General features: G+C 47.5%; 1 protein-coding gene and 1 long non-coding RNA gene across 2 annotated transcripts; one reads left to right on the top strand and one right to left on the bottom strand.

Annotated features, from left to right (window-relative positions):
* Positions 1–32,882: 32,882 nt before the first annotated feature.
* Positions 32,883–35,623, bottom strand: LOC142019815 (uncharacterized). Its single transcript, XR_012647204.1, has 3 exons — positions 35,588–35,623; positions 33,027–33,207; positions 32,883–32,906 (listed from the first exon to the last, which is right to left on the bottom strand). It is a non-coding gene; the product is annotated as an uncharacterized LOC142019815 (long non-coding RNA).
* RGMA (repulsive guidance molecule BMP co-receptor a) lies at positions 33,936–71,204 on the top strand. The gene is made up of 4 exons (XM_075007117.1): positions 33,936–34,133; positions 44,028–44,155; positions 62,377–62,888; positions 67,399–71,204. The coding sequence occupies exons 1-4, from the start codon at positions 34,120–34,122 to the stop codon at positions 68,107–68,109; spliced, it is 1,365 nt and encodes a 454-aa protein (XP_074863218.1). The 5' UTR covers positions 33,936–34,119; the 3' UTR covers positions 68,110–71,204.
* The last annotated feature ends 262 nt before the right edge of the window (positions 71,205–71,466 follow it).

The following is a 71,466-nucleotide window of genomic DNA, read 5'->3' as shown; positions in this document are numbered from 1 at the left end:
GCTTAGGGGAGCTAGGCTGGGGGTCTCTTTGGGTGGATGGATTAGTCCTGGGGGCCGGTTTGGGGCTGAGGCAGGTTAAACTGGGTGGGTTTGGGGCTTAGCATTTATTTAGTATTATCCTTACTTATTGGTGGTCTACTTTTTCATCTCCATACTACACATGACTGCTATTAGGGGTTCTGCAAAATTCTTTCAAGCTTAAAAGGGTTCCGTGGCCAAAGAAAATTGGGAAATAGTGGAGTAGACCAAGAGGACAGCCAGTATCATAGCATGAGAAGCAAGTTTTAACTTCTCTCATTTATATCAAAGGCAGCAGCATCCACTTCAACACAGCTTAGAAACCAGAGAGAATTTCAGCTAACTCCAGGCCAAAGCAATCACCAAAAAAAATATGATTTTCCTTACGTGCTATTACTTTGATTCTGTGCTCACTAATATAACAGCAGTACATAATTTTCATTTCTGTGGTATCCTTTAGCCAGAAGGACAGGAGGTGTCTCACAAAGCGGAAGCTCTTTGCCTACTGCTGAAATCCAGCCATTTCTGGGCAGAACCTGTCTCTGGAGGTGGGACCGCATCACAGAAATCCTCCCGAGCAAAGAAAGCCCAGCCTGTCACTGCTGAGCAACCCTCAAAGGCAAAAAATTTGCTCTTGTATTGTATCAGTGAGGCAGACCCACCCTGTCCTGCCAGCAAGAACTTTCTGGGCTGAAGGAGGTGGTGGTGTTGATTCCCTAGGCACTAGTTTTAATGGGTGCAGCAAAACCAATCAACTTTCTGTCACTGCAGCCTTTTGAGATGTAGAATGAGGCGCTCTGGAGGGCAAAGCACATTGTACAACCTGGACAGCCTGGCTCCTTTTCATCCCTCCCCACACCTCCCCTCTTGCTTTGCTCCTTCTTTCTCTCTCTCTTCTTTTTTCAGTCCCCTTTGTGGGCTTTCCCCCATTCTCTCCAGTAGTGAAAAGGGCAAGTCTCCTCCTCCTTTTTTCCCATTCTGTTTCAATATTGTGTTTGCAAAGGCTAATGGGGCTTTCAAAGCGTTAGGGTCCTGCCATGCTGCTTTGTTGACCAGCGCTGCATTGTGCTTCCCAAGGCAGTGCAGGTGCAAAGGGGTTTTGTCTGGGTGTTATGTGCACACTAATTAGGCAAAGGGAGGGGAATGGGGCCAGAGGCAGCAACATTTGTTAGGGACATGCATTCAGGTTACACAGGAACCTACAATCAACCAGATTAGCTTAGTCTGGGTTTGATTCTGCTCCCATTTTAAACAAAGGAATCGAGTCCTATTTGGGAAAAGTCTGACGTCCTTGCTATTTTTCTAGGTATTTGATGGGCCCTTCTGCCCTGGCAGTCATTTGTATCATAATTTTAGGAATGTTTTGATACGGACCCACATTACATTCTTATAAGCAAACTGGGGAAATGTGGTCTAGATAAACTTACTGTAAGGTGGGCGCAAAACTGTTTGAAAGACTAGTTTGCTGTGAGATTGGGTGGGATATGTCTAGCAGGGTTTTCCACAGGGGTCAGTCCTGCATCCAATACTCTTCAATATTTTCATTAATAACTTGGATGATAATGTGGAGACTGCAGATAGGCAAATTGTGGTGTCCAACATGCCAGTCACTAGCCCTAGCCTCAGTTGAGTGGGGTTACTTGGCTTGAACCATAACTTTCAGAACAATGTGGCTAGTTCGCTACAGCAGTAGCCACTCTAGCGGCTATTGTTTCAGAAATGGTTGAACACCATGGCACTAGAATAAGGTTATGATGGAGTTATGGAATCCCCATCACTGGTGTTTTTTAAGAACAATTTAAGCAACGCTTGTCAGGGATGGTGTGCTGTGATGGTAAGGGACTCAGGCAGGGATACTTGGTCCTGCCTCAATGCACACAGCTGAAGTAGGTGACCCCTCAAGGGTTCCTTTAAGCCTTCATTTCTGGAGCTGAAAATAAAGTGTGACCTGGTATTTGCAGTACCTCCCCCAACAAGGAACTGAAATATCAAGACAGCAGATTTCACCCCAAGAACGGCTTCAAAAAATGCAAGCACAAAACCAAATAAAAGGAACGCCCCATTTTTGAAATATAAAATACCACACACACCTATTTTAGGGGAGGGTTACAGACCTGAAGTAACTAAACGGGTTGCAATTCACAATTTATGTTACTTCAGTACACGCCCATGTGCAAATACTCCAATTCTGAGATAAAAGTGTCTTATTATGATTTAGCTAAGTCAATCAAAAAGATAACAAGCTTCAGTGGAACTGGATACTCTTAAGAATGCACATGCACAGAAACTGCACCAAAATATAGCAAAATGTGTGAATTACAACCAAGGTACTTAGTTCAGTACCAGTTGGTGCTTAGACCAACTCTGAAGTACTTGGCCAACATATAGTTTAGAACACTGCTTGCCTACACTCACAGTTAAACTGTGTTCAGCCGCAATTCAGCCACACCCATTACTGATGTCAGTTGTCAGCCCTAGGTAATTTTTTCTAGTGTAGACGAGGCGGAAGTACTCACAGAATATTGTAAAGAAATGGTGGTATTATAAACATTTGGATGTTTGTCAGAATCTGATTCAAAGTTGGGTCTTCATAGCTCATATTTTCAAGATTGGAAGCTTGTCTTGCATTTGGAACCAATAGTTATTATTTTATTTCTTATTATACCTTATTTTTATACAGTGTTTTTCATCATTGGGTTCAAACCACTTGACAGAGGTTTCTGTTTCTGATCCCAACCAGATTCTAGGCTGTCACGTTCCTCAATGCAAAATGTAAAATGCTCTTGTTTTGATCTCATAGCAGTTCATGTAGATTTTTGCACCCACTCTGTGCCAGTTTAAATGACTACATATGTTTTGGGGCAGCAGAGAATCAGGGAAGAGAGCCAATGAAAAAAACAAACAAAAAAAAGAAACCTGAAAGGAATGGTTCCAAAAAGTTAGTGAAACTTTTTTGATCTACAAAAACAGTTCATTATTGATTGAGTTTGAGAAAAAGTTGCTGCCTAGTTTTTTAATAGCTCTGAACTACTTGGGACTAGCCTTGCAAATTTAAAGACACATTTTCAGAGATTACTTCTGTGAGAGTTTTTCCTAAAGGGTTTCAGGCAAGAAAAATGTTCCTGGCAACATTTTGAACTGTGCGTCTCGGAGACACTTAACTCTGTACTTAATTGAAGTTTAATAGGCTGTGATTATATTAAATAAATGCCAGCTGAACTGATTATTTAGGTCATGGTTATAACTATTTAACAACTATGCAGTGACTGTTATATCTCAATAAAGGTGTGTTTTCCAACAACCACTTGGTCTTTGATTTAATATTTCATGATTGCCTTAATGTGGGCATTCTTTTGCACTTCTAAAGCATGCCCTGGAACTTAGTGACAAACCTGGTGTCTTTCTAAATATATGTTTTATTTAATCAAAACCAGTTTTAGAAAAGAAACAGAAAATTACAAAAATAAGAATGAAGGTGAGCCAATGATTGTACTACTAGGGAATCCATCAATGTGTGGTCTCTGTCCTAGATGAGGCACAGTCATGATTCACTCTAAGTCTAACCTTCAGCTCAGCAGTCACCTCACAGCTCCATGAGAAACACAAGGTATCTTCTGTGGTTTCATGTTTTACATCTGGACATTTATGAACTTCAAAGTCCATCAACTGTGCTTGTATAACAGGTCATAATAATCTGCTGGTTCTTATTTTCTCACCTTCACTTTTGGGAGTGATCTTCTACTCAGAGCATCCTGGGTTACTATATAGGACCTTTTCATAAGCCCACTCAGGCCTGGTACTCTTGTGAGTTGGTGTTCTCTCCTATTCAGACTGAAGTTTCCTTGGAAGATCCTTTCCTTCTATACACTCATGTCTAGAGACTTGGGTGACAGGCACATTAGAAACAGATGGTCACATGTGGATAGACAGCCCAGCAGAGAAGTGATATTCAAGGTCCTTCCAAGATCTTTGGCATAAAGAACATAAGTGGAACCAACAGTGCACATGTCAGGCAGTTTAAAGAGCCCTTGGCTCTGCTGGACTAGGTTGGGAAATCTCGCATTTAGAGACAATTGTGCACCCTTCTCTGCTATGCATTCTGGGTGTTTCTTTTTCTTTGGGTTTCACCATTACAATGAGTGGCCAGATTTTTCAATGGACAGCTAGGCCAACTTCCTGCAACAATGCCAGGTTGGCAGCCAGCATCAGTCTGAAGCGCTAGTCAGTCCTTTTCCTTAGCCGTCCCACTTCTCACTCATGTTCTCTCTCTCTTCCAATCTCCTTTCCCATACCAGATCTTCCAGCCCCTCCCCGAACCCTTTTTCCCACCTCCAGGGCCAGTTAGTCAGTCTGATATGCTGTGCTCTAAATTGCCATTACTGCCCTCCTCATTGAGCTGCAACACTTACCTGCCCCAACCCTGCAAAAGGAGGGCAGCTTTCCCTCAATGCACCAAGTGTTTGCCATTAATCCCTAGCACGGAAATGGTCCTGAAGCATGGCAGACAGTAACTCAGACCATGCACTACATACCCAAGCAAATTCCCTGCTGGCCCAGGTACCATGTCCTCCTACTGACTATGGATGATGCAACCTGCTCGTTACAGCAGGCACCTCCATTCTTGAGTTTGGAGCATTGATAGTGACTGGGCAATTCCAGTTCCTCCTCCAAATGTGAACATTCCTTAATGTGCCTGTCCAACCTGGCAAGAAATTAATGGCTAACGAACTCGTATCTTTAGCACTTTGCCTGCCTTAAATTAGCTGACAAATGCCCTGTGGCTCACTGAAATTCAGATCCCTCTCCTCCCCTTCTTGTACTAAAGCTGAGGCCCAGCCAGCAGGAAGACTCGGACACTGTTCATTACGGCAGAGAAGGCAGGAGGTAGAGGTTGTTTCCTTGCTTTGCAGGGGATCTCCAAGCAGCTTCAGGACAGGCTTTTTCCTATGAATGCTACACTGAAGCATCAGGGAATGGGCCATTTGAGAGAACCTACTTTAGTGCAGAAATAAAACTCATTCTGACCGCACACCCCTAGTTGTCACCTAACATCCCACATTGGAAGCAATATGTGGGGTCATCAAAGAACAACAATCCACCCTCAGTGGGACCTCCTCCTGAAAGAAATCTTTCCTGAACCCCCAGTTCTGGTCTTCACATGATACCCCAGCATCCCCATAGCTCATTATCAGATGCAAGCTCCCTACAGACCAGCACATGCCAACTCAAAGAGGCACCAGACCCTGCAAGAACAAACCCTGCAAGAACGGCTGATGCACAACCTGCAGAAATATCTCCCTTGCTACAATGATCAACACTCTTCCACCCGCCATACATGCAAAACACCTTTCAATATCTATGGGTCCTACACATAAGAATGGTTATACTGGGTCAGACCAAGGGTCCTGTCTTCTGACAGTGGCCAATGCCAGGTGCCTCAGAAGGAAGGAACAGAAAGGGTAACCATTGTGTGATCCATCCTGTCACCCAGTCCCAGCTTCTGACAAATAGAAGTTAGTGATAGCATCCCTGCCCATGCTGGCTAATAGTCTTTGATGGACCTATGCTCCGTGAAATTATCAAGTCATGTGGTGTACTTCATCCAGTGCACGAAGTGCCCTAATAACAAGCACTGCACTTCCAATAACCTCACACAGGGAAACAAGAAAAGACAAATCCCCCATATCACCTGTGGGTGAATGCTGTTCACAAAGCCACCACTCTGCATCTCACCCCTCAGTCCTTGTCTGCAAAAGAAACCTGCACATTTTTGAAAGAAGTCCTGTAGCGCCTTATAGAATAACAGGTGTTTTGGAGCATAAGCTTTCGTGGGCATAGACTGGCTTTGCCTGATGAAGCGGGTCTTTGCCCACGAAAGCTTATGCTCCAAAACACCTGTTAGTCTTTAAAGTGCCACAGAACTTCTTGTTGTTTTTGAAGATACAGACTAACACGGCTACCTCTCTGATAATTTTCAGAAGAGCAGCCTGTGAGTTTACATTCATGGCTCTGCTAGACATCAAACATCCTGGACTGAACAGAGATACTGGAGATATGGCACATTCCAACAGTTTCTAAGCCACTAACAGCCTCCTTTTCTCCTGTGTGCAGAAGTGTTAACAGGTCACTCTGTCTTGAATGGCCCTTAACAATGAGTGCTGAACAATCTGTTCCACCTTGCCTTTTGCTGTGTGACCCTGCACATTCCTTTACTAGACGTGAGGAAGAGCTCTGAGGGGCTCTGGTCTCTCACCACCAGAACTTGGTTCAATAAAGGTTATTATCTGGCCCACCTTGTCACCCTGACTCTACATCTGAACCAGAGGTGAAATCCTGTGCGCTTCATTATTGCCTTCCATCAGATCAGGATTTCACCCTCAGTTCTCAGATTTTCTCCAATTATTTGTGTACAAACTTCTTGGCTCCTGGAATCTGACAAATAAGAGCTGGGAAAGATGTGAAGTAGATCGTGTCCAATCCACTTGTTGTGGCCCATGTAGATTTTTCTACTCCCAGCTGCTATGTTCACACTAAAGTTAAGTAACTTAAGAAATGGGACTTTAGCTCTGCTTTTGGGAGAGTGATCCACAGTCTCATAGACACTGCTTTTCTGCTAGGCCTATCTTAGGGATAAATACTATGAAGATTGTGAGGGGCTCAGCAATAAATATGTCAGATCAACAGAGTTGGTAGAACAACAAAAAGTTTTGTGGCACCTTATAGACTAACATATTTTGGAGCATAAGCTTTCATGGGCAAAGGCCCGCTTCATCAGATGCATGAGTGGTGGGGTGGTTTCAGAGGGGTATTTAAAGAATGGGATCCCAGTAAAAGGGAGGGCCAGATCTGACAAGATCTATTCAGCAAGGTGGAAGTGGCCCATTATCAATAGTAGGTATCAAAAGAGGAAAAAACAAGTCAGATCAGACAGGGGGATATGAGCCATTGTCAAGTCTAATGGAGAGATCTTAACACCCAGGGCAAAGAAGCTGCCTTTGTAAGCTGCGAGCCACTCCCAGTCCCTGTTTAATCCTTAGTTAATGCAGTCAAATTTGCAAATAAGTTGCAGCTCAGAGATTTCTCTCTCCATTTGATTTCTGAAATTTCTTTGTTTCCGGACTGCCACCCTTAAATCTGCCACTGAGTATCCAGGGAGATTGAAGTGTTCCCCCACAGGCCCAAGACACAGTGTTCCTGATGTCTGATTTATGTCCATTTATTCTTTTCCAGAGAGACTGTCCAGTTTGGCCAATGTAAATTGCAGTGGGGCACTGCTGGCACATGATGGTATATATTATATTAGTAGATGTGCAGGTAAAGGAGCCCCTGATGGTATGGTTGATGTTAGGTCCTGTGATGATGTCACTGGTGTAGATATGTGAGCAGAGCTGGCAGCAAGGACTGTTGCAGGGGCTGGTTCCTGGCCTAGAGCCACTGGTTTGTGATTTGTAGTGGCAGCTGAGGGTTTGTTTAAGGTAGGCAGACTGTCTGTAGGCGAGGACAGGCCTGCCTCCCAAGGTCTGCGAGAGTGAAAGATTATTGTTGAGAATGGGCTGCAGATCACTGATGATGTGCTGGAGAGGCCTTAGGTGTGGGCTGTATGTGAAGGTCAGTGGTGTTCTCTTGTTTTCCTTGAGAGGCCTGTCTTGTAGCAGGTGGCTTCTGGGTACCTGTCTGGCTCTGTCAATCTGTTTCCTCACTTCCTTAGGTGGGTATTGTAGTTTGAGGAAAGCTTGGTAAAGGTCTTGGTAAAGAGTTGGTAGGTTTCCCTTTGAGCTGTCAATGTTGCAGCTGGAAGCAAGCCTCCCAGTCCAGGCAGAGAGATGTACACTAGCTCTACTCAACCTGGTGCACTAAAAATAGCCATACAGATATTGGAGCTTGGGTGGCAGCTGGGGCTTGCTGCCTGAGTCCAAGCCTACCTGACCCCTGGGTCCATAGTCAGGTGACTAGCCATTGCCACAATGGCCACATGCACTAGGCTGAACAGAACTAGTGTGACTGTCTGCCTGGGTTCAGATGCTGGCTCCCAGCTGAGATCGAGGCCTGCCTTTTTCCAAGAACTGGCACCTGGAGAAGGTAGGAAGTGTCAAGAGGGCCCAGGAGCCTAGCTCAAAGGTTAGAACCAAGACGTGCAGGTAGGGACCAAGGGCCAAAATGGGAAACCAGGAACCAGAGCTACACCTGGATGCCAGAGCCAGGAGCTGGGAACCAGAACTAAAGGCCAGAGTTAGAATCAGGAGCCTGTAACTGGAGCCAACACTTAGAAATAGAGTTAGGAACCAAGAGGAGAAGATAGGACTGGAGCAGGACAGGAACAAAAAAGCACCAGAACTAGAGCAGGGTTGCAGGATGATGGGACAACAGAATGACCAGAAATGGAGCAGGACAGGAACAAGGGAGGAGGAGGAGAACTGGAGCAAAGCAGGACCAAGGCATAGGCATGAGCACAGGCAGAAGCACTATGCAGGCTACTGCTGAGATAAAAACAAGCCAGCTGGCTATCTTCAGCCAATCAGGCAGGCCTACTGGTTCCCAGCTGAGCTCAATAATCTGCCAGAGAGCTGGCCTGGCTAGCCTTCAGGCTGGCTGAAGAGGTGCTCAAGGAGCGGAAGAGTGGACTCTACCTCCTCCCTGTCCTAATTACATGACTTCCATAAATGCCTCCGCTCAGCTCTGCTGGCCCCCAGGGAAGAGCTTCAAGGATCCTTTGCATAAAAACAAATGTCGCTGCCTTACACTCCCAGCAACGGCTAGAAGGGAAGCCATAAAACACAGAGCACTGTCAGTGACTGACAGAGAATCTTCTCTCCTTCACTGGCTGAGGCTTTGCGTGTTGTCTGCCACTGAATTGTGTGCTAGTCCTCAAGTTACCTCAACAATGAGCCCTGCCTGATGTCATGACTTGCATAGTAGCATTAACCATCCTCACAGCAACGTGCAGATTTGGGTGCCCCCAGCTCCAGGAGGAAGCTTTGAGAGCCGGATATAACAAGAGATGAGACATGAAGCAGCAGGTCACATTTTGTGCTTTCTTTTTCGGTGAATGAATGAATGTACTGCTCAGGGCACGATCACTAGCACACGGTGGTGCTGGGCTAACTCCCAGCTCTGTGTACACCTCAGTCCTGATGTGCAAACCTTCTACACCAGTTGTGGGACCACACACAGCTCTCCCAGTGCACCTCCAGACACACCTGAAATATTCCCTACTTTTCCAGATGTGGCCTTCCCTTGCTGGCTAGCTGCCAGACAGAGTGTTGGTTTAGTGATAAGACAAGTGTCCATAGGACACGAGTAGCCAATTCACAAATAGCCAACAAAGCCAGGGTTGGAACTTACACTCCAGATGTGAAAGGTTTGTAGCTTTCCAGTTTGGTTCACATCATCAAGGGCTTTTCTGGAGCATGGATTTTAAGAGTTGGATTCAGAATAAGATAAGGCTGATAGCATATCTGTAATTTCAAATCCCTCCCTCCACAGAAAACCATAGGAAACAGCTTATCCTTGGGGGTCTCCTTTTTCGTTACCTGGAAACCCAGACTGGTTTTTTATGAGCAGGAAATATGGGCTTTGGTCTCATCCTCTTTAAAGGGAAGTATTTCACGCCCCCCCACCCCACCTTCTGGTTCATTAGTTCAGTTTTACCTCCCTTCTTTGCAGCTTGGATCGCTGAGCCTTGTGAACACCAGACCTTCTCCCACTTCAAGCATTGTGATTTCACCCACAAGTAAATCTGTACAAGAGGCAATGATCTCTGCAGGGCTTTCTGTGAATCAAAAACCTTTTATGTGGCTAACACCGCTACATGTCCTGAGCCTCCAGAGAAACCTCTTCAAGAGATGGGTTTTTGCCTGGGATGAAAATGGCTTTGGAGGAGGGGAACACACCAGAACCCATTAGAATTTAATTCCAGGTCATAACTGAGCTTACCCAGCTCTTGGGTTTCTTTATGAGTCTCCTCTTCCTTTGTCTAGGACTTTGCTGAGCTTTTCTTACAATGCATTAGCTGCATATTATAGAGCAAATAGCCCTGCGGTGATCAGCCTGCCTGCATTCTCTCTGTGCACTAAGCAGGGATTTCTCATTTCATGCATCATTTGCAGCTTGCAGTAGTGATTTCACAAACCTCATACGTTGCCCAAACAAAGCAAAGGGGTTTCAGTGTCACGGAGGGAGGCGAGTGTATTAGCCTTTCGCCTTTGGAGGCCTCAGTTCAAATCCTGGCTCTGGTTACTGAGGACAATGAATCTGATGATCTGTAATCATCATCCTTATAGAAAACAATTGGCAGCATCACAAAACAACCTTGCCACTTGATACAACTGGGCTTGGCTTACAGGCACTGCTCAGGAAAGCCCCAGAATAAATTAGAGAGGGTGAGGTGATTAGAAGTGAGTTGAGGTGTATTGACAACGCTATGGTCTGAATAGCAACAGGTAGGAGCTGTGAAAGTCAGGGTTGATGTGGATGTGTGAGTAGCACTGGGGGTTCCATGTCCAGGTTGGGGGTGGGAAACATAGGTGATGCATGAGGGGTCATGTTCCCCCCAAGATTTTACTTGGTGAAGCTAGGTGCAATCACTCTGCCTCTCTTCCCTCCCCCACCTCTCCTGATTTAAATAATGGCATAGAAAGTACACTTGTAAAGTTTGTAGGTGATACCAGGCTTGGAAGGAAGGAAGGAACACTCAGTTGCACACATACTCAATGGGAAATGATAGCCTAGGAAGGAGTACTGCAGAAGAGGATCCAGGAGTCATAGTGGACCACAAACTAAGTAGGACTCAGCACTGCAACACTACTGCCAGAAAAGCAAACATCTTTTCAAGATGTATTAGCGGGAGCGCCATAAGCAAACTATGAGAAATCATCCTTCTACTCCACTGAGCACCAATTAAGCCTCAGCTAAAGTACTATGTCCAGTTCTAGTGGCCACATTTCAGGAAGTACATGGACAAATTGAAGAAAGTCCAGAGAAGAGCTACAAAAATGACTAAAGGTCTAGAAAACATGATATATCAGGCAAGAATGAAAAAAATGGATTGTAACAGGGAGGGAGCCGTGCTAGTCTATATACTATCAAAACAAAAAAGCAGCCAAGTAGCACTTTAAAGACTAACCAAATAACTTATTAGGTGAGCTTTCATGAGAAAGACCCACTTCTTCAGACCACAGCCATACCAGAACAGACTCAATATTTAAGGCACATATTTAAGAATTAGATTAAGCCAATTATGCAAATGAGGGTCATTATAGGGGGCTCATTTGCATACTTGGCTTAATCTAATTCTTGGCTTCCCCACCCCTTCTGCCCCTCTACTCTCTGATTTGCTCACCTTGATAATTTTTTTTTCTGATTTGTCCACCTTGATTACTGTTTTTGGTTCTCTGTGCCCTAAATATTGAGTCTGTTCTGGTATGGCTACGGTCTGAAGAAGTGGGTCTTTCTCATGAAAGCTCATCACCTAACAAATTATTTTGTTCGTCTTTAAAGTGCTACTTGGCTGCTTTTTTGTTTTAAAAATAGATTGGTTTAGTATGAACAAGAGAAGACTGAGAAGGGGCAAGATAACGGTTTTCAGGTATATAAAATGTTGTCACAAGAAGGAGGGAGAAAAATTGTCCTTTTTAACCTCTGAGGATAAGACAAGAAGCAATGGTCTTAAATTGCAGTAAGGTGTAGGTTGCACATTAGGAAATACTTCCTGGCAGGGTGGTTAAGTACTGGAATAAATTACCTAGGGAGGTGGTGGACCTCCATTGTTGGAGATTTTTAAGAGCAGGTTAGGCAAATACCTGTGAGTGATGGTCCAGATGGTACTTAATCCTACCATGAGTGCAAGGGATTGGACTAGATGACCTCCTAAGGTACCTTCCACTCCTATGACTACAGTTATGCATAAGTTCTCCAAACTACCACACCCTCTTCAGTCTGTAAAACTGGGCTGGAAATTGCATGAGAACCATCTCTCTCATGCTTTGTCTTGGTCAGTCTGAACATGTTACAGGAACAGATGCTCACAAGCATTTTCCATTCTACCCTCAAGGTAAAAGAAGGGGGTCTAGCTGAGTTTCATGGAAGCCTTGAGTGACAGCTCAGCCCACAGGAGTTATGCAAAGAAGTGAATAGGCTACTGGGAATAAACTTTCCTCCAAATCATAGAAATGGGTTCCCCCAGGTCAAAAGTGAGATAGGTTAATGGTGTGTGTCTATAGGCCTTCCATGACCACTGCCCATATTGTGATTGTGCTCTGATTAAACAGTAAGCTTCAATCTCCCAAGCTGCCTGCTGGATACTTTTCGCTATCATTAAATTCATGTTTTTCTGTGGAAAAAAAAGAAAAAAGAAATAGGAGATCCCTTGCAATTGGCCAGAAATTGTTGCATATTTAGACTTCATGTTGGAGTCAAAGCTAAGAAAACCTGCCCTTTCACACTCTTTAATACTCACCTGCTAGAAACCATAATAGAGTGAAATGACCCATTTTCATTGACAGCTGCCAGCTGTAATTCTGCTCGTGCTGCCCTTTCTCTTTACAAAATCTGGCTTGACTGTACTATATAACCTATCACTGAAGTCAGCTTCTCTGTCAGGTGACTGGAAAGTAGCTAAGATAGAACAGATTTTTAAAAAGGAATCCAGAGGCAAACCTGTCCAGTGGGTCTATCTTCAGGACTGGGCAAACTGATAGAAACAGAAAAAACTGAATTATCAGACACATAGATAAATATGATTTGTTGCTGAAGAGTCAACACAGCTTCTGTCAAGAGTAATCATGCCTCGCCAATCTATTAGTAGTCTGAGAGTACCAAAAAGCAGATGGATAAGGATAATAGTGTAATTAGATTTTCAAAAAGCCTTTGACACTATCCTGTACCTAAAGATCTTAAGAAAACCAAGTAGTCATGGGATAAGCAGGAAGGGCCTCTCAAGAACCATTCACTCTTGAAAGATAGGAATCAAATGGCAGGAATGAATGGTCAGTTTTCAGAATGGAGTGAGGTGAACAGCAAGGTCACCCAAGGATCTCAACTGGAACATCGGCTGTTTAACATATTCATTAATGATCTAGATAAGGGAGTGAACAGAGAAGTGGCAAAGTCTGCAGACAATACAACATTATTTAAGCTAGTTAAATCCCAAGCAGTGTTGCCTCTAATTTTTTACATCTGAGGGCAGAATAACTTTTGTTATGTGCACCAAGGCATATGCAGATGTGCACCATCCATAGAAACACATGCTGCCAGCTGCGGGTGCTCTGCTAATCAGCTGGAAAGCACCTGACCTGGGTGGCAGCCCAAGTGTCCAGCTTACAGGGAACACTGGTCCCAAGCTGACTGTGAAGAGTGATCTCACTAAGCAGGGTGACTAGGCAACAAAATGTCAGATGAACTTCAGTGTGGATGAGTGCAAAGTAATGAGAAAGGTTAAAAAAATAATGTCAGCTATCTAGCTACAACAATGAGTTTTCACTAAGCTCTTGCCATCCAGGAAAGAAACTTTGGCCTCACTGTGGATAGGCCTCTGAAAAATTGTGTGCAATGCCCAGCTGTGGTTAGCCAAGGCTAACAGTATGTTAGGAACTACTAGGGAAAGGAAAGAAAAATAAAATAGAAAATATCATGATGCCACTTTATAAATCCGTGATGAGTCCAGACTTTGACTACTGTGTGTTCTGGTCACCCCATTGCAAAATAGAATTGCAAAAGGTTCAGAGAAAGAAGAGCAAAGGCATGTATTCATTTCCGTAAGAAGAGCAACTAAACAGAGTGGGGCTGTTCAGCTTAGCAAACAGATGAGTAAAGGAGGATTTGATAGAGTCCTATAAAATCATGAATATTGTGGACAAAGTTAACAGAGAAGTGTTAGTTACCCTTTCCCACAATAAAAAGAATAGAGAATCGCTTGACGAAATAAATAGGCTTCAGGTTTAATACTAATAAGAGGAAGGACTTTTGCACACAACACAACTTGTGGAACTCATTGCCACAGGATGTGATGACAGTTAGTAGTACACCTGCCTTCAAAAAACAACAGGAGAAATTCATGGAGAATGGGTCCCTCAGTGGCTATTATCCAAGATTGTCAGGGATGCAACCCGAGGCTTTGGTGACCCTAAATCTCGGACACAGAAACACAAAGTGAAAGATCAGGGTGGATCATTCTTTAATTACCCAGTGTTCTGTACAAAATCCCTCAAGGTCTTAGATGGGTTATTGTCAGAGACAACACACTAAGCAAGATGGACTATAGTCTGTCCCCGTGTGGCAGCTCTTATGTGCTTATGACTTTATTAGCCCATTTAAAACCCCACTCAGGCAAAAATCTAAATTACCTAATTATTTGCATATATTTTCCTATAATGCTTTGTGAATGTTCTGGACTAATCCTACCCAGCTATGGGTTACCTACCATATGCCATCCTGTATTCATTTGGTAGTCGTTTCGTTTGAGAAACACTGCATTCTAATGCAGCTCTCTTCTTCAGAAGACAAATGGAAATCAATGCATTTTTATTTGCATTTTGAAAACATCCAGTCCACTAACTGTGCAATAATTCTCTCCCTAACCCCAAGAAATGTGTTACCCATTGTGTGTTTTGTTGCCATTAGGATACTATCAGTTATGATGCCTTAGCATTGTGCCGCCTGGAGACTGTCCAGAAACGCAGTCCCAGCTGAGCTGTATTGTACCATGAAATGTCAGAGACATTTTTAGACACCTCTTGCAAAATTCATGACCGTGAAAAGTGGCCTTTCTCTACTCTTGCAAGAAACAAATCCTGCTTCATGCCAGATCACTACATTTCAATCAGACTTGGTAAGCCCCGCTGATCAGCAAGCATTATCAGCCCCTTCCTTCTAAAGCTACACACTTGCATACAGCTCATGTATTATTTACCAAGGTGTGCTTGTTGTTATTGCTCTAATACAAGGCAGCGTGTTGCAGGCACAGTGCTCAGCGATTGCGATCGATAGAAGAAAAGCCAATCTGCACGGAACAGCAACCCTGGGGGCGGACAGGGCTCCTTCGGTTAACACTTTCTAGCCTTGAAGCACAAGTGGAAAGAGTTTGTAGGTGGGACAGCAAAGCAGCCAGTGGCTTCTCCATCATGGTCCTTCTGTTTCTGAAGGGAGTGAAAAGGAAAGGGTGCCACCACCAGGCCTCAGCTTCTTGGGCCAAGAGCTTTTGTGCAGTATGCCATCTATCGATGGCAACTGGTGAGAGGACTCCAGGGAGGGCACTGCTCACATGCCCCACCCGCTGTCCCCCTCCATCCCAAACCTCTCCACTCCCCACTCTTGCTCCACCCCTCCTCTAGTTCACACTGCTCTTGGGCTGTGCCTCTCTGGGGGAGAAGCGGGACCACCCCACACTCACTAGAAGTGGCATGACACTGAATAGACAGTGTCGGGGGAGCTGGGCTCTGGGGCTGCATGTGACCCCATGCATCGCCCCTGCACCTACTTGTGTGTGTCATAAACAAGTGCAACTTCAGCATGTGTTATGTGTCCTCCTGTGTGACTCATCCATAGATGACATGGCTCTGCGACAACCCCTGGCTAAAGGACCAACACAGGTGCTGAGGGAACTCTTCCTGCAAAAATGTATGTGCTCACGGCCAGGATTAGCTGCGCGGGGCAGTTGAGTGGGAGCTATGAGAATCTCAGTGGGGGCTATGTCCCCCTGGAAATGTCTTGCCCAAAGTCCCATCAGCAGCCTGTGGATGAACCGGGAGCCAGTCTGGGCTAGCACCCAATCCACAGAACTCTCCTGCCTCTCTCTCCTAGCCCATGCTTCAATTGACTGCAGTGGCACTGTTCACTTGAAAAAGAGTTACAAGGAGACACAACAGAGGTCAGCCAATATGTGAAGCCGCATGTGGTGGTGAAGGGGACTGAGCTGTGGGTTCCCCACTCCTGTCGGTCCCAATGAAGCAAGCACAGTGTGTCCGATGCAGGTGTTAATGAAGACCCTTCTAGTTACTGGTGCTTAAATGACTGGATCTGATCTCTCTAGGGATGTCCTACAGGGCAAGCCAGCCTCCGGTGCTTCATGTTGCCAGGCCAACAAACAGAGACATTGCTTCATAATTGAAATCCCTCTTGGATTAAAGCAAACCAGGGTTCCATGAGCACACAGCCTGCTAGCATCTCACAGTGCGGCAATCTCTCTGGGAAAAGACAACTGAAACCCTTCACATTACAGCAACCAGGGGAATGGGGGAATGGGGGAGGAGAGGGGAATTCCAAATAGTCAAATTATGAAAATTGTTTCCAGAGTAGCCATGATCCTGGCCTAAGAGCTGGGACTTGGTGCTACTTTGGATAAAATGCAATACGATCCAGTAAAATGAAAGTTCTCAGAGAGTAGTTATTCATGGTTCACAGGCATGTTGGAAGGGCAAAGCAAGTGGGGTTCCACAGGGGTCTGTTTTGGGACCGGTTCTATTCAATATCTTCATCAACTATTTAGATATTGGCATAGAAAGTACACTAATTAAGTTTGCAGATGATACCAAGCTGGGAGGGGTTGCAACTGCTTGGAAAGATAGGGTCATAATTCAAAATGATCTGGACAAAATGGAGAAATGGTCTGCGGTAAACAGGATGAAGTTTAATAAGGACAAATGCAAAGTGCTCCTCTTAGGAAGAAACAATCAAACAATCATACATACAGAATGGGAAGCGACTGTCTAGGAAGGAGTACTGCAGAGAGGGGTTTAGGGATCATAGTGGACCATAAGCTAAATATGAGTCAACAGTGTGATTCTGCTGCAAAAAAAGCAACCATGTTTCTGGGATGCATTAACAGGAGTGTTGAGAGCAAGAGATGAGATGTCATTCTTCCGCTCTACTCAGTGCTCATTAGGCCTCAACTGCAGTATTGTGTCCAGTTCTGGGCACCCCATTTCAAGAAAGATGTGGAGAAGTTGGAGACAGTCCAGAGATGAGCACCAAGAATGATTAACGGTCTAGAGAACATGACCTGTGAGGGAAAACTGAAAGAACTGGGCTTGTTCAGTTTAGAAAACAGAAGACTGAGAGGGGACATTAAAGTGGTTTTCAAGTACCTCAAAGAGGGTGACAAGGAGGAGGGAGAAAAATTGTTCCCCTTGGCCTCTGAAGATAGGACAAGGAGCAATGGTCTTAAACTGTAGCAAGGGAGGTTTAGATTAGACATTAGGAAAAATTTCCTAACTGTCAAGCTGATTAAACATTGGAATAAGGTACCTAGGAAGGCTGTGGAATCTCCATTGCTGGAGGCATTTAAGAGCAGGTTAGGTAGACACCTATCAGTCTAGAGATGGTATTTGGCCTGCCAAGAGGGGAGGGAACTGGACTCCATGACCTCTTGAGGTCCCTTCCAGCTCTAGTGTTCTATGATCCTATGATTCTATAATCCCCAAAGGGGCATCATTTGATGTTTAAAGATGAGCTGAAAAGAGGTGGTGAAGGGACAGAGCTTATGCCCTTCATTGTTGTTTTCTGTCACGTAAAGAAACCTGAAATGACTTTAGTCCAGAAGTCCCTGCTTCATTCTTGCATTAGGAATTCAGCTCTTGCCTAGCAGCCTGCATAGTGATTGCAGAACTAATGAGACTAATGAGAACTATATCTGCACTAGTACTATTGTTGGGGGTGTGAAATAAACACAGCATTGGCCAATGTTCCCACTATTTTTTTCATCCATGTGTGGAATAAATTTTGTTATGTCCACTGAGGCATGTGTGAAAGTGCACCCCCAGTAGAAACAAATGCTGCTGGCTGTGGTTGGCTAATCACCTGGGTGACATTTGACTCTCTCCTGGGTGGCCACCCAAGCTTTCAGCTGATAGGGAACACTGCCCCGACTGGTGTAAGTAACTCAGAACAGAAGGAAGCACCAGCTGGCACAGTTCTGTCAGCAGGGGAGCCCAGTGACCTAGCTACAGCCCCTCATTGAGGATGGTTTAAATATGCTGACAGGAGAGCTCTCTCCTGTTGGCATAGAGAACTTACTGCACTCGAGGCCTTATTGCAGAACAGCGGAAGCAGTACACCTGTGCCCCGAATGGTCTCTAGCATGTAGCAATTGTGTAAGACTCCATCATAAGGGAATGAAACTTGAGCAGTGAAGAAGGGAAAGGGTCTGTAATCAGACTGTTTTTAAGCTCTTGGGTTTTACAACGATTATTTCTTTCCAATTCCAAATGAACACTTCCTTGAAAAGAGGTCTTTGTTCAAATTGTGTTAAAGTCATTATCATCTCTTTGCAACTTCCAAGAAGTCCTCCAGCAAAACCAGGGAAGACAAGATTTGACAATTCCATTTCCAAGGTTAAAAAAAAAAAAGCAACAGGATAAAAAATAGCTAGAAACATCTCACCCAAAACACCTTGATGAAGCCAACACTTCACCATAAAACAAACCCCACTACAGGTCACTTTTAAAGCATCTTCCTTCAAATGTGAGAAAAATCATAGCAGACCGGTCCCTAAGCAGGTGCAGGGCCAAAGGGAGAAGTGACGTATTCAACACTTCTGGGACCAGCTTGTCACTTCTGGGGTCAACCACGCTGGCCAATAATGCTAACCCATGGGGCTCTCCAACACGTGGGGCCCAGATCGATCACCGTGATTCATCATCCGCTAGACCTGAATTATAGTTATGCTTCTTTTACATATTTTTTAACTAACCTTCTCTTTCTTCTACTACTTAGTAAACTAGGATTATACCATGGTTAAAATTTCCCCCTTCCTCCTCATTTCCTAGGCACTATTCCAAAGTCAAATAAGGCATTAAGGACTATTTTGATCAGCAAAGCATCTTAAGGGCCAGATTTTCAGTCAGGCCCCCATTTGCACATTTAAAATTGCACACTCACACTCACATGGTGGTATTTCCAGGCAAAAGTATCCCATTTGCACACACAGAAAATGCATCAAAATTGTGTGCATACGCAATTTGGATGGATTTTGCATTCCTGTCCATCCTGGCTAGTAGCTATCATTGGACCTATCCTCCACAAACTTGCACTGTGTGAAAAAGTACTTCCTTTTGTTCATTTTAAACATGTTGCCTATTAATGTCATTTGGCAAGCTGTCCCCCAGACCAACCAGTTCTTGAGTTATGAGAAGGAGTACATAACATTTTCTTATTTACTTCCTCCACACCACTCATGATTCTCTAGTCCTCATATCCCCCTTAGTCATCTGTTCTCCAAGCTGAAGACTTCCAATTTTAGTAATAGCTCCTCATATGGAAGCTGCTCCATACCCCAATCATTTTTGTTGCCCTTTTCTGCACCTTCTTCTAATTCCAGTTCCTTTGAGCTGTGGTGATTACATCTGTACACAGTATTCAAGATGTGGGCCTACCATGGATTTCTATCGTGGCAATAAGATATTTCTTTTCTTGTTATCTATCCATTTCCTAATGATTCCCAACAGTGGCTGCTGTTTTGACTGCCACTGTTCACTGAATGGATGTTTTCACAGAACTATCTACAATTACTCCAACATCTCTTTCCTGAATGGTAACAGCTAATTTACTTCCCATCATTTTATAAATATAGTTGAGCTTTTGTTTTCCAATGTCCATTATTTTGTATTTATCAACATTTAACTTCATCTGCCATTTTGTTCCCTGGTCACTCATTTTGGTGAGATTCCTTTGTAACTTTTCACATTCTGCTTCAGATTTAATCATCGTGAACAGTTTTGTATGGGCAAATTTTTCTACCTTACCTTTTACCCCGATCTTTCCAGATCATAACCCTAACCCAAACCCTATGTTAAACAGCACTGATACCAGTACAGAGCTCTATGTGGCACCATAATTTTCCTCTCTCCATTCTGAAAACTAATAATTTATTCATGCCCTTTGTTTCTTGTCTTTTAATCAGCTACTGATCTAGGAAAGGCTCTTCCATTTTATCCCATGCCAACTTATTTTGCTTAAGAGCCTTTGGTGAGGGACCTTGTCAAAGGCTTTCTGAAAATCTAAGTGTACTATCTCCACTGGATCATCCCTATCCATATGCTTGTTTATCCCTTTCAGGAAATTCTGGTAGATTGGTGAGGCGTGATTTGCCTTTACATATAACATGTTGAGTCTTCCTCAACAAATTATATTCATCTACAAGTCTGATCATTCTGTTCTTCATTGTAGTTACAACTAATTTGCCCGGTGCTGAAGCTGGGCTCACTGGCCTGTATTTGCAGGGATCTGCTCTGGAACCTTGTGGGTTTTTTTGTTTTTTGTTTTTTTGTTTAACACACACAGGCTACGTCTACACGTGAAGCCAACATCGAAATAGCTTATTTCGATGTAGTGACATCGAAATAGGCTATTTCAATGAATAACGTCTACACATCCTCCAGGGCTGGCAATGTCGATGTTCAACTTCGACGTTGCACGGCACCACATCGAAATAGGCGCTGCGAGGGTACGTCTACATGCCAAAGTAGCACACATCGAAATAAGGGTGCCAGGCACAACTGCAGACAGGGTCACAGGGCGGACTCAACAGCAAGCCGCTCCCTTAAAGGGCCCCTCCCAGACACAGTTGCACTAAACAACACAAGATCCACAGAGCCGACAACTGGTTGCAGACCCTGTGCCTGCAGCATGGATCCCCAGCTGCCGCAGCAGCAGCCAGAAGCCCTGGGCTAAGGGCTGCTGCCCACGGTGACCATAGAGCCCCGCAGGGACTGGAGAGAGAGCATCTCTCAACCCCCCAGCTGATGGCTGCCATGGAGGACCCGGCAATTTCGACGTTGTGGGACGCGGATCGTCTACATGGTCCCTACTTCGACATTGAACGTCGAAGTAGGGCGTTATTCCGATCCCCTCATGAGGTTAGCGACTTCGACGTCTCGCCGCCTAACGTCGAAGTTAACTTCGAAATAGCGCCCGACACGTGTAGCCGCGACGGGCGCTATTTCGAAGTTACTGCCGCTACTTCAAAGTAGCGTGCACGTGTAGACACAGCTACACACACAAACACACACACACACGGACTCATAAATCATATTAGTTGTCCTCCAATCATCTGATACAGAAACTGTTTTAAATGACAGATTATATACCAGAGTTAGTAGTTCTGCAATTTAACATCTCAGTTCCTTCAGAACTCTTGGGTGAATTCCATCTGGTCCTTGTGACTTACTACTGTTTATTAATTTGTTCCAAAATCTCCTCTAAGGACACCTCAGTCTGAGATAGTTTCTCAGATTGTCACCTAAAAATAATGGCTCGGGTGTAATAATCTCTCACAACCTCAGCCATGAAGACTGATGCAAAGAATTAATTATTCTTTCAGCAATGGCCTTATCTTCTTTGATTACTCCTTTAACATATATATTATTGAGTGGCCTCACGTTAACATATATATTGATGAGTGGCCTCATGGATTGTTTAACAGGCTTCCTGTTTCTGATGTTGTTGAAAAACTTTGCTGCTACTTTTTGAGTCTTTAGCTAGCTGTTCTTCAAATTCTCTTTTGTGCTCCCTAACTCTATTTTTTCTTTTTCCTTAGCAGAGTGTATGTTCCTTTCTATTTTTCTCCCAATAATTTAACTTCCACTTGTTAAAGGATGCCTTTTTACTTCTCAATGTTTCTTTTAATTTGTTGTTTGTCCACTGTGGCACTTTTTTTTGTCCTTCTACTATTCTTTTTATTATTATTATTGTTGAGCTTCTCTTTTGATGTCTTTAGAAAGATTCCATGCAACTTGCAGGAACTCTTATACAGTCTTGTGTCTTGGAACACATTATTTGTCAAGAAACAAGATTTCCTGAAAGAAAATATCAGAATCTATCACCAGTTTCTACCCTCTGCTGGAACAGCCTACAAGCTTTGGCTAGCTGCTTGTGTCAAAAAGGAGTCCAACTGTCCTCCCATTCTCCTGAGCTCCCCATGAAAAGGTCACATTCACCTCCCTGTTTGTTGTAGGAGAAGGAGGTTATTTTAGGGAAGAAAATTGTGGTTGTTGAGTTCTTGGCCCAGACAATGGATCCCTGACATTTTTAAGCATCAGATAGTGTTACCTCCGTCCCTGCAAGGACTGGGTCAAATTCTAGTTTCAGCTGTCCTGTCCCACTGACACCAATGGGGCTGCTGAGCTGTAAACAACAGAAGAATTTGTCCCAATGGGTTAAGAACCTTTCCTGATGACTGCCACAGTTTCACCTGGAATGAAGTGGTCCCATTGTGACTTAGGGCAGAGTCCTGCATTGATTTCTAGTATATAGTCCCTGCCTCAAGCATAAATGCAAAGCGCAAAGTCCAGGCTTCCAGTACAATGAGTTTTGACCTTTACAGGGTTCAGAGTGGGGCTTCTGGCAGTCAACTTTGTAAGTTTTTTGGTTTCATTGTCAGGTCAATTAATCAACTGTTAATTGATACTTCCAAGCCTGAAATACATGATCAGGGAAGACCAGCTCCACCCCGATCCAGCAAATTCTTCTATCCCATGAGCCCAGACCTTCATCTGCTCCCCCACCCTCAGCAGGAAGCTCCCTTACTTCATAAATTACCTTCTCACCTGGCAGCAGTTGATCCAGAGACAGTCCTTAGTATCAACCTCCAGCTGTCTGGAGACCAGGCAGCAAGGAAGGGTGAAAGTCACTGGAGTGTCCCATCTTAGCAACAAGACCAGACCTGCCCTTTTCCAGCTGTATCCGCTGTGCTCTTGGGGATGGGTCAGGCTGAAGCCAGAGGATCTGACAGGATGGAAACAAATTCTAAGCATTCCTCTTTCATAGCAAACGTGCCAAGTGAGAAACAGTGATGAGCAGCCGGGCTGGAGCTTTATACCAAAAATGATAATAATGCTGATGAGTTCAGCGAGAAGCTACCGAGCTGACTCCAAATAACCCCAGCAGCCCTCAGGTATAAAAAGGTTGGCTGTACAGCACAACTGAGATAGGGCAAGTATTGGAGAGAATGGGAATCAAGCCACACAACCTGGCAAAGACACAGCTTGGGTGGAAAACCCAGATGCTGCAGGAAGCACAGTTTGGACCTTCATTCCACTGAGTCAGTACTGAGCCAAGGCCCAAATCTAATGACAGGAGGGGCTGTACTACAGAAGGTTACACCATGGAAGTTACAGCTATTTGCATATATCAGCAGAATGAATGACAAATGAAAATTCAAGACCCTGGTATTCGGCATAATGGATGGTTCGAACAGGAGAGGCAGACCCCACAGAGAATGGGTAGATGATGTGGTAGACTGGGGCAGAATTAGTCTATAGAAACTAAGCCACTCCACACTGGACATGGAAAGATGGAAGCAAATAGTGAGGGAGGCATCTGACACCAACAGGTGCTGAGCCCCAGGCTGTTGATGAAGATTGTAATGATGAAGAGGAAGGACATTAAGCCTAGCCTTCAATGCTGTAACTCTGCTGTTTCAGGTGGATACTCTGCGGTATCTCCCTGCTGGCCTTAAACAATTGTACAGTATTGATGTTCCTGCTACTGTGAGAACATCACACTTGTCCTCTGCTCACTACACTAGCTTCACATGGAATATTGCGTCAAGTTCAAGGCTTCTCTTCTTATCTTCAAGGTGCCCCATGGCCATGGCCCAGGATATCTTAAACCTACCCAAATCTCTGGAATGAAGACCATGATCAATAACTCTGCTCCTTGGGCACAGTGGAGCTCTCTACAATGAAAGTGAAGCGCATCTGGGTGGGAGACACAGCTTTCTCAGGGCTTGACCTGAGGCTATGGAATGAACCAGGAATTGAGGATCACAAAGCTCCCCAAAACCCCAAGCACAATATGCATTTCTTTGACCTTGTCTTCTCCAACATACATACATCACAACTTGGGTATCACAAAACAACCCCTACATACATTTGCATAAAAGTCTACCAATACAATACAATACAATACAATACCCTCCTCTGCACACATTTCTCCTCCCGGGCAGGAGATGAGAGACAAACTCCTCATGATTAGAAGTTAGTCCTGTTACTTAATGTGTGTCTGGAAGATAAGCAGACTCTACAGTGATGAGAGCGCTATACAGGGCACTAGGGATCCTACAGAGAGAGAATTATTGATGTTGAACAGCAACATTCCACACCAGCAGTGGCGGCACATCAGTGGCAGATGAAGTGATCCCTGTATATTTTGTAAAGTATTTTGGAACTAAAGACACTATCTAGATGTAAGTCCTTATAATTACTAATTGATTATACGAAAACAGGGGGGTTCTGATTAAGTTTCCCACTTACTGCTTTGCTCTGGGCCATGTATATCACCCAGGTTGGAAAGAGAACACAACACTGACCATTTTTGCTTCCTCTTGGGGAGTGGAGCTTGAGCCGTTTTTTTGTTAATAATGCGTATTAAATATGCAATATTAATGTCAGCATTAAAGAATCATTTTCCCTCTAGAACAAAACAGCAGGAGAGCAGAAAGGGTCCAGAGAACAAGGAAGCAAAACTCCTCTAACAAATAGAACAATTAATTATTTAGATCATATCACCACAACCTGGATAAAAGGCAACATGTATAGCTTGATTTAGTGGGAATCCTGAGCAGGAGTTTCAATCCAAGGACCCTATGGAAGGGGGAGCAATGGCATCATAAACTCAGTCCACATAGGGCCTTGTTCTCATTTTTGTCTTCTGACCCTTCCAGGCCCCATGCATTGTTCACTAGAGGTCAGGTAGCTCATCTGTTTCCATTATCCCTCCAAGAAAGTGAGAGTGGCCGCGTCTACACGTGCACACTACTTCAAAGTAGCGGCGCCAACTTCGAAATAGCGCCCGTCACAGCTACACGTATTGGGCGCTATTTCGAAGTTGAAATCAACGTTAGGTGGCGAGACGTCGAAGTCGCTAACCCCATGAGGGGATGGGAATAGCGCCCTACTTCGAAGTTGGGCACGTGTAGACGATCCGCGTCCCGCAACATCAAAATAGCGGGGTCCGCCATGGCGGCCATCAGCTGAGGGGTTGAGAGATGCTCTCTCTCCAGCCCCTGCGGGGCTCTATGGTCACCGTGGGCAGCAGCCCTTAGCCCAGGGCTTCTGGCTGCCGCTGCTGCAGCTGGGGATCCATGCTGCATGCACAGGGTCTGCAACCAGTTGTCGGCTCTGTGGATCTTGTGTTGTTTAGTGCTACTGTGTCTGGGAGGGGCCCTTTAAGGGAGCGGCTTGCTGTTGAGTCCGCCCTGTGACCCTGTCTGCAGCTGTTCCTGGCACCCTTATTTCGATGTGTGCTACTTTGGCGTGTAGACGTTCCCTCGCAGCGCCTATTTCGATGTGGTGCTGCCCAACGTCGAAGTTGAACATCGACGTTGCCAGCCCTGGAGGACGTGTAGACGTTATTCATCGAAATAGACTATTTCAATGTCGCTACATCGAAATAGGCTATTTCGATGTAGCGTGCACGTGTAGACGTAGCCAATGAGGTCATGAATGGGCTTGCTGTGCAGAACCTTTGGTGCAATCAAGCCAGAACAGAAAGGCCAGGACAGTTAGCTGAGTTCAGCTGGGGGCAGGGGCGGAAAATAACTCAGGCAGAAGCTTGACATGAGGCTGCTGGTTTTGCCTGCTCTAGGCACAGCTTTGCTACTCAAGGTGACACGGAAGAGTAAATGTGTTTGGCTTTTGCTGAGCTCACAGTGCAAAGGGTTTGCCACAGACACTAAAGGAGCAGCCCGCCCTGGGCCAAATCCCCTGCTGACGTAGCTCCATGACCTTCAGTGCCAATACAGAATATGACCCTGTGTGTGCTGCACAATCTCTGCTTATACCCACAGAGAACAAAGCAAACCCATTCTGATGTGACCTTTCCCCTCATGTCAATTCAGAGTAGCGTGAACTTCTCTCTCATTTTTCCCAGGACAGTCCCTTGTTTAAGCTATTTCACAGGTGTCCTGACTTTTTTAAGAAAATGGACAAATTGTCCCGTATTTTGCAGGGCTCCTGTTCCCTGGCACCTTGTGTCTTCAAGCAGCAGCCCCCACTGCCAGGGAGCTCCTCCCCTGGGAGGCTGCCCCTTTCCCCAACACCCCACAGAAGCAGCTCCCACTGCTGGTGAGCTCTGCCATGGGGCAGCTGCCTTATTCCCAGGCACCCCCCTGCTGTGAGGTTGCTGAGCCCCCATCTTGCACTCCCCCTCATCAGGAGCCCCCATCCGTAGTGCTTCACTGTGGGGCAGCTGTCCCCATCACTGAGGAGTCCTGACATTGGACAGCAGCCCCATCCCCAGAGGCCAGTGTCCCGTGTTTTCTATTGGGCAATGTGGTCACCCTAGTTCAGAGGAGCCACACCACACCCCACATGGTGGCTAAGCTTAGCTTCTTGGTTGTGGAGCAACAGCATGCTGCAGCCCATGGGAATTGCACCCACACTGCAGACCAGCCCCTCCAGAAAGGGCTGGAGATGTGTTTGTGGCTGTCGTCGACACCGCACACTAATGGGGTTTGAACATGGGACAGAGCAACCTAAATTGAGCTATTTTGGTCTTCCTTTTCCATCTGAAAATCTGAAGCGGTGGGTCTCACCCACACAAGCTCATTACCTAATAAATAAATTTGTATTCTTTAAGGTGCTACCAGGCCGCTTGTTTCCTACAGCAGATAGAAAAAGATGAAGTGCTGCCCCTCCCTGGCGCAACTCCAGTTGAAAACAAAGTCCTGTGCCTCGTAGGGCCAAGGACAGATTTGTCATTCACTGGCCTGTAGTCCTGACCCATGTAAAAGTTCACAGATTCATTGATTCAGCCCAGCTGAGCAAAGGGCTTTCCTCCATGTTCCTCCCAGGCATGTTACACTGTGTCTGACTGATTTTTACTGAGTTATCAGACACACTTAAAGCCACCCTGAGAAACAAAAGTTGCCGGTAGCTCAGTGGGTTGTTACCAGCTTCCTGCCGTGCCAGTTGATTTGATTTGATTGGCTGTCTTCTGGTGGTCTTTACCTCAACATGTGGCAAGCTAAGCATCAGCTCATGCAACAGCCCCATTTCTGCCTTGCCAGGACCAGAGTGACCGTTGAATACCTGTTTAATTGGCATGAGGTATTCTGCAGACCAGGCTGATGACTGGAGAAATTAGCTAGTTTATTCCAATAAAGATGCTGATACTGGAGCGTTGTGAGGGGCCAGAAATTCCCATTGTCACACAGAAGTAACGTGTAGCAGATCAGAAGCCTTTGAAAAGGTGACGTGCTGGTGGCTGGGTTTGTACAATACCCAGCCCTGGTAGTCACAACTGAGCATTCTTCAGCTCTGAACGCTTCAGCAGTGCCCAGTGTTTTTTAACGGTGAGAAAAGGCAGGAGTGAGGCGGTGAGAGACATTCAGTGCTGGCACTGCAGGCTTGGGGGAGATCATCTCTGAAGGGCTGTGGGAGGGGGCCCATCAACCACTCACAACTAGACCCATCATGCTCCGCCTCTGGAAACAGGGAAGCCATGGGTCTCAGTGCCTCCTGCCTCCCTGTCCTCTCCCACTTCAGTGTCCCAGGACTGTGCTTGCTGAGGAGGTCAATGGAAGGGACAGACGCTGCCATCTGTTTCCCAAGCTGCCTGCAGTTAATGATACAGCTCTTCACACAGCTCAGGGCTCTTTGGCTGAGTCCTCGCCACTGCCCGTGAGAGCCAGATAGTAGGAGATATTAGTCGTTATCCCCATTGTGGAGATAAGGGGAAATGAGGCATTTTTTTATTAGGATATTAAACCAAACCAGGGCTGGAAATAGAACCCAGGAGAACTGAGTCCCAGCTGAAGATAACCTCTTTGTAAGGGTCAGTCCTCACCTCGAGTAGCGCCCCCTTGTGGTAGTGTTGCTGGGGTCCTCATCTGTGGTGCCCCTGTAGTGGCTGCTTCCTTGTTCCTGCGATGGCCACTCTCTCTCTCTGGGTCTTACGTGGCCAGGCTGTCTGGTCACATCACATAACGGTTCCATCCCCTTTCAGGTACTCAAAGTTCAACACAAATATTATCTCCCATACTAGTCCCAAGCTAACAATAGGTCCTTCACCACAGGTGGGCTCAACCCATAGTCCTCTCTTTCCCCAGCGTGCCAACTTCCAGAGCGATCATGCGGGAGAAAAAGCCTCAGGCCCTGCCTCCCTCACCACTGCCCTGCTCCCCCTGGATGCGTGGCTCAGCATGGCGGCTGGAGACAGGTGGGACATAATGCTGCGGGAGCACTGTGAGTTCTCTGCCTGAGGTGGGGGATGACGGAGCTCAGACTTCAGCCCTGGCGGTGTTGGGAGGCAGGCTCCAGTGGCTGGACTTAAGGAGACTGGCTGCATGGAGCAGGGCAACAGCTGGGGGCTTCTGGTGCCAGTACCCAGCTCCAGCTGCCGGGTTTCAGGCATTGACCCCTCGCTCTGGCCACACAGCCCTGGCCATCAGTCCTGGGGCTCCAGTTCAGGCTCCAATCCTTGTCTCTAGCTGTCTGGCACTGGCTCTGGGCCCCAAACACTGACCCCAGTGGCAACCTCTGGCCCCGAGTACCAACACCTGGCCACATGCTCCAGCCCCCAGGCCTGGGCACTGACCGTGGGTGCTGACTTATACCCAGTCATGCAGCAGCAGGTGCCAGCTTTGGGCACTGATTCCCAGTCTGCAGCCACAGGCACCAGTCCCCAACCCAGGGCAAGTGGTGGTGGGTACTGACTCCCCTGATGTGGCCACATGACCCTGGGCCCCAGCACCCAGTGCCAGGCTTCTGTAACCCAGCTCTCCATCCCTCCAGGGACTCTCTCCACCCACTGCATGGACAATGGTCCTGATAGCTGCAGTAATTCTTGATTCCTTTTGGGCCAGGAAACCTGGGGAGATCTATTATTTAGCTGCTTCTTGTCCTGGCTGGGTCCCAGCTTTGCACAGAAGGCAGGAAGATGAGTTTTTAACAGCCAACTATATTTTAATGGACCTCAGAAATAGTCTTGGGCTAAGTTCAGATTGGGTCTCATCCAGGGCTGCTGCCAGGGGAGACAAAGGGGGCAGTTGCCTGGGGCCCAGTGATTTAGAAGAGCCCAGGGCTCTGGGCCCTTTCAATTGCCTCTGGAGCCCCATGCGACATGGTCCAAGTGGTGCTGAGGGCTAGCTGCTCATAGACCCGCCCCTTCTGGCTGAGGCCTGGCCCCTTCTGGTGGGGGGAAGGGGACAGGAGTCAAGCCCCACCTGCATTACCCAGGACCCAGTTAAGTCTGTCACCAGCCCTGGCCTCATCTAGTCGGAACTGATCTGACCATTGCTAGCCTCCTAGCCTCCTTCCCACCAACTCAGAGCAGAGAAGTGGATCTTGCAGCGACCAGGACACTGTGAGGAGAGGAATGCCCAGGGGGCAGCATTAAGTGCTGGACCAGAGCTGTGTTAAGCTGCTGTGTTTCCTCCTGGCCAACAATCCTCAACCCCTTTAATGTTGAGATCTCAGTGAGCCGTACTTCTCTTTGGAATGAACGTGTATTTGTGTATTCCACTGAAGGGAGACATTTTTCAACTGGCATATGGGGATCATTGGAGTCACATGCTTCCCACATCCCATCAGCTCCCCAGCCGGTGCCCAAGGCATCCACACAGGCTGTCTGCTAACCGCAGGATCCATTAGCTCATGGAGAACAAAAAACTGCTCCTCCTCTTCTCCCTGAATTCCATGGAATAACTCATCTCTTTTCCTGCTGGCGTCACCCCATCATTATATCCATGTTCAGAAGGATGGATTGATTTTCCTCACTGTGAAGCAAAATGCCCAGTTGAACAGATAAGAGAATTCTAAAAAGTGACTGTGTTGCATCGTCCACAAATTATTTCCTTGCATAGCTAAGCCAGCAGTCACTCATGGTGACAATAACTGATGTGAGCGTCGTGGGGAAGAGAGGTGATTGTTCTGCAGCAAGAGGGCTCCAATGTCAGTCCCATATTACAAACAAACACTTTGTCATCCTACTCTCTGCAGATTTGCGATATGGGATCTAATGATATCCAATTGGTTCTCTAATCTAATTCTTGCCCCAGAAATGGGGTTAAGTGTCACTACAACAGGAAGGCTCTGTTTCTGCTCAGGTCATGTCCTATTTGCTGGTTTTATGCCTTGTCCTGTAATGTGTAGCCATGATAACAGAAATCATCAAAAGCTCAGTTTATCCCAGGAAGGCTGGATGTACTCAGCACTTCTCTATTGCTATATATCATCTCTGGAGCTAATCCGTGTATAATCTTATGATGGATTTCACATCTACTGTGTGGATTGATTAAATCAATTTAACTAACAAAGTTTGCCCTAATATCAAGCTCACTGAAGGCCCCAGTTGAGCAAGGTACTTAAAACACATGCTTAATTTTAAGCAGGTGAATGGTCCCACTGAACTCAATGGGGTTAACTCACATTCTTATCATTAGGCACATACTCAGAGACCTTGATAAAGTGGGTCTGAGAGGTCAGGAACACTAGCACAGCCATACTGAAAAGGAGCAACAATTCTACCTTGTCTATGATCTGCTTTGGACAGCACCCATTGTCCCACTCAGGAGAAAAGATAGCTAGGGATGATAAAGACCAACAGCTGTAAACTGTTATGCCATGGAGGAGAAATTTCCTCCTGACCTCAGTTGCTGAGCAGCAAATTCACTGAAGTATGAAATATGATACCCTTTGTCACTGACATCCCTGCTAGAAGAACATATTGTGTTTGTGTGCTTAAAGAGAACATCGGTCCAGACTCCAGGCCTGTCTGCAGCCAGCCTCTCAAATATGCTAAGATCATGGAGGAACTTTAAGCTTCTTTCTTGACTCCACATTTCCTGTGAATCCTTGATCTTTGGGAGCTTGCTGTTTATTGGGTTGGTGCAATTCCTCTCTAGCTCTGACCTAAGTACCTATGTCCTCTCTAGCTCCAGACCTAAGTGGTCTGGAGGAGTCCAAACTTCTGCACCCATTGAGTGCATGATTTTTGCAGTGGGCTCCACGCAGTCATAGGAAAAAAGAAAAGAAGGCAGAAAGCATTGCTGTCTTTGATCCATCTGATCGATGCACATCTAATATGCTAATCGCCACGAGGCATCATGAACATCATGTAATGGACTGGACTCTCCATCCTTCCCTTAACTTATGCCACTTCCTCTAGTCTAGTGGGTCCTACCTGGTGGTTGTGTTCCAGGAGAAAGTGGCTGCTCAGCTGTTTGACAGTTACTGTCATCAGTGCAGGGGCATGAATCTTGGACAGTGCCCTAGAAATGGCAAGACCTGAGCTCATTAGCACTTAGATGTTTCAATGATGGCCACTATAGAAATCACTAAGGGTTGGATCTTGAATTCTTCAGCAGAGGGCCTTCCCAAAGAGAACCTCTGTTCTCTGGGATTTCACACCAAGGACTATGTGTTTGTGCTGCTCCCTGCAGATGTGGTTGTTGGGGGAGTAGGAGGCATGTTACAGAGATAGGTAGGGCCAAACCCACTGACGTGTTTAAAGATCAGAACACAGTTCCTTGCAGCAGCTGTCAATCATGACTGCTCCATGTTATGTCACTTCTAATAGTGCTCTCAACAGCTGCCTTCCAGTAGCACCCCCGCGATGTGACTACACACCTGCCCCATGTGTTCTGTTCACTCAGCCTCTCCCCTAGAAGAGGAGCACGTGCTGTGAAGTGACCTGTTCTCGCAAGAGGAGCTGTTTTTAATTTACATGTGCATCTTCCTGTCTAGTTAGAGAAGGCAAGGCCAAAGAAATGCACCTCCCCCTTGAAGCAGAAGGTGCCCACTCTGTTGACGGTAGGGGCGGTCAGTCAGGCCTTCTGATGAGTACCTTTGTTATGTATATATATGAACCTTCATAATGGTTTTTAATGATCTGACTGGAATCCACCCTGCCATGTGCACAGCTGGCCTATGGAAATGCATGTTCTCATTTCCACTCCACACCTCTTCTTGTCAGACTCACTTGTTGTGTCTTGTCTGAAATTAGACTGCAGTGTCTTCTGGGCAGGCTCTGGGTCTCACTGTGTCTCTACAGTGTCTGGCACAAAGAGGGTCCCTGATGGAGGGGCATCAGGATACTATGATGAAACTATCAGTTATTGTTAGAGAGATGCTACTGGTTTTATACTAGGCATCAAACTGTCCCTAGCTCTTTCACACCTGACCCATGATGACACTAGCTCTTGATCAGTAGCTTATATTTGGGAGATTCATGCTTAAAAAGAAGGCAACTTTGCTCTACAGCAGCTTTGGTTTTGTTACTGTTATTGCTCACGCACGCATCTTTTCTAATTTGCCCCTAATATACACTCACCAACATTGTTAAATCCTGATGCTTTTTTCTTTCAAACTCAATCAAGCAGATGATAGCTGCCCTTAGCATTTGTTACCTTCCACACTTAAAAACACTTTGTATAGTTCTGTTACTAGCTGCACACTTGCAAAGGCAACTGCTGCATAGTTAGCATGTTCACAGACTGTAGCAATTAATTGTCTGCCTGGCACACAGAGCTTTGCATTCATTTACTTCCTGTTAAAAGAGTAAAGGCAGAAATACTAATAGGTAGGGGACTAGTAACAGAGAGGTAGCCCTGTTAGTCTGTACTCCAACAAAACAAAACAGCAGAAAGGTAGCACTTTAAAGACTAACAAAATGATTTATTCAGTGATGAGCTTTCATGGGACAGACCCACTGCATCAGATGGGGGGAACACTTCAGCGTAGGTTTATTCCACGCATGCTAAGTCCTCTTTGATGTTCTGAATTGGGGTTGGCCAGGCTCTCTGCTGTGTCACAACTTGAGAGATGGCATGTCCCAAGGTAAAATGAGGGATCCTGGTCAGGACTGGACCAGGTTCCTAAATGCTTGGGTGTTCGTTGCACTGCTTCCATTGCAATCAATAGTAAAAGCCTGACTCCATAGGGGGCAGCTGTGGTTGCCTAATGAGTTGTGTGACATGCACAATATGAGCAGTTTGATTTAACTTGCATGCATCCCTCTCCCACATGATGAAACTGACAGCAGCAGCTTAAAGAATATTCTATCTCTATTTTACTTACCGCTTTGAATGGGCTCTCTGCTCTTTTATTTATTGTCCTCCATCTCTGGGCCATAAAAATTCTACCTCTCTATGTAATCTTTATGATTCTATCACCGAGCACACTGTCCTGGGAAGAGGATTTTCCTTTCTCTCTTGGCTACTCCCCTTCGCTTGCACTGCTCTCTTCTCTTTTCCCCAGCCTGGAAAAGGTGAAAATAGAAAAGCAACCTGCCCATGCATGTTGGGGTTTATTTGCTTTACCCAATCCCTTAGCTACAATGCATGCATACATTAGCAGAGCTCTCCCCTGCACAATCCTTACCGTACTCCCTCGCACGCTGTGAGCCTTTGGAGGATAAAAAGAGAGATTGGCAGCTATGTTTTGTGCATGTGGGCACACATTCACTGTACACACACACACACTGTGTGTTACAGGATTACAGTTTCCCCCAGGAAATAACCTCTTCCAAATCTCTTTTCCCATGTCAGATTTTTGCTCCTCCTGGGAGCTGCAGGTGGACACTCCTAAGTATTCCAGGACCCAAATGCCAAGGCTGCCAAATCTAAACCCTCTACAGGAATGAGCCCTGGGGGGGCAGGATCGTGTGCAGCCACTTCCCCCATTCGTTTGCCTGCACCCTAACCTCCTGCCAATGTCCTAACCCGCCAGCCCAGCTCTCTCCCCCTCCTCCTCTCGCACTGAGCTGCCACTGCTCTCCCTTTGCATGCTAACCAACCTCCTCACACCAGCACACCCAGCCTGGATGGGAAAGGGGGGTGGGGGGCTGTGCCTGCCTGTCTATCTGCTTCGCTTTATCTCCCAGGCTGAGCGATCTGCTGGGGAAATCACTCCCCTTTCACACCCTACCCCGGCTCAGCCAGTCTCTGGCAGACATGCGGCTGAGGAAGATGCTGCTCGGCCGGTCCCGCTGCTGAAGACAGGGGCCAGCGCTTCACCCTCCGGGGGGGGCTCGTGGGGAAGGGAGGGGGGTTGCCCTGTTGCGGACAATCCCACGAGCTCTCTCCCCCCTCCCCCTTCCAGCGCCTGGCAGCGTCCGTCTGCCCCTCCCCACCACTGTCAGCCTCCCCCCCCCAGCGGGCTGCAGAGGCTCATGCAGCCGATAAGGTAAGCACCAGAGCCGGGCTGGGAAAGGCACCGGAGGCTGTTCCCTGCAGCGCGCGCTCACCCGGGGTCACCTTTGCTGCGTCCCCACCTGCGCGCAGCTCTTGGGGCGGCCCCTGGACTCTACCCCTCTACCCCCTGCCCGGATCGCTTGCAGAGCTGCGTCGCGGCCAGGGGCTCCTTCTGCCTGGGGACCTGTTGAGGATCGGGGGCGGTCAGCCCTGATCACCCGGACAGTCGCCCCATCCCCTTTGAAGGGCTTTTTTGTGGGCTCGGGTTCCTTCTCTCCATTGCATGCTCCGTGCAGAGCTAGGCAGGGACGAGTCGCCCTCCCCACGTTTATTTTCAGGGCTGCCATCAGCCAGGCAGCGCCCTAGGGCCAACTGATTCCCCCCCGAACGAAAAAGTGAACTTAATTGCGAAAAAGCGATTCAAACCCCCCCCCCCCCCAAATCCCTGAAACATTTTTGCAATGTTTCTCCTCTCGGTGGTTAGCTGGCAACCAGCTCATCCTTACTGCAAACAGAGGGACCACTATGTATAGCCGCTTTCCTAGCCCCAGTTACTAGGGTTTAAAACTACAGGCTCATTCAAGACCAAGCCAGTGTTTGACAGATATCCAGGCAGTCAGATACTGTCAGGATGAGAGTCAAATAAGGACGAGGGAGAGATGGATGGGTACTTAGACTAAAGCAAACACGCTATTCAGCTCTGAGGGCTAGATTCTGCTACCTTCACTCCTGATGAGTAACTCGTTACTCACCAAACAGGCCCAATGATTCCAGTGGGTAATGAGATATTAGTCAACCTCAGCCTGGAAGAATATTGCCTGGAATTAGGACATTTTGAACTCCCACCGAGGTTGCCAAATAGCCTCTTTAAGTGTTGTTTTCGTTTAGGGAAGTGAATGTTGTCATATGCATTCAAGGAACTCCTAGTACCTGTGCAAGACAGGTGCTTGTTGTGGTGGTAGGTCTTAGGCAGGAGCTGGGAGTTTGGTGTTGTTTTGATGCGATTCTTGATTGCTGCCTGCTGGGGTAATTGTATTGCAATTGCTCAGAGGTAGAATCAATTTCCCCAAATTGAGATTTTAATGGGCACTTGCAGGCTGAGGCTGTCATGTGGTTTAAGGCAGCGTTGGATTGCATTTATTTTATAAACTGGGTATTTTTACAAATTGGTTAGGGATAACAGCGCCACCTACTGGGATGAAACCAGCTTCGGTTCTATCAAGAGCGCGCCCACGTACCCTGCTGAAAAAATACAGTCTGAATCCAGTTTCACCCTCTCTTAGGTGGGGAGTATAACGGATTTGGAAAGTCCAGACTGGTCAGTAAAAATCCCAGTTCGCCTCATTTCTGTAATGGTTTATCTTCCTAGATGGTCTTGAGGCAGTTTTGGAAAAAGTGTTTTAAATGGGTAGCAAAATTTACTAGACTTCCCTTGGCCTTTCCTACCTGACAGTAGAGATGGCATGGTGAGGTGAGTCACATCTCTAGGCATCCTCTTCAGGAGTCCACACGAAAGGAACCAAGTGGGGATGTTACAGTGTTTCCACATGAAGTCAGAGGGTACCTTCAAGAGCATCTCCTGCTTGCTGCTGTGCCACTCCTACTTTTGACACCCTCAGTATATTGGCATTCTAGTTGTCTCAGCACTTGATATTTATCCCAGCTGCTCCACAGAAAGTCCTGTTACCTTTTAATGACAAGATCTAGGAGATATCCTTAAACATCCTGTTTGGCTGGGGAAAGGAGAATTAGACAAATATATATGTAGGAACTTCTGCAATTTCTAGAGACAAAAGTAGATTTTAGAGCAGCAAGAAGAGGAAGCATTACTGTCCAGTTATACTAAATTGATTTCCCTCTAGTCTGACAGAAAATCAAAAGATATTGAAGATCAGGGAGGGCTTTTTACTTTTTGGCAGGTAGAAGTCAGCCACATTTTTACTTGGCCACCAACAGCCATGAAACTTGCTCACAGACAGGACCAGCTATTGGTCCAATTGTTTATTAGAGGCTTGCTCAGACATGAAGCCAATGCAATAGGAACCTTGTTTAGGATTTATTCTGAGTAGAAGATGACCATGAAGGCAGAGCTCCCTGCAGAGAACTAAATATACAAAGGAATTCCAGCCAACCTTCTAAACACTTCAGAACAAGGAAAGATTACATTATGTGATGCTGAGAGTCAAGCTGAGCCCCACAATATTGTTCAAACAAATTAGAAGGGAAGAAGTTGAACGTCACCTGTCAAATAAGGTGGGTAAGGTAACACCTTTGACTGGACCAAGCTAGTGAAGGAGATAAGCTCTTGAATTTACACAAAGCTTTTATAGGACTGGCAGCAGAGGTCTTTGGAACCTCAAAAGCTTTATCTCTTTCACCAACAGAAGTTGATCCAGTGAAACATATTACCTTGTCCACCTTGTCTCTCAAATCCACAGGGGATGGGACCAACAGGGTTACAACTACACTGAAAACAATCTATCAAACACATTGACATAATAGCGAGCTTTATTCTATTTGAAACTATCTAGGCTCATTTTGCTTTCTTTGGGGGGTGTGAATGAAGATTTTTTTTCCCCACACACTTCCCTCCTTGTCTAGCTCAATCACTACTGCATTAGGAATTGACAGGCCGTTACATTTGCACAAGTTATTTTGGATGATCACATCATGTAGCTGTCCCAAAATATCTTTACTCTCCTCAGGGGCGTTTGAAACTGCTTAATTGATTTGGGGAGGGCTGCAAGTTTATTGAACGGAAGGCTCTGTATAAAAGCTACATATTTGGCATTACAAATCTTAATAACCTAATACTGACATCTAACATTGTCCCTTTAAATAGCCATTCTATTGAGTCCAGGGTCCCTATAAGCAGATGTATATTTAGATTGCTGAAGCACCACAAACTCAGCTGTTGCAATGAGGAATTCCTGCAGTAGTCAATAGTCTGCATTCTTCTCTTTAAAGCCTCTCTCAGATACCATGTCTGTCCTCTAAGGTACTGTAACCACTATGCCCAATGCACTAATGAAGGCTGCGATAGAATGTCTTCCCTGTTAATTGCTATACACAGACTTTTCAGAGCAGGAAAACACGTCAGCAGAGCAGCATTTTGAGACACTTACCCAGCAGCGACAAAAGTTCACAGTAGCAGATAGTAATGCAAAGCAGCTTAACATCTGAGGAGCTAAATGCCAACCTAATGGGAGTTACTGCACACATCCACACTTTGAGAGAGACTCTAGTGTAGTGAGTGGTAATTAAAGGTAAGGTAAAGACACCTCTTGTTTTAAAAATACTGCAGTGCTCTCTCCATCTAATCACCACCTCACAGACTCTAGATATTTGGATCCCTACAGCAGAGGGATGCAGAGTAAATTGCTGGGCTTTAAATAAAATAAAATAAAATAAAATAAAGGAACCCTCCAAAGCACAAGCATTGGCTTGATTTACATGTTCTATTTAAAATCACTTAAAATTAAGTGGTCCTTTTTCATTCCACAGAATCAATGTCCCCTCCCTGCCTCCCTTATCTTTCCATTGGTTTTTGGAAGGGATGGAGATTATGTTGATTAAACCAAATCCCAGTTCATCGTTAGGGTTGCCAGACATCCCAATATTATGGGCTTTGTCTTGCCTCTGCAGACCATGACTGAAACACACAGGGCAGCTTGAAGACATATTATCCTGGGAGCCCTCATGCCTCTGTGGCTGTTATTAGAATTATGCATAGAATGGTAGCACCAAGAGACCCCACAACAGTGCCCTGCTGGTTTAAGTGCTATATGAACATATAGTAAGGAGTCATCTATATGACCATGGGCCATTGATCTAAGTTACTCAACTTCAGTTATGGGAATAACGTAGCTGAGATCAACATACTTAGGTCTGCTTACTGAAGCATCTTCACTGTGATAAGTCAGCCGCTGAAATGTCTCCCACTTACTCCTCTCATTTTGGTGGAGTACCAGAGTTGACAGGAGAGTGCTTGGCAATTGATTTATCATGTCTATACTAGATCCACGCTGGATCGGTCACTGCCCATTAATCCAACAGGTAGTGAAGACACGCCCTAAAAAGCAGCCCCTAACCCAGTGAGTTGAAAACTAGATGCAACTAGTCAACCAAGCAAATAGGCAGGGAAGATGAGGTAGCAATACAAGCAATGCCAATCAGCCGGGGTAGCCAGTGAGTTATTCTACAGTCACACTGTGCTGACGGGGAGATCCTACAAAATGGAAAAAATATGCCGGTTTCAGAGCTGTGTGTTGTCCCATGCTGGTTTTTGCATTGCAGATAAACAGTCATTGTCTTTTGGGAGAGGTCAGAATACTGGGATCACCTCATGCAGGAATCTTCTAGATTTGAGATTGGCGTTAGTCCTGATAACCTATTTTAAAAATGATAGTAACTCAGTTATTTTTGACTATTGCCCATCATTCCTGGTACAGGTTGAACATCTCCAGTCCGGCACTCTATCATCTGGCAACACCTGTAATCTGGCATGATTTTACTTATCCACTTATCACGGGTGTGGCCAAGTTTCATGTGATCCCATAAAGTTTGTTTCCAGCCACCAGTCCTGGCTCTCAGTGTTCTGTGCTGTTATTTAGCTGGAATTTACCCCTGAATGTTTTCTAAGAACCCAGTAGGCAGTGGAAGTGTTGGTAATGCTGATGACCTCCTGTGGTCCAGCAAATTCTCTCATCCAGCACCAGTCATGTCCCAAGAGTGCTGGATGAGAGAGGTTTAACCTGTATTTGCATTTGGCATCAAAGTTATTCACTAGTCCAAATACTCTCTAGCACACAGCGTGTTTCAAGACATGCACATCTCATCTTTCATCTTGATTCACCTTCCTTTGGTCGCTGAATATTTGGGGTTCATTACAATCACATGGAAACACTGGGAAAATGATAAATAAGTTTTTAAAATCACTCGTTGGTAGTTGTATAAATGTCCCTGTGAGTACAATGTAGATAATACATGAGCATCTTATAAACTGATGGCTTTTTGCAGCCCTAAATGTTAAATGGTGGTTTATGAACTGAAATAATACCATGCATTGTTACAAAAGATCACATATGAGTTGCTGTTTGGGCTCAGTTGTTCATTCATTTTGAAATGAATAAGAGTTTTGCCATTGGTTTAAATGAAAGCAGAATGTTGTTCTTAAAACTTCCAATTTAGACTACCATGGTACTTGGCAAACATCAGTTGCTTATGGGTTTCCCAGTCCTTGTGAGGAGGTGTTATCCCTATTTTTACAAATAAGGAAACTGAGGCACAGAGCAGAGAAGTTACATTCTCAAAGTGCCTAGAGACTAAATTGAATGGTAAATAAAGTCACTGTGGTTGGATAGAAGCAACAGAGTCAATTTTTGTGAGAGCCAGGAATAAAGCCTAAGAGTCCTGACTTCCATTCTCCTCTAAACTCTAGCTACAAGAAGCACAAAGTCTTCAAAACTGCTGATACTTACTATTTTAGCAGCATAATAATAGGTATCAAATAAATTCATAAGGAGAGCCTGTAAGCGGAGATGTCAACTCTAATGGTTTAAATTATTCAGTAAATTTATTCAGCCCCCTTGAATCAATGGCAGTGCATGGTCTAACTTAGACCAGCATAGGCTAACATTCCACTGGCCATGGTTTCTCCAGCCTCTCCGTAAGTTGCATATGCATGTAATGTATATACACACCCACAAAATTAAATGAACCGGGATGGTCCCTATGTAGCCAGAAAGGATAACTACTTAGGAGAAGAAAACATATACTGTGATGGGCTTCTAGAAGGCCCAGTTCTACTTCCATTAAAGGCAGAAGAATCAGGTTTGTCAGCTTCAAGGGCAGATATGCCCCCTGCCTTGGTAATGTAAGAGCCTTTGATTAGCTGATGCTTCATTAATAACCAAAGAGTGAGTTAGTCTCATGCATCCGATGAAGCGGGTCTTTGCCCAAGAAAGCTTATGCTCCAAAATATCTGTTAGTCTATAAGGTGCCACAGGACTTGTTTTCGAAGATACAGACTAACATGGCTACCTCTCTGACACGAAGAGTTGGCAGGAATTTATGCTGGTTGTGAGACCATGGAAATCAATGGTGTTACATCAGGGATGCATTTGGCCCTTACATCGTCAGGCAACACTTAGTCCATCTCTTACTCCACTGCAGCTACATGGGGTTGAATCTCACCAGGGAGAGTGGTATGCCACGTATCATCCTGTATTCCATGAGATACATAAACCAGAGACCCTATCTGCTAGCCCAGATTTAAATCACAGGGACACATTTATCCAGCAGACGGTGTGTTAGTGTAGCCTCCTGTTCTAATTCCAGTTCAGATCACTATATCCTACTACCTTATATTCCGCAGTTATGGACGCCTCTTCACTGGCTGTTGTGTTCTACCTTCCAGTGGCTGCATTTCTGTCATGGATGAAACGGTCCCTGAGTATTGTTTGCAAAGAGTTTAGGAATCCTTTAAAATGAAAAGTGTAGTCAAAACATAAGATCCTTGTCAGTGACAGCATTTAGCCCTTAGGGAGAAAAGAAATAAGGGACAAGGCTGTATTGCTTCCCAATTCTTTTCAAATGGAGAAGCCTCCATTGTTTCCCTTAGGCAATGTTCAAATCCCAACTTTCAAACGGTTTAGGGCTGTTTGAGATCCAGGTCTTTGGTTCAGCTCATTAGAAAGGTAGAGGTCATTTGCAAAACGTGGCACTGGATCCAAACTGGAATTTGAGCAACACACATATTTTGGGCCTGCTAAGTCCAACGCGTAGTTCTCACCAGTGAAAGTGGCTGACTTCAGCTGTGCAAAACCACCCATCAAATGTGCATTACCTGATGCCACTGAGCTGAAATGAATCTGGGGGAGGGAGGGCTGCAAACTGTAGTCAGTAAAACCAGATATTTGACTCTTGGCAGCACAGTTTTCACTGAGCTGTCAATCAAAGCTGCACCTGAGTCCATCTTTGATCTCTTTCCCTGCTCAGGTTGTTCTGCAGCCCTTCTGCATGCAAACCTCCCATTGACTTTCATAGCAAAGCAGTCCTGTAGCACCTAAAAGACTGACACATTTATCAAGTCATGAGCTTGTGCGATCTGCAGGATCAGAACAGAGTGAAATAGAGCTGGGTCAAATGCACGGCCAGCTGCAGCCCTTTGTCAAACAGACAAGGCTCTGTGCTTACAATTGTCCTCTTTTGATTCCATACAGAATCACCTGCTCTTTTATTCCTCCTACAGCCTTGACATAAATCTGGCATGTCCACCAGAGGCATAGTTTGATTTATATATTTGGGTGGACAGCTACAGTCAGGCCAACAGGGCTGTACTTAGGGATGCCTGCCCCAGACATGCACTTTGGGGGCCAGTGCCCTCCTTATCCTCCAGCAAAAGGGCTCATCTAGTTTTAGCTCTGTGGCTGTTCAAGTGTTGGAAATTCAAACCCCACGTCTTAACACAATAGCCAAATGGAGATATTTAATGAATTTGCCTCAATATATGTAATCTGATAGCCGCCTCTGACTGCATCCCAGGCAGAGTTTGGTTTTGTTGTTGTTGTTGGTTTTTCTGTTTGTTTGTTTGTTTGTTTGTTTGTTTTTTAAAGCTGAGGCCTGATCAACCTCTAAAACTTGCATCAACCCAGCTACATCACTCTGGGCTGTGACAAATTTTGCCCTCTGGAAGCTGTAGTTAGGTCAGGCTATCCCATCCTTAAACACAGCTTGGTGGAGAGAAGAATTCACCCATTGACCTAGCTCCTGCCTCTCAGGGATGTAGATTACCTGCACTGATGGAAAAACTCTTCCCATCAGCTTTCCAGTGGTACAGAAAGTTCAGATGAATTAACTACAGCTGTGAAGTTAAAGTGCCTTAACCAGAATTACAGAGGCCTTACTTCATTATAGTTTGAACCTGCTTAAAGGAAAGTACTGTTGCCATAGACAAAGGAAAAATTTGAAACACATTTAGTTATAAAGTATAATTCTCTTAACAGAGATTCTCTTAAAAATGATATTCTTCAGTTTAGCCACCTCTTCCCAAGTGACATAAGCTAAACTGGAGAAAGTCACTTTTATATTTGAAAGAGTGTCCACGCTGGAATGACTAGACCTGTATGACTTTATCAGTATAATAGGTAAACTCTCCCAGACTGATAAGGACAAACTGAATATCAGCAACAACTTCCTGACAGCGAGATCTGTCAGGCTGCAGGATAGTTACCCTGTAGGAGTGCCAGAAGAATATTTGGATGGCTATTTAACATTGGTCTTGAGAAAACACCTGTAAATGTGTGATAGAGATTATCCCCTTCATTGGTTGGGAGCTCTGCTACGTGACTGTACAAAGCATTTCCATTTCTAACATCCATCAGACAAAAGACATGAAGCTATGAAATCAGCTCCATGTGTGTTTGAGTCATATGGGCTTACTTCACTCCCACTGATGCAGCAGTGGAAGGGTGAGCAGGATTCTGTTGTGAAACATATACACCTACCACTAACTGCTGGTTTCTGCTGGCCCAATGCACGTTGCGAGTGACAATAAAGCAGTCGAGTAGCACTTTAAAGACTAACAAAATAATTTATGAGGTGAGCTTTCATGCGACAAAAACAGGTGTGTCCCACGAAAGCTCATCACCTAATAAATTATTTTGTTAGCCTTTAAAGTGCTACTTGACTGCTTTTTTGTTTTGATAGTATATAGACTTGCACGGCTCCCTCTCTGTTACCATGCAAGTGACAAGGATTGGCAATACCTTTAGTGGAGTGAGGCAGGGAGCAGTGTTCATTCTATTTTTTTCCACCCCGGGTGGAATTAATTTTGTTACATGCACCAAGGCATCTGTGGATATGCACCACCAACAGAAACATGCTGTTGGCTATGGCCGCTTGTGCTAATTGGCTGGGCAGCACCTGAATCTCTCCTAAGCAGCTGCCCAAGTGCTCACCTTAGAGGGAACACCGGCTGGGAGCCAGGAACTCCCACCTCTTCTTTCTCTGCCATACACGAAGGGGGTGACCTTGGCTAAGTTATGTACATATGGATAGAGAACAGCCCCTTGAACCCAGATCTTCAATGGGATTTAGGAATCTAAATGCCTTTGAGGAGCGGGGGCCTCCATGCCTCAGTTTCCCCGGAGGGTAAGGATCCTTCCTCCCCTCCAGCGGCTACACCAGTTTACCTTTGCACAGCTTTTTGAGCACCTCCGTGCCGTCTCAGCGCTCAGCATTACTGTCTCGCTAGGTAGGCGGCAGAGGAAACCCTGATGGCTTTTCAGATCCCAGGTGCTTCCTGATGGCCCGGGGGGGAAAAAAAAAATCCCTGGAGACTGGCAAACCCAACTGAAATTCACTCCGCAGTGGCTGGGAGAGAGATCCGGGAGCCAGCCCCGTCCCTTCGGCAGTCCATCCCGCGGCCCCTGCAGAGGGGAACCCAGCCCGGCTCGGGGCGGTGGCGGGGAGTCTGCCTGGGGTTCTACAGAGAGCCCGGCCTCTCGCGCTCCCCACCCCAGCGTAACTCCTCCGCCCCGGCCGGGCGCTGCGGGCTGTAACAGGAGCCGCTCTGGCCCGGGAGGCGGAGCCGCTGGCGGAGGCGCGGGGAGTAGGCCGAGCTCTGCAGGCATTGGGCGGCGGCCCGGGTGATTGATGGGGTTGGCTGTTTTGCACGGGGCGGGAGGGGCAGGGGGGGAGGAGAAGCCCGTGTAATTTCAGTGCAGAGGGAGCGGAGCCTGCCAGCGAGGGGCTGCCTCCCCTGCACAGCTCCCGGAGCAGCGCTCGCTGCGGGCCCGGCACAGCCCGGTTTAGTTTCTCTTCTTCTCTTCGATTGATTTGTTCCCCCCTCCCTTTTTTTTTTCTTTCTCTCTCTCTTTTCAAGCTCTTCTTCCAGGGAGAGGCTAGTGGTTAAAGCTGGAGCTGGATGGATGGGTATGGGGAGAGGGGCAGGATCCACAGCCCTGGGATTCTTCCAGCTCCTCCCTGTCTTTCTCTGCATCTTCCCTACAGGTAAGGAAAAGCCCCTTGGGTTGAAGACTTTGCGTCCCCAGCCTGTGGCTGGCCGGGTCAGTTGCCCCCCTTCCCTGTCTGCGGGCCTCCCTGTCGCTCTCTTCTCCCTGCAGCAGTCCGCCACATGCTAGGCGAGCGGGGCTGAGCTTTCAGCACCAAGCCCCTCAGCCTGTCCTCTCTCCCGCCTCGGGGTGGGTCTCTCCCGGCTGCCTACCTCTGCCCCCCACCGCCCCCATCTGGTCCTGGGCAGAGTGGCTAGATGCAATCGGTGCATTGTTATGGAGAGGGGGCAAATCTCTGCCCTGCAGATGCGGACTGTGTGTTTGTCGTTTTCCCGGGTCCTTTGTGCTCTGGAAAAAAAGGGGTGGGGGGGGGAGTGACCGAGGAAATAGAGCCAGATGGTGCCCCTTGACTGGTTGCCGGCGCCCGGCTGGTGGGGAGCTGCAGAAGTTGGCCTCGAGATCGGAGCTGTTCCTTGTGCTTTCAAGAAGCGGGGCAGTGAGTAGGGGTTGAATTTGAGATGTGATGGGGGGAAGGGGGGAGGTCCAGCTTAGCCGCTCGTGCAACCTCTGGATGTTTGAATACATATTAGTGGTCCCAATCCACTGCTACGTCACCACAGCTGGACCCCCCGCGTGGCTGGTTGCAAGCGGGACGCCCTGGGAGAAAAGCGGAGTAACCCACCAGTGAGCCCGAGCCCGCAGCTGTGGGGTGGAGGGGGCCAGGTTATCACACCCCGCCTCCTTTCCCGAAACTGTTTGGGTTAGGTGTTTAGCGCTGTCTGCTTCCTTTGCCGGGCCATTGCTCGCTTAGGCAACTGGGTAAGCTGGGTTTGAAACAAGTGTTCCCTTTGCATCCAAAGGGCTGATCCCCCTTCCAAAGCCTGCCCCCCCCCCCCATTGCGGCTTCCCCGGCGCACACGTTCATACACTTGCAGCGCTGGCTAATCTTGGTGCTTGATAACATTTGAGCCACCCTCTGCCTTTCCCCGCTTTGTTTGTATTGTGTCAGAAAAGGAGAGAATTTCAGAATTACAGCTGAAAACGCCATCTGTTTCCAATGAATCCCCCATAGCTTTTCACAATGTTTTTGGCAGATCTGTGCCTGCAAATTCCTTCGAGCCGTGAGTGCTTGTTTTTGTTGGGGGAGGGGAAACCAACTCCACAGAGGAAGATTTGTTCCTTGCAAAACCCTCCAGTTTCTTTACCTCTTTTTCTTTTTCTTTTTCTTTTTCTTTTTCATTGGGGGAGAAGAAGAAAAGCCCAAAAGTTTAATCTTTTGGTCCATTTTCGTTTCATATCATTTCTTCCTTTTCTGTTGTTCAAGCTTTTTTTTTTGCACTGTCTAAGCTGTCTGTCTCACTCATGCAGTGCATAAAGAAATTAGCCCCCTGCCTGATACAGGAAAATAACCCCCTTCATTGCAATATCAGAATCAATATGTCCACCTTGAGCTCCCTGATTGTTTGGGTATTTTAGAAAACTGAGTGCAGAGGTCTCCATTGCGGGATGTTTATGATCAGATCCTACAGGGTGTTGCTTAAGTTCTTTATGCAGCCTTTGAATCAAAGTGCTGGGGCTGAGTCTTGCCATGCAAGAAAAGACTTGATATGAGATTGTGTGTTGTTGTTGTTCTTTTTTTTTTTTTTTTTAATCCCCTCAACGGCCAAATATGTTTCAAAGAACTGGCAAAACTGGGTAATCAAGCTGCACTGTGAACTGCTAAGAGGAATTTGGGCACAAATTTAGCCATGCTCCTCATGTATTACTCTTGTCCCTTGCTCTGCACTTTTAATAGGGCTGCTGGCAGAAGAAAAAGGGGTGTCTGCACCTGGTTGTCTCCCCCACCTTCTCTCCACTCTGACTCCAGATAAATTTCATCTCGGCAGCACATGGTACAGAGGTGGCAAAACCCTGATGGAGTCTTAAAATTGCTTCTGAAAGTTGCTGGTTTTAGAGGGGCTGTGCCAAGCAACACTCCCAGCCTGTCTCTACAGAGCACTCAAGTGTGTGAGCTGTGTCCCACCAAGCCTTGCACTTTTTGTTGCTTTTTTTCTGCTTTTTGTGAAACATTGGACCTGATTCAGATCTCCCAGGGCTATGATCCTAGTGGCTTGCCCAGAGTTCCTCCTCATTTGCACCATGGGGCTGGATTTTCCTCTCTTCCCCATGATGTTTCCTCTAATGTTTTCCAGCCATGGGCAAAACAAATGTTGTTACATGCACTAAGCATGTGCCAATGGGCACCACCAATAGAAACACATGTTGCCCACTGGGTGGCTGTGGGTGCTCTAATCAGCTGGGTGGGCACCTGAGCTGTACAGGGGACACTGCTCCCCAGCCTGGCTCCAGAGTAACCCCATTGTGGGGCTGCACTGGGACAAAACAGCTGGCTGGAGAATCAGACCAAATCCTGGCATTTTTTATTCCATGTTCCCTAAACAGATCTTCTGTTGAGGACTCTAGGGGCCAGATTTCCCAACAGCCTAGGCTCAGTTTCCAAATCTGCGTTGTTAGGGCTTCGTTGGTAAAACAAGCTCGGTACCTGATACCTCCCATATGCAGCTCTTAGGGTGACATATGTGGCATTGAGCACTCCATGTAGTGAGCTCTTGTTAAAATCCTGCCGTGTATTTTAGGGCCTAAACAGGAGCTGAACTGTACTGTAAATTTGGCCCTCTGCATTTTGCCTGAGGAAGGACTCCAGGGAGGGCTTGTCCCCTGAACAACAATCTGTAGGAAGTTGCTTTTGATTTTGGGTCTAGCTGGTAAGCTGGTCCAGCTCTCCTTGAAGAGGTGACCCTGATATTTGTTGTCCCAAAACACCTTTCTCCAAGGAGTGGGAATTAATGCCTCCAGTCCATCCAGGCAGTGTGGTTTATTCCAGATAAGGATCCAGCCTATTGGAGGCTTATCAGATAGGTTGATAAATGGCTTTTGTCTCTTATCGGGCAGTGAGGGATGTGATCTCAGCACTAAGCTGAAACTGAGAAGGGGGGCTTAGACGTTGTTAAAACAACACCTTCAAAACCCTTAAAGTGACAGTGCTTAGCGTATTCCCATTCCTGAGGCGATATGGCAGAGTGGCCACCAGGATAGCTGTTGTCTTAGGTGTTGTAATGGAGCAGAGTGACGGGGCTCAGCTGTAAACCTGTAAAGTATTTTTCACTAAAGCAAGTCTCTTGTTTGGGATGGAGAGTTGTGTGCAATTGCCCTGGAGAGTGTCACTGGAGCTAAAAAGGAGGTGCCTTGTTTTTCAGTGCAAAGGTGGAGTCTGGGCTTTTTGATGGGAATCGCCTCTGTAATTCCAAGTTCCTGGTTCACAGGAACCCGGCAAAGTTATGGGGAAGTTTGGGTTTCTAATGGAGGCAGCTGAGGTTTTCTTCTTCTGTGGCCTGAACAGCTGCACCATGTCAGGCATGCACATAAAAGTGATCACAGAGCTGTGCAGTCATAAAATAATTCTTACCCAGGGGCTTAATGGGTTTCTGCACCAACCTGCTGCTTCTAGAGACCCAGGCTGAAATGCTGGGTCCAGCAAAGAGTTTCAGGGTTTCTCAACAAGTCTCTAAGGTACACATCATATAAACCACCACACTCTTTGGCACAGTTATACACAATTGTCACTCAAGCCCAAGACTTGAATAGTCAGGGTGTTGCTGTGGGTTCCCTTTCAGGTGCACTGATGGAGCTGAGAGGGTGTCAAGGACCAGAAAAGCAGGATGCTGCCGATTTTGCTCTTTTTTGCTTTGTGATTTGCCATAGCTGTGCAGCAGCAGCCCAGAACTGGACTAGCGGAAGGGTCTGGCTGCAGGTCAGGGCTGCGCTACATCAGGAGAACTGTGTGGGGAGCCAGGACTGAATATCAGCCTGGGTTTGTGGCGGGATTGAAAGCTAGTGGTACTGCTGGGGTAGAAGCCCAGGAATGAAATAGTGCTGCAAGGGGGAACTGAGGGAGGCTTTTGGATTGAAATACATGGCGTGCGGCAGGTCATGACTGAGTTTCCCTGGCCATACCCTGCTGGTCTCTACGTTGTTAGTCCCTTTCTTCCATGAGGCCTGAATTCACTCATAAATGGTTTTAAAAGGCTTTGTAACCTAGAGTTGACAAATATTGTAATTAAGAGCTGGAGTCTCATAAGCGGGCCTTTTTTTTTTTTTTTTTTTTGCATGAACTGTCATGATGACCACTGGGGTTTCAATACTAATCTAAAGATTTCTTTGCACACGAGCACAATCTTGCTCACCAAATCACCGCTCCAGCCGCGGAAGTCTCTGGAGCGAGGAGGGAGAATTGAATTATGACCAATTGCAAAACCAGATGCCGTCCCTTCGATGAAGTCATAGGGCTTTTACTGCAAAAGAGCAAGCTGGCTCCCTTTGCACCAGCAGCCTGTCTAAATGCAGATGTCTAATGTTCTGCTCGTGGCTACAAGGAGCTGCACTTGGGGAGGGAGAATGTGAAAGTCTTTGACAGAAGCAAAATCAGGGAGTTCCTCAAGTGAAGCACAGGTGAGGTTATTGGAGGAGCTGAAAGACCCAGTCTTGATCCCATGGACATTTTGCCATTTACTATCCTGGGTGCCAGATTGGGGCCCTAAATGTGTGATCATATCTGGGGAGTAGGGCTGATAATACATTTCACTTGAGCCCTGCATAATCCACCAGGAGAGGGGCCCTGTGGCTTAGATGTCGGCTTCCTATCCTCTTTTGAGTCTCCAACAGCCTACAGTTATATAGCCTGGGTTCTGAGGAACCCAGCTGTTCTCCCCACCCCACTCCGGAGCATGGCTGTGAGGTCATGTGACACCCCCTCTAAACTGCTGGGGTCCAGTGGCTGGTGCATGTGGCCCGGTTTTCCTGCTGGAGGACCCCTGACTCTGGAATTTGCTCCCCATGGGGGAGCCAAACTTTGTGACCTTTACTGCGCAACATAAAACCCATCTCTCTTCACAGGCATTTCCCCGGGGGTGGGGGAGGGGAGGGATGGATGAATGAGCAGGGGAGTGGAGAGTTACTTGGTTTTGACTTCTTCCTTTCTGTTCTGACATTCAGAACTTGTGCCGGGGTGCTGCAGCGAATGGGCACCTTTACAAATAAACAAACCAGGGAATGCCAGGGACTGGGATCTAGGCTGATAGTATTTGCTTCCATTGCATTGGGAGTCATACAGAAGAAGTTGACTATCAGCTGGGCTGGTAGTGAATGGGGATGTACAGGGAGGGGTGAGAGGAGGTAAGATACAGAGAGACAGGTACCTGTGAACTGATCTACATAGAGATCTTTTGGTTGCCCTTGTCAGACTCCTGGAGAAAGCAAGAGGTGAGACACAAGGCCGTATGGGTGTTTGTGTGAATTTCCCCTACGTTGTTGGAGGTTCTAGCTGACATCTATGAAAGTCAGGCAGCTGACTCACCACGCCCTGCACTCAAATCAGCGCCTCTAACTGAAATGCCGCAATTCTTGGCAGGCTCTTTAATTGTGTAAATTTGCCTCCTTCAGATTTATGTGCTTAGGGCCTTTCTCCGTCGCCTCATTTTTGGATCTCATTTAGCCCAGTGTCAAAGGTTTGAAATTTCATGTGAAAGTTGTGGGACTGATTATTCTCAAAGAAAACACACACCTGTAGTGCAAAGCACTTTCCCACCACAGGCTGCCCCATTCTCACAGGATATGGAAAGGCAGAGGGCCTGCTGATCAGGCCTGGCTGCAGCCATGCAACTGTGCAGAGGGGTTGTTCCTGTAACAAGTGTAACCCACGCATCTATGGGGCATGGTTCAGTGTCCCATGTACTGGCACTTAGACCACTTAGAGAGAGAGAAACTGAGTCTCCTCTACACCCTTAGGCTGAGAACCAGCTGCCTGGCTTTCAGCTCAGGCAGGAGAGACTCACGCACAAAGCTCCAGAGGTCCCAGGTTTGGTTCTGCCTGTTAGGATTACACAAGCAGAGTCTGAACGGAACCCAGCCAGAGTGAAATATAACAATCACGGCTCAGCTATGAGCCTCAGCCTCTTGGAGAATGGCCTGAGGCCTGACTTACGCCAGTGGCTCACCACACTCTGAGGTTGAGAGGATGGTTATTGTAAGTGACTCTGGAACCGCAATGGACAAATGTGGGCAGAGGCAAAGCAGATTTGTCTGCTCCGTTCTGATAGGGCTTGATGCAAAAGCCCATTGGGGTGTACTGAGGAGATTGCTGAGTCTCCTGGACAGAGGAGAGGGACTAGGAGTTGGAAAACTGTGTTAACCTTGGGTGGTCACTTCACTGCTCTGGGCCTCAGTTCTCTCTACTGTAAACTTTGCTTTACCCACCTTTATAAAGTACTTGAAATCTTGGATAATCTGCTGGTGTAGAGAAAGCAGCCCTTCCTTCACTTTCTGCCATGCAAGCCTGGCTTTCGAGGGTCATGCTGCCTGGGATGACACACCAGTCCTTCTGGCTGCTGCTTCTCCCCCATGGATCTAAGGTGCATAAACTTCACTAACACCATTTTACAGTATCGGAGGGGTAGCCGTGTTACCATTTTACAGGTGCACGAAAATGAGACACAGGGCCTCACCCCTAGAGAGTCAGTGGTAGACCGAGGAATAGAACATGCAGCCTCCTGGACACAAGGCTGCCTCCATGTAGCTGCTGGCATTGTCTATGGCAAGACACTCCACCCTGATTCTGTGCCAGAAGAAGTTTAGATAGGGAAGGTGTGGAGAATCTATGGCTCTTTGTGATTTCAAATGAAAATGCCCCAATCTGTTTTCAGTCTGCTTAGCAATTTCATTTCTAAGGAATGCTCATTTCCAAGCTTTGAAGTTCACCTTTTCAAGCTTTGCTGATATTCTTGGAGCAGGAGAGTAGTTGGAAGGGTCTCCACTGCAGCTGGGAGTGAGTCTCCAAGCCTCTGTAAGCAGACTTAACACCCACAGGGCATGAGCCCACCCCACGCTGTATGCTTGAAAGCTGGGAGACCCACATGGCTCTTTTTAGCATGCCAGCTCCAGCCTGGCTACCCAGTTCAGGAAGCCTGTTTCCAGCTGCTGTGGGGACACTTCTGCTGGCTGCAGGAGAAAATCTGGCCAGACTTGTGTAGGATGTTTGATGGGGATGAGAAATGTTTGCTTTGTCGCAAGGCATTCTGGATTCATGGTCAACTGATTCACTGAACACAAAAAGCAAAGTGCGAAGAGCAATCCAGGGATTTTCTTGATGCATCTGTAGCCAGAGGAGAGGCTGCATTTTTCCACTTCTGCTTACTCCGTGCCAGTGAGGAACAAAAGGGAGAGGCTGATGACAGCTGTCCACTCACTTGAATGACAGAAGTTGGAGATGGAATAGCCCAGGCTAGTTGTTTGGCTTCGTCTCCCTGTCAGTTTCTTTAAATGTAAGTAAACACCTTGCGAAATCTCTTTCCCATCCTCTTCCGCACAGATTGGAGGAGGATGACAGAGTTGAAAAAGGAAATTGTATACATGAACAGACTCAGCTACACTGGCAGACGTTTGGAGCAACTCCACCAAAGTGCATATACTTTGAAGTCTTGCATTTCTTCCAGATATAAGCCACTGTAAAGGAAGAGCAGAATCCAGCCCATTATACACAGTGAGTGTCCCCTTTCAAAATCGTCTGCCTCCATTCCTTCAAAAATGAGCACGGGCACTTTAAGAAAGTCAGGTTTATTTTCCCCCTTCAGTCCCTTCCCCACCCCCACTCCAATGCAGCTGAAACCTGATCTAATCCCTTTGCACATGGGTAATTTATTGGTCTATTGGGTTTTTTCTTGATGGCAAATTGCATTGTCTTTCTTCCTGGGTTGAGACTGGAGCAGTTTGCTGCATTCCTGCAGTGACTTTCTCAGGACAGATCTTTCACACCCCCTCTGAGCTCAGTCAAATCAGTTTTATTGGGCCTCTTTGTTATGCAAACAAGGCAATAATAATCAGGCTATTATTCTGCAAGATTGTGCTTGATTAACAGTTCAAAGGAGGTCGCTGGAAGAAACTAATGCTGCCATGATGCACAAATCCTTTTACACAGCCTGGGTCAGATGGCCACTGGGCTCCTCTTCGCTGCATGGTTTCTCCCGCCTCCTTCCTCCTGTTGAAACTTGGTTGGACTCTATTCAAGGGACGCCATCAATCAGTCAAGCTGGCGGGGTGGAGGTTTTTGTTTTCACTGCCACTTTCTCTCCTATACCACAGGACAGGCAGTTATGGGCTTATTTCTTTCCACACCGTCACCATTATGGGTTGCAGGAATATTGCACATATATTATACCCAGAGCATATTACACACACACACCACCTTGTCTCTCATTCATTGTACACATGTAGACTTGTAAACAGGCATTCACATGAAGTACGTGTTCTAATTGGTTGGGTACACCAATCCAGCATGAGATATATTGTAATAGGTGTTAATGTGTAGCGTTACGTTACGTATGTTTCTGTATCTTCCAGTCCCAATCTTTTTCTCTTACTCCTGAACATGTGTGTATGTACACACACACAATTACTTGCCCCATCCCCCACTCCCACCCCACCAACAAAAAGACAACAACCATTGCATTTCTCAGGCTGAGAACTAGGCAAAGACTCCTGGTGGGTGTTTGGTATGGAATGATCTGCTTGGTGAGATGAGGGTTTCTTGCAGGAACTTGTTATAGCTAATGCACTACATGGCAACATAGCAGACATGTCAGAGTAGTGAGATGCTTCCATCCTCCATCTAGCTGCATCTGCAGTGGGGCTCCAGCTTAACTATAAAAACAGCAAGAAGTCCTGTGGCACCTTATAGGCTAACATATTTTGGAGCATAAGCTTTCATGGGCAAAGACCGGTTTCATCAGATGCCCACGAAAGCTGATGCTCGAAAATATCTGTTAGTCTATAAGGTGCCACAGGACATATTGTTGTTTTTGAAGATATAAACTAACATGGCTACCTCTCTGATACAGCTTAACTGTGATGCTCAGGGGTGCCTAGTGTTTAACTGAAGGCCCGGGGCTTATGAGTTTGTCTTTGGATTCTCCGAAGTCTTGGTGGAATTGACCTTGCTCTGTGACTTTTCAAATAGCAGCTTATATGATCTTTCCCTCCCCACTCTGGGTAAGTCTCTCTGTGTGTAGGAAGAATGAACTGGAGCATGCGAATATAAAAGCATGCAGGTGAAACTTTTTCAAACCTGAAGTTAGGTACCTTAATTCATAGCTAGGTACCTGGATCTAAGTGACTTGATTTTTCTGTATGATGAGCACCCAAAATCTCAGATCTACAGAATTCTAGGCCCTGAGAAATTTGGCCATAGTAGTTTGAAATGTACTCCAGTAGAAGCTCATATTGAATGTGAGTCCTAGACATAGGCGTATCTATGTGACATCATATATACAATTAGTTTAGGAATAAATGCTTCAAAAGCACCTAAGTTCCTAATGATCCCACACCCCTTTTTCAAAAGTAGCCAGAAGTCAAGAGAAATTGCATGTTCTCAGTGATGGGAAGAAAGATGATATAACCGGTATTACTGAAACCTGGTGGGAAGATTCCCATGATTGGACAGGGTTTTACCCTGCCTGTAATGTGTGGAAAGCAAAGCTGTTGTTATGGGCGGCCTGTGGGGGAAGGGGGGATCATATACTGGAGGCCTCACGTAGTAGTAAATCATCAGTAGTTTCTAAAAATTAAAGATGATGACTTTCTAATGTGAAAGGTATTGAACCCAACATGAAATAACTATTTTGTACCTCACCATGATGGATAAAAATGTATTTTAAAGCAGATTAAGATGGGGAAAAATGCAGCAATAATATTGGCTCATTACTAGATGGAGATGTTAAAAATGATGCAGAAAAGTGTCCCGTAGAAGTTTCCAGTAACTATTTCTGTTCTGTATATGGAAGGAGGATGTACTCACATCACATGAGAATAATGAAGTATTTTGTAGTCCACCCAGGAGGATGTTAAACAACATCTACTAGTGATAAATATTTTTAAATTGGCAGCCTTGGATAATTTGTGCCCAGGGCCGTGTCTACACGTGCCCCAAACTTCGAAATGGCCACGCAAATGGCCATTTCGAAGTTTACTAATGAAGCGCTGAAATGCATATTCAGCGCTTCATTAGCATGCAGGCAGCAGCGGTGCTTCGAAATTGATGCTCCTTGCCGCCGCGCAGCGTGTCCCCACGGGGCTCCTTTTCGAAAGGACCCCGCCTACTTCAAAGTCCCCTTATTCCCATGGGGGACTTCGAAGTAGGCGGGGTCCTTTCGAAAAGGAGCCCCGTCTGGACGCGCCACGCGGCGGCAAGGAGCGTCAATTTCGAAGCGCCGCTGCTGCCCGCATGCTAATGAAGCGCTGAATATGCATTTCAGCGCTTCATTAGTAAACTTCGAACTGGCCATTTGCGTGGCCATTTCGAAGTTTGGGGCACGTGTAGATGTAGCCCAGGAGTCCCAAAATAATTGGCTGAGGATGTTTCTGGCCTACCCATGTTCATTTTTAATAAATCTTAAAGTACCAGGAATATTCCAGAAAATTGGATGTGTTAATATTGTACCAATATTCAAAAAGGGCACGCAAGATAACCCGAGTAACTATAAGCCAGTTAGCCTGACGTTAATCCCAGGCAAAATAGTGCAAAAATTTATGTGGCATTCAAATGATAAAGGAATTTTAAAAAAAAAAATAAAAGGAGTAGAAGTAACACAAATATGGTTTTATAAAAATAGGTCTCGTCAAACGAACCTGATTTCATTATTAAATGAGATGAGAAATGTGCTTGATAAAGAAAGCTACATAGATGTAGTAAAGTTCGACTTCCGTAAGGCATTTGATTTAGGCCGTATGACAGTATTTAAAAAAAATAGCATTATACTATATCAATAAAGCACACGCTAAATGCAGTGAAAACAGGCTCTTACAAATTAGTTGTTAGTGGGGATTTATCATCAATTTGGAGTGTTTCTGGTGGGATTCCTCAGGGATTGTTATTAGTCTGGACACTATTAAACCTTTTTTCAGTGATCTGGAAATAAATATAAAATGACATCAGATAAAATTTGTGGGTGCCGCCATGATTGGTGGAGTGGTAAATAATGAGCTTAACAGCAGTCATATAGAATGAGTGATGAGGATCTCCTGGTAAAAGGAGCCCAGTCAGACAGAAGGTTTTATTTAATATAACTAACTTTGCATTGGGTGTGATGTCCATCTTTTTGTACTTGGAGAGAGATGATGTCTATCTGGATTGCTGCGATTTTTTCCAGGTAGTTGAAACAGAATGAGAGATGCTATCTTGCAAAGCAGAAAGAAAGGCTTTGGGGTCTATTGAATAAGCAACTGAACATGAGGGTCCTGGTGATGCTCTGGCAGAAAGGGCTCAGGAAATCATTGAGGTGCAGTGAGTGAGGTGCAGTCAGTGAACCTAGAAAGATAATGGATTTCGTGGTTTGCTGATAATTCTGAAGGAAAAAAAAATGTAATTTACTTTGAGTGGAACCAATTTTTTTAATTTTGGCAAGTCTAAAAAGTAAAAAAAAAAGTTAAATTCAAACAATGTTTGAAATAAGTATTTTGTTTTACTTTTAAATTTTTGTAATTCTTTACAAATTAAAGTAACACCAGATAAAAATATTGGAAAGTTTCCCTTTAAAATGTTGAAATGATTTGATATTTATTTTAAAAAAATTGTTAGGTTTTCTTTTTTATACCAAAACAAAGCAGACAGATCAGCAAGAAGTCATAAAATTTGTTGGTGACACCAAATCTTTCCTTCCCCAGCCCTGCCCAACCTAAAAATACAAAACAAAACTTTTGAGCAAACAATTGCACCCAGTAATGAGTGAAAGTAGGGAAGCCCTTTTACCACTGTACATGGATGGCATTTACAAGACCAAAACTGGAATGCTGCATCCATTGCTGGTCTCCCTATTATTAAAAGGATGTTGAAAAATTGGAGAGAGACAGAAAAGAGAAAAGCCACAAAAATGATCTGCGGCTGGAGAAAATTCTTTATTGTATGGGACTTACAAAGCTCAATCTGTTTAGTTTATCAAAAGGGGCGACTTATAGTTCACTTAATGACAGCAGAGATATAAGTAACCTTCCAGGGGAGAAAATGCCAGGTACCAAAAGGACTCTTTAGCAGAGAAAAAACTGAACAAGAACCAGGGGCCAGAAATTGAACCCTGACAAATTCCAGCTGGAAATTAGGCCTACATTTTTAACCATGGGAAGGATTAACCATTGGAACAAATGGCCCAAGGAAGTGGTGCATTCCTTCTGGAATATATGCTTGAGCCAGACATAAGTCACAGGATTCAGTGCAGGGGCAATGGAGATAAATTCTGTGGCCTGTGATATGGAGGAAGCAAGATTTGGTGATCTAATGGTTCCACTAGTGGCCTTTGATTGGCTTCTTGAACATCATATCCATTTAAAATTCCCACAAACAGGGGCCTGTTTTTTCGGCACCTTACATAGTTCCAGTTGCGGAGGCTAGTCAGCACACCCAGTGAAATCCCTCAATGTCACTCCATAAATAGGAAGAGGGATCCCTGTAAGGCAAAGTGAAACCATCAGTTTCCCGAAGGCCACAGACTCCCAGATCTTTATGTAGCATGGACCATATCTTCAGTGGGAGCTTCAGGGACCCACCTTCCCCATCATTCACTATCATAGTGCCAGGGAGCAGACCCAAGTGCATGGGGCTCAGTCCTTCTCCCTAGCTTAGTGCCCCCCAGACACTTCCCCCAGCTCAGCACCTGACTGGCAGCCCGCTTACCCATTCCCCACCCCCATGGCTCAGCACCCAGTCTCTGCTCACCAGGGGGCAACCAGTAGCCCTCGCAGGCTGGAGGACTCAGACAAGCAGGGGGCAGGTGCGGAGTGGGTGGCTGGAGAGAAGTGGCGCTTTTCCCTGCTGCTCTTCTGCCCTGCACCTCCCTTTCAGCCATGCTCCAGGTTGTCACCTCTCCCAAACTGGATGGTACTTTATTAAATGGTGTCCTGTCAGAGAGAGTTGGCGATCCCTTTCCCTCACACCTCCAGCCCCACCGCTATGTGGAGCAGCCGCTTCCCCCGCCCGCAGCGAATACGGTGCTGGGCTGTGTAGGGCACCAGCACCGGTAGGGACGGCCCTGGGCACGAGGGTGTGGGCAGTGAAATGTCACCCAGAATCCCTGCGCTGTGGCAACTTGCTGCGTGAAGGCCTGAATAATAGCAGCAGAGGGGCTTGTTTCCATGCGAAGTCATCTGCGGTTGAAAACCAGATCCATTGTGAGGAGATGGAAAATAGATTAGGTGCAATTGAATAAACATAGTTTCTTGGCTCCTATTCAAATGAGTCTTGGCTTTTATACCAAAGCCTCTGCCGTAGAAGACCAGAGGAGAAGCATCTGGGGGTGGAGAACGGTTGCCGTCTTTCTCCTGCGGAGCTCTGCTTGCTGGGTTCCTTGCTCCTCAGTCACCCTCAAAGCACATTGAGGGGCGGTAGGGTTCCTCTGTCCTGCTGTGGGGTGGGGTGGGCTGGGCTGGGCTGGGCTGAGTCATGCAGGGGTTTGTGTGAGCTGGAGGTGTCAGACAATTGCACTATTGAACAGATCTGATAGGGAGGCTTTGCCAAGAGATTAAAAGAACAAGGCCACAAACAGTCTACCCAAGACTTGTGGTTATTCAGTGCCCTATAAAAGGGAATTGACCCTGCCGGCTTTATCTGTTGGCAGCAGGGAGATTAGGTAGGAAAAGCCACCTCCCTGGTGTGCTCCAGGTGCAATCCCACAGCAAGGTGAGCTGCCTTTTCCACAGCGGAGGCGCCGTCCCAGTTCACATATTGCCTGTAAATGGAGGAACTGCATGTGAAAGTGTTCCTTCTGCTGGCCGACTTCTATGCAAACACACACAGCGTGGGTCTGCTCCTTAGGCACCTGGCTTTGGAAATCTGGCCTTATATGGGCCCCTGTGCGAAACAGCAAATCCGAAGGCTTTGCCAAACCCCAAATGATAAGATCTTTAGGAAAAATGCTCCCCCTACAGGCCCTGGGAAGGAATGAAAATGGCTTTTCTTTTCCTCCGGAGCTTTGCTTTGCTTTTAGTCAAGTACCTTATAAAGTAACAAGTGAGAGACCAGCCACGTGCGACCATCCTGGGTTCAGCAGTAAGAGGCATATGGCTGTGGCTATTACAGCTCTGTGGCGCTGAAGGAGCAGCTCTCATGCCACTGCTCTGGGTGCCACTAGCTCCTTTACTCCCCTAGGACAAGTTCTGAGAGAGGGGCAGAGGGGAACTCTGTTTAATGTCTCCAAAGAATAATGGCACCTGGGAAGCAGCAGCAAAGCCCTTGTTATTGCATTGTCAGCTTTGGCGCACAGCCCAAGTGCCAGTATAGCACTTGGCCTGTCTCTGTTTTTCCACACTGAAGGTGCACCCCTTAGCAACCGAACAGTACAAAGCACCCTGCTCCTGGTAACTGCTGGACTCCAACAAATGAGCACATGAGCCCTATTGTTACTGATGGCTGAGGGAGATTTTTACCGAGTTGTGTGTTGCAAGTCCCATTGCCTGGTGCCCTGGATGTATGGTTTAGCTGGTGATCATCAATGTTCCCTCTAATCTTTCCCATCCATGTGTGGATTTTTCCCCGTCCATGTGTAGAATAAAATTTATGTGCACCGAGGCATATGCAAATGTGCACTCCCAGTAGAAACAACAGCCTAGCTGTGAGCATTTGGCTAATCAGCTGGGTAGCATTTGAATCTCTCCTGAGCCGCCGCACAAGTGCACTGATTACAGGGAACACAGGTGACCATGGGATTTCTGGAGACGGTTCTGTTTTTATCACCTCAGTGCTTCATTCAGCTACTTAATTCTTCTGTCATGAGGCTCTTAGTGGCATCACAGACCTGGAGCATGGGTGGTTTGTCACCAAAGGGAGGGAGCTGGAATTTCCCTGAATGACACTCTTGCACGCGGAACGTGTCCTTCCAACCCACACCTCGAGAGTCTCACCTTGAAATGCTGCCTGTTCACATTCCAAGTGCCAGCAAAGTCTGATTGCATCATCACCACAACAGACTGGTACTCTGGCAGAGGTGTTAGTCAGGTGCTAATCTGATTGTTTACAGTGGCGTGCCCAGCTCCATAGCTCTCTTCACTTGTGACTTGCTCTGGGTCTCTAATTTCTGTGCTAGGCACGTACCGTGTTCTCACGTGAATCTTGTCAGACATCATTGCATTAGTCACGTTTAATCACAAACGGCTTTAACATGTGGCTTTTAGGACCTGGAGTTAGAGATCATAAATCTGAGTGCTGGGGTATGTGCCACTGGGGTGACATGATCAAGCAGCAGAATCTCCTCTGGCTGAAACACACAACAGCAGGCTTTCTTTGCAACTCACGTAGCCGCCTAAGGTTATAAACCCCTGGGTTACGTGATGTGGATTCACTGTGTTCCAGCAAAATGCAATCCATTGAAAAGGGATGGCAGTGAAATCTGTTCAGTTTTAAGTGGGTGTTGTTGAAATAAAAATAAGCCTACATTGTAAAACATCCATTTCTCAAACTAATTGGGGATTAAGAAGTTAATGGAATGGAAAGTTCGTAAAATGTAACATCTCCTAGTTGCAGTAGGTCCAGTTTCTAAGTTGCTGACTAGTGCACTGTATTGCTTTCCTCTCTTTAAACTGCTTTCCAGTGCATTGAGAGATCAGAAGATGAAGGGAAGTAAACATGTGCTTGTCATTGCCATGATTATGATTAGCCCCTCCTCCACCCATTGAGGAAGAATGGTTCATTATTTTGGTGTGGGTAAAATAAGTGAGGTTCTGTTGTTATTCTCTGTTATTGCTAGCAGCTGAACTTGTTAAACCCGGATTTTTTTAAACTCAGACACTTTCCACCCATTTCTTTGTGTATCTCATTTCTCTTGGAAAGGGACAGCAGGCTGGTGGCTTTCCTGCAGAGCTCCTTCTGATGTACAGGCCTGTTCCCCTTCCATTCTCCAGGGCCTGATGTGGGTCCAGCACTGCAAGGGAATAGTTAAAATGTGACCGTACTCTGCAGTATGAAGTGGTGCTGGGTTGTGCGGCTTTATTTGTGCATGTGTGACTGCCGTGTGAACTGTTCTCTAGACAAAGCTCAGGATGAGCATGCTCGTGAGACACCAGCAGAAAGCCCCTGGAAATGTTGCTTTTTTCTTCCCCTGCATTAGGGGCCTGATTCTGCCCGGTTTCCGTGCGCCCCAAGGGGCTGATTAGAACAAGGGGAAGGAAAACACCATGAATATCTAAGCAGTATGAGCAATGAGAGGCTCCAAATTGCTGTTGTCAGTGCACTGTGTGATGGGGAGTGCAGGCCCCAGGTCTGGCCACATTGCACTGCCACTTTCATGTCCTGCACCATGGAGCCACTCCCTCTGCTGAAAATATGTCCCCTCTGGAAGAAATGACTCTAAATACCCATTGTACTTTGCCTTACCCTCTCTTGCACCTAGGCTTGTGGGCACCGGAGCAGCATCCCCAGTGCTAAGCTACAGAAGTCAGGGTGGGCTAGGCAGGGGGCCCTTCCAGTGCACAGCCTCTATGGTTGCATTGACCTGTGAGCCAGAGGCTTGTGCATTGGTTGGGAAGGTCCAAGCTGACCTGTTCTCTAGTACACAATCAAGGCTGATTAGGGTTTTGCCTGGTTTTTTTTCCCTCCAGGCTTTTTCCCTGTGATACCCGTATCTCTGCAGTTTTAGGAAAGCGGTGAGGCTGGGGCTGAGTGGTAGAGGTTGGCGCATGCTGTTCTTGGCTTTAATGAAGCCGCTGGAAGGTGCATAGTGTCAAGGTGCTAGCTCCAGCAGATCAGGTGATCGCGGCTTGAGAAGGTGCCTTTGTACTTTGTTTGTTCTTCCTTTTGTGCTGTATTTCCTCCTCGGCTCTTTACCTTTTGGACTCCCCCAACAGCTGCGGGGTGGGCTGGTTCAAGTGAGCTGTCGACCTGGGAGGAGCCAGGCATTTGCACTGGGAGAGGTATTAGTGCAGTAGAGAAGACTCCCCACAGGGATCGGGGGAAGTGCGAGAGCAGCGCACTAAGAGGGCAAGAGGTATCTGGTGTCCCCTAGAGTGTGAACAAACAGCCCCAGGAGGCAAACCCAGTGCTGGGAATCTTGGCCCCATGCCCTCACCTGCTGGGCTGGGGTGCTGCTTTGCTGAGGGCTTGTCAGCCCTTGAGGGGGTTGTGGTGCTGAAACTGCCCTGCTGCAGACAGCTCCCCTGGAAGCAAGGGAGTGCTGTAGTGGTGTGAGTCATGTTTCATGCTAGCACGGTGTGTCTGCACTAGGGGCTTGCACTAGTGCAGCTACATCAGGGAAAACCCCCAATTTCAGAAACGTGTGTCAGAAAATACCCATGCTAAGATCTGCTGAGCTGACTGAGGGTCTTGCCTGAGTGCAGGAGGAGGTGTCAAACCTGGGGTTCCTCCCACCCTCCCCACTTTACTAAGGGCCTCGTTTTACCCAACGATCCACCCTTGGCACACAGCTAATGCCCCTGTATACAAATCAGCTACATAAGGAGACCAGTTATTCATCCAGCTAGCCCACTGCACACAAACTCCGGCGACAGGCATAAAAAATGCAAATTAATGGTCCCATTGTGCACCTTGGACCTGCTGTTGCCCGAGCAGATTTTTGAATGTCAAGCTCTAGAAGCCCCCCAGATGAATGACATTAAGCTATTCTTAGCATTCCAGCGAATGTGGAGAGTCTTCAGGGAAACAGGGAAGCTGGGATCAGTTGTTCTCCATGCCCACTGAAGGTAGGACCCGCACATTAATGAAATTAATCTGCCGCAAGGGAGACTTAGAGGTTAGATGTTGGAAAACCTTGTTCATTCTAAAGGCAGCAGCCTGGAATAGGTCTCCAAGGGAGGTTGTGGAATCCCTGTCCAGAGGTTTCTAGGAACAAATTGGACAAACACCTGCCAGAGATGGTCTAGATTTCCCTGGTCTTTCCTCAGGACAGGGGACAGGACTTGGCCTCTGAGTGTTGCTTCCCACCATAGGTTGGTGTCAGTCCACTCCTAATTTTCCCCTGAGGATTCATCTGGGGGCAGGATTCTTCTTCACCTTCTGCCGTGGCCTAGGCTGCTAACAGCTGCCACGAGGCCTCACCAGCAGAGGCATTTTGGTGGTGCACTATACTTGAGCCATGTGTTGGGTGTCCTGACCGCGCCTGTGCTTTCTCCCCCCAGTGACCTCTCAGTGCAAGATCCTGAAGTGTAACTCTGAGTTCTGGGCGGCCACGTCGGGCTCTCACCACCTAGGCACAGAGGAGGCGCCGGAGTTCTGCACGGCTCTCCGCACCTACGCTCACTGCACCCGCCGCACGGCTCGGACCTGCCGGGGGGACCTGGCCTACCACTCTGCCGTTCATGGCATAGATGACCTCATGGTCCAGCACAACTGCTCCAAAGATGGCCCCACCTCGCAGCCCCGCCTCCGAACGCTGCCCCCCGGGGATAGCCAGGAGCGCTCCGACAGCCCAGAGATCTGCCACTATGAGAAGAGCTTTCACAAGCACTCAGCCCCCGCAAACTACACCCACTGCGGGCTCTTTGGGGACCCCCACCTCAGGACTTTCACAGACAGCTTCCAGACCTGCAAAGTGCAGGGGGCTTGGCCGCTCATAGACAATAACTACCTGAACGTGCAGGTCACCAACACGCCGGTGCTGCCTGGGTCCCCAGCAACAGCAACGACCAAGGTAAAGGCTTGGGGTGGGCAGTCGGTCCTTTGGGGTCTGGTGTCTTCTGACCCTGCAGGTCGCCCTTTGAATCATTTTTCTCCCACTGCCTCCACAAATGTTCCTGAAAGCTGTTCGGTCTCATCTGCTTGTGCCAGATTACCCAGCCGATTGAGACGGAGGCTGAATCGCCCCCCACAATGAAGGATCCTAGCCAGAAAATCAAGCCCCTCTCCCTAGATTCTCTGCTCCCTGGTTGCTCCGCTCCCCAGAACTCCTTGATGGACCTGGATTTCTCACCGCTGCCTCTGGCCCTCCTCAGGTCGCTGTGTGTCAGCAGAGGCAGTGTGTTATCCCTGCTGTCGGTCTCGGTTGCGAAGAAAGGTCAGCTCATGAAGGGGGCAGGCCCGGGATCTGTGGCTGGCAGCACCCCTGAAGGGCAAACCACAAACCCACGTCTCTCCCTTTTGCCCTTCCCCATGGCATTGCAGCGGCAGTTCTGTGCCAGGCTCCCCCACCCCCCATACCAGATTCCTTGGCAGGGTACTGCACCAGTCCAAGTCAGGGAAGGGAACAGCAGGATGGCAAGAAATCACTGGCAAGAAGTAAAACTCGCTGAACTCACCCTCCTGCGGCCTGTGCAAAGTGGCAGTGATGGCAGCCGAAGGAGCCTGCGGCAGAGTGAAAACTCACCACCTTGCCAAGGGCCCCACCAGCCCCAACACTGCGAGGAAGAGGTGCCAGGCAATGCACTCGGCCGCAGGGGGCGGGTGAGAATGAGCAGTTTGGTGGTTGCAGAACAATGACACTGTTGGTATCTCTGCAGAGACTCTCTCAGCAGGTGTGGGGGTAATTAGGCCCCTGAGTTAGTGGCTTCCTCAGCTGTCCTTTTCATTTTGAGGTCAGTGTAATCTGAGGCTGACAGCACAGCCTGGAAGCCCTCTCTGCATTTCCAGAGCAGGCTGAGCACGGGAGAGCTCTCTGCACTGCCTCAAAGCCTGACAGGCCAGCACCAGCTCCAGAGGAGAGCAAGTAGCTCAGGATTTGAGGCCAGTTAGAGGGTGTGCCTGCTACCGAGGGGGTGAATGAGCACCGGCTGTGACTGGAACCGGATACACACACACCACCAAACAGCTGGGGCATGGGAGCTGGTGTGTTGGTCTCTGCTGAGCCACATTGGATTTGAACTAGCCACCTGAAGGCAGAGGCGGGCAGCCGTTTTAGGGTCAGGGCCACTGCACTGACCCATAGAAAAATCAGAAATAGAAACAGGACATGCAAGTAGAAGCAAAAGGGAAAAAACCCCTCACAGATGTGGGCCTCTCCTGAGAAGCAGGCTCTGGAGGGGGCCAAAATTGAGGAGTTCAGTGCGTAGGAGGGAGCTGCCAGGAAGTGGGGGGGGAGGCAGGAGTCTGGGCTGGAGGTGGGGTGCAGAAGTGGGCTGAGAGTGAGAGTGGGGGGTCGGGAGGGAAGGTGCAGGGCGGGGGGGAAGGGTGCAGGTTGGAGGTGGAGGTGTGGCTCTGCAGGAGAGGAAGTACGCAGGATTAGGCTGGTGGTGGGAGGTATGCAGGGGCGGGGGGGTGGTCCTGGATGGGAGGGGGCAAGAGGTGGGGGTGCAGGTGCCCCCCTGATGCAGATCCACACGGCTCTGCGTGCTTCAGGGAAATGCCCCTTGCCTTTTCCATTCAACCAGTGGGAGTGATGCGGGGATGGTGCCGGCTCGGCGTGATTCCCTGCAGTGCAGGAGCTGCTTACCCCGTCAGACAGAACCCACAGGCCAGATTCATCCCTGGCTTGCATGGGCTCACACCCCCTGCATGCCTGGAATGGTAGCACCAACTTGGGCCCTTAACGGGGGCGGAGAAGGGAGGCGAACCCCAAGCCTCACAGGCTGGATCCAGGCAAGCCACGTGGGCCAGAGGCTCTCCACCCCTGCCTGAAGGAGAAAGGCTCTTTGCCCAGCATGCCTGATCCATCTGATCCCAGCTAGACTCCTGCCCCTCTCCTCCAGGCACTCCCTCACAACCAGCTGTGGTTCTAATGCCTTGGGAATCGTGTTTCCTTGTCACTGCCCTCTACTGCTCTGGCTTCATGTGCTTGGTGATGCCCCAGGTGGCTGGGCCCGTGGGCATGCTGTCACCCAGCTTGCTGAGATCTGTTGACTCGAAAGGGAGCGTGATGGTTCACATGGGAAAGCCTGTGGTTTGGAGCCGAAGTGCTGGTTTCACGGGTTGGCTTCCCAGCTGATTTAGCTAGTGATTGTGTCTGTTGTCTGCAGCCAGGACGAGGCATTTTGTGGGGCGCAGTCTGTACTCACTGCGCTGTGGCGGCCAAGATAAATGTTCTCCAGGGACCGGGTGCAGTGCTGAGTAAAGGCGGTGGCAAATGTCCAGTTGTAGCACAGTGGAACTCAATGTGACGCGTCTTAAGTGTTCAGTCTGGCTGGAGAGGGAGGGTTTTGTGTGGAGGGACCGTGCAGCTGAATTCCTCTTTGCTGCCTGAGCGCTAAAGCTGGAAGGCTTCAGAGGAAGGCTGGGGAGAAGGGGTCTGCTTGTTTTTCGGGCCTTCCAGGAGCACAGACCTCTGTCTGGCTCTTTTCAAGATGCTCCCAGAGTGACTCATGACAGGGGCTTGTCACCATCCCAGTTTAGGGTGGGAAGCCTGAGAGTTTCATTCAGCATTGGCTCACGGCTTTCAGCGCCCTTGGATCCTGGAACTTATAAGGGGCCATGGTGGTGCTGAGACGTGGTGAGTCATCAGCAGGAAGAGTGGTTGCCGCAGGCAGCCCTCCGCAGGTTGGCTCCGAGGCAGACGGTGTCTGTGTGCACCCAGGCTTTCTCTGGTGCTGTTCACTGGGGCAGGGAGTTCTCAGCAGGAGGCTACAGCCTCCAGTCAGCCTGCCAACACCTGGGGAGGAAAGCAGGGACACACCTTTTAACTCCAGTTAAACCCTTCAGACTAGGAGAGCCTTCTGCAGGGGCAAAAGAGTGGGAACGCTGTTGCTGCTGACACGGATGGGGGCCAGGTACTTTGTGGGTAGCCTCAGCTGTGCTAGGAAGTATTGCCTAGAATTTCTCACTTTTCCACAACCTCTGTGGCTCCAGCCCCACTTTAGGAACCCTGGTTCGTGCACAACTCCAGGAGGCTCTGGGGATTTTAAGCACTGTGGTGTGCAAACCTACTCCGAGCAAGGTCGGAGGCTGATCTTCACGATAGCTCTACCGTTGCTGTGGCCAGTGGAGCAGAACCGCTTGATGAAGCAGCAATGGAAGATCTGGGGCAGACCCCCACAAGGGGCAGAGCCAAAGGAATTGCGAGAGCCCCACTGTGAGCCGTTTGAACCTCCAGCAGGATGGAGCCAGATGTCCCAGGAGACAGATCCGGAAGTCTGGTTGTCAGCTGTGTGTTTTAGATCAGGATTGGAACTTCACTAAGGTTTTGAGAACAGTTTGGGGCTTAGACACGTTCCCCCTTAGACAGACTCCAAATAAGGTCCGAGCTCCCTGTCATCTCCCTTGAGGTATTCAAATATGCAGTAGTTTGACAAGGAAATCCCACCTCGAGAAAGGGGGGCAGCCTGAGCAGAGAACTGGGAGCCAGGAACAGCTGGGGTCTAACTGCCTCGTGCTGCATGTCTTCAGCAAGTCCTTTTTCCTTTCTGTGGACCTACCATGAGGAGCTGGATACCCCTCTGGCCAGAGGCTTGTCAAAGGGGCCTGCAGGCAGTTGAAGGAGGACACCATGAGCTGTGTACAGAAGAATTTACAGTGGCTTGGGGACATGATGCATATTAGCTGGGGCTGTTCAGTGGACTGTCCTCTCCCTCACCCTGTGTTCCCAGCTCTCATGGTCTCACCTCCAGCAGGTAGCTTCTGGGGAATGTCAGAGCGGGACCTTTTGGCAGTGCTGTCCTTAGGGGCAGGTGGCACCCAGGACAACCTAGCCCCATACCCAACCCATTTCTTTCTACCTCTGCTCTGTCCCACCCTGCCTCCATTCCACCCTTTCCCTCAGCCCCTTGCTCTGCTTCTTTCCAGCTTCCACCTCCTCCCCTGAGCAATGCCAGGAACTGGCGGGCAGAGCAAGCTGGGGCTGGGTCCCTTGCTGCTGCGCCAGGCCACCCTGGGCCCAATGCCCCCTTACAGCATGGGGGTCTGCAGTAGTCCCCAAAACAACCTATGGACAGGATGCCTCTGCCTTTGGGTTCTGGTCCTGTCTCTGTTTCCTTCCTGCATGTGGCTGATTTGCCCCCATTGCACCTATCCATAGGCTGAAGCCTGGGGGCATTGTGCATAAACTGGGAAAACTCAGTGGGAGCTCTGTGCTCGTGGACTGAAGCCCATGTTTAAAATGCCCCAAAGACTGATTCTCCATGTCCCAGCCCTCTTCTGGAGGTACATGGTGGTGGTCGCTGAATGAACCAGCCAGGCCTCAATGCCCTTGTGTTCATTAAGATGTACTGGTGACTGAGCCCAGTGGTTTGCCAGTGATGGTTAATGCCCCCTTCTCTCTGCTCCCTCTCCCCTTACAGCTCACCATCATCTTCAAGAGCTTCCAGGAGTGTGTGGACCAGAAAGTGTATCAGGCGGAGATGGACGAGCTTCCGGCTGCCTTTGCTGACGGCTCCAAGAATGGTGGCGACAAGCACGGTGCCAACAGCCTGAAGATCACTGAAAAGGTGTCTGGGCAGCATATTGAGATCCAAGCCAAGTACATTGGCACCACCATTGTGGTGAGGCAGGTGGGCCGCTACCTCACCTTCGCTGTGCGCATGCCTGAGGAGGTAGTCAATGCTGTGGAGGACAGGGACAACCAGGGCCTTTACCTTTGTCTCCGCGGCTGCCCGCTAAACCAACAGATTGACTTCCAGACCTTCCGCTCGACTCAGGCCACAGAAGGCTGGGCTCGCAGGAAGGGGCCCAGCCTTGCCTCCTCCCCTCAGTTCTTCACCTATGAAACGGCCATGGCCAAGTGCCGGGAGAAGCTCCCCGTGGAGGACCTGTACTTCCAGTCCTGCGTCTTCGACCTCCTGACCACAGGAGACGTCAACTTCACTCTGGCTGCTTATTATGCTTTTGAGGATGTGAAGATGCTTCACTCCAACAAGGACAAGCTGCACCTCTATGAAAGGACACGGGAGGTGGGCCCAGGCAACACAGCCCCCTCAGGGCATCTCCGGGCCCTTCCTGCCCTCTGGGTGGCACTGGTGTGTCTGAGTCGGGGCTGGTCAGTGCTTCTATAGATGTGACCTGGCTGGGTGGGGAAATGGTCAGCAGAAGGGGACAGTGGTCTGCGCTGGACGAGGAGAGATTGAACAGCAGTTTGGCCACATCTCAGGCCCTGTCCTCAGAATTAGACCTCCTGGGATGTCATGGGCCTGTCCCAGATAGCAGCCATCAGTTTCTGCTGAGCCCTACCTCGTGAAGCCCTACCACCCCCACCCATTCACCCTCTCCTCTTCACGTGGTGAGGAGGGTGGGATACCCCCACCCCCACCTTCCAGTGCTCCCGCGTGGTACTGCAAACGGTTGTGGTGACTGTGATGTTGGCATTTGTGAAAGTGGCTTCGTGTTAGGGGAGTCGGCTGCTGCTGCTGCTGCCTGGGAGGAGAGGACAGAGCCTCAGCTGGTCAGGATGGCATGTTGGCCGGATAGACCAAGGCCTGGAAACCATCATGGAACACACAGAGACAGGCTGGCCTCATTTTCACACTTCTTTTGCCCATGCAAATGACTGTACCTGCAAAAGTGCTCACACCCCTCTGCTGCCTGTGTGTGCAAAGAGCTGGTGGTACACGCCTAAGTGAGGCTCGCTCACTCCTGGGCCTTTATGAACGTGGGTGCTAAACCCCAGACAGAAGAGTTACAATGGTGCCCTCCCAGCACTGAGCACGTACCCACCCAGAGAGAGGGGGCAGGCAGTTGGCTGGAATGTTTTCTGTCCATCATTAAAGGCCTTGTTCTTCCCAACATCCAGCTCCCTGCAGGAGTCTGAGGTGCACAGTTCATCCTTTGCAGGACAGCGCTTTTCTGGGGCACAGTCATTCACTGGTTGCATCTGCTGCGTATCACAGGGTGCATGGGAGCTAATGGGATCCAGGAAAGCCAATCCCGGCCCCAGAACTCTCTGATTCACTTCATAGCCAGGAGGTTGAATCCTTTGGGCCCTCCCCACCCCTCCCCTCAGAGATGCAAAAGGAGAAACCTGGCCAGTGCTTGTGGTTTCTGACATTTTGCCATTGGCCTACTCCAGGTATCTGAAGGGCTCCATGTGACATGGTTCTTTGATTCCATCCTAGGATGCTCAGGCAAAGTGTCAGAGATCTCCCAGATTTCTTCCATGGAGTGACCACTCAGACCTCCTCAAGCCCTGCGCTGACACTCAGAGTGTTCACCCTCACCCCTTCCCTTTTCATCCCCCTGGAAGGTGGCTGTCAGTTTGTGGAGCCAGGGCAAAGCTCTCACAAAGGCAGTGCCCGTGAAGCAGGGGTTGTTTGCTGCTAAGCCCCTTCTCTCCTAGTGATCTCACTTCAGACCAGCTGCACCTTAGCTCTTCCTAGCTTGAGTCTGAGGAGAGCTATTTGAAAATCTTGCTGGAGGTAGGCCCTGAGGAATCCCTGCTGTCCAAAGACTCCGTACCCCAGCAGTAGCCAGGCAGTAATCTACCAGCCTGGGTGCAGTGGTCCTTTCTCTTCTCCATGCTGTCCTGGGATTTGCCTTGTAGTTGGCTCGCAAACAATAAGACCATCTACACCTCGGCCTGGAACTGGGAAACCAGAGGGGGAGTCCCCCTTTGTTCCCCAGCAGGAATTCCCAGAGATCTCCCCAAAAGCGTGGGTCTCTTGATGACATCCAAAGAGCCAGGCCAGAGAGGAGTGAGAGTGGGATGCACCCTGCAGCGCGTGCAAGCTTACACCACGGGGCAGCCTCTGTAAATACTCCAGCAACTTTTCCTTGTGTTCCGCCAGTTTTAGAACTCCACTGGTAAGGCGGCAGAGAAATGCAACGTGTCCTTGGGCGTAATTTATATTGTCTCGCTAATATATGGAGCCCTGGAGTTGACCTTGTGTGACTGTACAGATGAAGAGATGTCATTGGTTTATAGGTGTTTAACAAGAAACAGAAAAGAAATAACGAAAAGATGTGTTTACTACTTTGCTCCTTGCTTTGTCTGCTGGTGCCCTGTGATTTTGTTTGGGGCCATTTTAAAATAGGGATCTCACAATGTATGGAGCTGGGGAGACCAACCACTGGATGATAAATCAATCAACTCGCTGGCCACGGAGCTCTGGGGAACAGCTTAAAAAAGGAAATAATTGAGACATTCTAAATTTATCTGTGTTTACACTAAAGTAGCCTGTGTGCCCAGCTGAGATCAGGATCCCATATGCTAAGAGCTGCATAGGCACCTAATGAGAGACAGTTGCTGCCCCAAAGAACGTACAGTCTAGGTCGACGAGGGAGGGGAAACTGAGGCATGATTGATGAGATTACTTTCCCAGGGTCACAGCACCCAGGTCTCCTTTCTCCTAGTCCATATGACTAGACCACATTGCCTTCCTGAAGGCTCTTCTAGTGGCCATGAACTGCTTGTTTCCCAGTTGGGTTTGATTCTGGCCGGATGGTATGACCAAAGATCTATTCTACCAAGTTTAAGAGCTTCCAGCTTTGTTCAGTGAGCACATATCCCATGAATGTTCCCTTGCTGACCCTTGACAGTGGGCTAATACACTCCCTTAGTGTGTTTGGTAGCTAACAGCAGGCAGGTCATCTGGCTTCTGTGCATCTAGCCAAAACCAGACTCGGTTACCTTAGTTCCTTCTCCACATAAAAATCTAATCATTATTTCCCCTAAAAATTGGAGAGGTGAATATTTTAGAGTCACACAATCCGCTTTCCTGGACACCCCACAAATAATTCCAACTGTATCTAGGGCTGGGACATGGAGCTGCCATCACTCCAGAAAGACCATGTGTCTAGGCAGCGCATCTGAGAGTGACACTGTGGCTAGTCAAGCAGTGTAGTCCATAATGACCATGTAACATCTGCTGTCCGTAGCGCCACTTCCTGTGGTGGCAGCGTAAGAGAGCGTCTCTGCCACAGTCAGAACTACCCTCTGAAGGAGGAAGTCCTCCACGATCTTGGTTGCTCTTGCATAGCCAGGCCTTCCCTGCCAGATCAGTGCTCCAGTGGTGGTTGATTATATTGCGGTGGTTGGGTTATCCCTCTTTAGCCGTGTCTACACGTGCCCCAAACTTCGAAATGGCCACGCAAATGGCCATTTCGAAGTTTACTAATGAAGCGCTGAAATGCACATTCAGCGCTTCATTAGCATGCAGGTGGCCGCAGCACTTCGAAATTGACGCGCCTCGCTGCCGCGCGGCTCGTCCTGACAGGGCTCCTTTTCGAAAGGACCCCGCCTACTTCGAAGTCCCTTTATTCCCATCAGCTCATGGGAATAAGGGGACTTCGAAGTAGGCAGGGTCCTTTCAAAAAGGAGCCCTGTCAGGACGAGCCGCGCGGCAGCGAGGCGCGTCAATTTCGAAGTGCTGCGGCCGCCCGCATGCTAATGAAGCGCTGAATGTGCATTTCAGCGCTTC

Source organism: Carettochelys insculpta, chromosome 12 (genome assembly GCF_033958435.1).
Source record: "Carettochelys insculpta isolate YL-2023 chromosome 12, ASM3395843v1, whole genome shotgun sequence".
Lineage (NCBI taxonomy): Eukaryota > Metazoa > Chordata > Testudines > Carettochelyidae > Carettochelys > Carettochelys insculpta.
The sequence above is the reverse complement of the archived record's forward strand: the minus strand, read 5'-3'. Positions and strand labels throughout refer to the sequence as shown.

Coding starts and splice junctions, on each gene's coding strand:
- RGMA (XM_075007117.1), top strand. Junction 44,156..62,376: donor TCTCTGCATCTTCCCTACAG/GTAAGGAAAAGC, acceptor TTCTCCCCCCAG/TGACCTCTCAGTGCAAGATC. Junction 62,889..67,398: donor CAGCAACAGCAACGACCAAG/GTAAAGGCTTGG, acceptor CTCCCCTTACAG/CTCACCATCATCTTCAAGAG.